This window comes from Apodemus sylvaticus, chromosome X (assembly GCF_947179515.1).
Source record: "Apodemus sylvaticus chromosome X, mApoSyl1.1, whole genome shotgun sequence".
Lineage (NCBI taxonomy): Eukaryota > Metazoa > Chordata > Mammalia > Rodentia > Muridae > Apodemus > Apodemus sylvaticus.
Genome location: NC_067495.1, coordinates 88034187 through 88106275, shown reverse-complemented (window position 1 = coordinate 88106275; position 72089 = coordinate 88034187). Strand labels below are relative to the sequence as shown.

The 72089-nt window shown below is 38.3% G+C and overlaps 3 pseudogenes; 2 read left to right on the top strand and 1 right to left on the bottom strand.

Annotated features, from left to right (window-relative positions):
* The first annotated feature begins 12839 nt into the window (after nucleotides 1-12839).
* LOC127674580 (ataxin-2-like protein) lies at nucleotides 12840-14643 on the top strand (annotated as a pseudogene).
* Nucleotides 14644-47594: 32951 nt separating this feature from the next.
* Nucleotides 47595-47652, top strand: LOC127675879 (uncharacterized; annotated as a pseudogene).
* Nucleotides 47653-65714: 18062 nt separating this feature from the next.
* Nucleotides 65715-66081, bottom strand: LOC127675752 (DNA polymerase epsilon subunit 4-like; annotated as a pseudogene).
* Nucleotides 66082-72089: the final 6008 nt, after the last annotated feature.

The following is a 72089-nucleotide window of genomic DNA, read 5'->3' as shown; positions in this document are numbered from 1 at the left end:
TGAAGTTAACAAGCCATATCATAGTCTCAAAATCATCCATACACACATGTACATCATGTACATGCACACAAGTAGGTATATTTGAGTATATATCCAAAAGATAAAAAGAAAAGGCCAGGAGAAGGAGAAGGAGAAGGAGAAGAAAGTATCGGTAGGAGGGGTGGCAGAAGCAGCAGCAACAGCAGCAGCTGATGGTCCAGAGGAAGGGCCATCAGCAGTGGAACAAAGGTGACAGGGTCCAGGCAGGCCCTGCACAAAATACCACTGACCATTGCTGGCCAGCCAGGCTGCAAGTGGCAGCAGATTTACAGTGCCTTTCACCACACAGAAGCCACATCAGAAATCTGCCTCCCACCAGTAAGTTACGAGAGACTCTCCATCTTAGTTCTTGAATGCCAGAGAGATCAGACAGCCTGAGGTACACAAACATAACCCGAGGCCAACATTGCAGTTGTCTAAGCCTGAAGGGCATTGGCCTGCACCCAGGCCCTGGGCTGTTTGGGGGGGAGGGGCAATCAGTGTGCCAACCTGGCCAGGAGGTTGTTTGCCCAGCATACAATCCGCCATTTTGGCTACTGGACACCAGAGAAGTCTAGCAGGCAAAGCCAAATCTGGCTAACAGTCATAGGCTGAGGCTAACATAGTGGGGGTTCTAGGCCTGACAGGCCCTGGACTGCACCCAGGCCCTGGGCTGCTCTGTGGGCCATCTGTGTGCCAACCCGGCCATGAGGTTGTTAGCCCAGCAGACTCTCCCGGCACTTTCAGGGAGCATGCACACACACTGCCATCCTGACCACCTGACAGAACCAGTTAACACTCAGCCTGAGGGGAACTTTCCTAGGACTTTGCCCTGCCATGCTTTTGCATAGACTCGGGGCCTGAGCAGCTAGGCTAGCCTTGTGTGCACCAACCCGTTTGGGAGATGGGCTTCCAAGCAGAGTGATCATCACTCAGTAAAGGTCCCACAGCATACACCATCAGCACTCCCTGAAGGAGAAAACAGGCACCATCTGCTTCACAGACACAATCTGGGGCAAGGCACACTAGGGCTGCAAGGGCACCCAAGAGGAGGATAGCACATCAGCAATCTGCGACAGGGGAAACCCAGCCATCAGTGTTGCAGAAATAGCCCTAGAGCCTCACAGGAGTCTCAAACACCAGCCAGAGACAAGACCAACTAACTCCAGAGAACAAGATGGCAAAGGGCAAATGAAGGAATGCTACTAACAGAAATCTAGGCAACATGGCAGTGTCTGAACCAAACTTTCCAACATCAGCAAGTCCTGGTTATGCCAACACACCAGAAAAAGAAGATTTGGATTTAAAATCACCGGTCATGATGCTGCTAGAAGAACACAAAAAGGACATAAATGAATCTCTTAAAGAAATACAGGGGGACATGAATAAGTTAGAAACCTGTATAATGGAAACACAAAAATCACTTAAAGAAAGGCAGGAGAATAAGGCTCAAGAGATAGAAGCCAATAAAGAAGAAAGGCAAAAAAAAAAAAAAAAAAAAAAAAAAAAAAAAAAAAACTTAAAGAAATGCAGGAGAACTTGCGTCAACAGGAAGAAGTCATGAAAGAGGAAACAGAAAAATCTCTTAAAGAATTACAGGAAAACACAAACAAACAAATGATGGAACTGAGCAAAACCATCCTGGATCTAAAAACAGAAGTAGAAACAACTAAGAAATCACAAAGGGAGACAACTTTGGAGTTAGAAAACCTTGAGAAGAAATCAGGGGCCATAGATGCAAATATCAACAACAGAATACAAGAGATAGAAGAAAGAATCTCAGATGCCGAAGATACCATAGAAACCATTGACTCAACAGTCAAAGAAAATGCAAAATGCAAAAAGCTTGTATCCCAGAACATCCAGGAAATCCAGGACACAATGAGAAGACCAAATCTAAGGATTATAGGCCTTGATGAGAGTGAAGATTTACAACTTAAAGGGCCAGCAAATATCTTCAACAAAATTAAGGAAGAAAACTTCCCTGACCTAAAGAGAGAGATGCCTATGAACATACAAGAAGCCTACAGAACTCCAAACAGACTGGACCTGAGCAGAAATACCTCCCGTCACATAATAATCAAAACCCCAAATACACTAAACAAAGAAAGAATATTAAAGGCAGTAAGAGAAAAAGGCAAAGTAACATATAAAGGAAGATCTATCAGAATCACACCAGACTTCTCACCAGAGACCATGAAAGCTAGAAGATTTTGGGCAGATCTCATGCAGACTCTAAGAGAACACAAATGCAAGCCAAGACTACTATACCCAGCAAAACTCTCTATCACCATAGATAGAGAAAGCAAGATATTCCATGACAAAACCAAATTTACACAATATCTTTCCACAAACCCAGCTCTGCAAAGAATAATAGGAGGAAAACTCCAATACAAGGAGGGAAACTATACCCTGGAAAAAGCAAGATAGTTACCTTCCTTCATCAAACCCAAAAGAAGATAACCAATCAAATGTAAAAATAACATCAAAAATGACAGGAAGTAATAATCACTATTCCTTTATATCTCTTAACATCAATGGACTCAAATCCCCAATAAAAAGACATAGACTAACAGACTGGATAAGGAAACAGGACCCTACATTTTGCTGCATACAGGAGACACACCTCAGTGTCAAAGACAAAAACTACCTTAGAGTAAAAGGCTGGAAGAGAATTTTACAAGGCAATGGTCTCGGGAAATGAGCTGGAGTAACCATTCTTTTTTTTTTCCACCATTTTTTATATTTGATGTATTATTTATTTACATTTCAAATCATTTCATGGGGTCCCCTTTTTTGGGTCCCTACTCCCCGAAAGTCCCATAAGCCCTCTTCCCTCCCCCTGTTCCTCCATCTACTCCTTCCCACTTCCCTGTTCTGGTATTCCCCTATACTGTTGCATAGAGTCTTTCCAGAACCAGGGGCCACTCCTCTGTTCTTTTAGGACATCAATTAATATGTGTATTATTTCTTGGGTATTCCAAGTTTCTAGGTTAATATCCACTTATTAGTTAGTGCATACCATGATTGATCTTTTGAGACTGGGTTACCTACCTCACTTAGTATGATGTTCTCCAGCTCCATCCATTTGTCTACGAATTTCATGAATTCATTGTTTCTAATGGCTGAATATTACTCCATTGTGTAAATATACCACATTTTTTGTATCCATTCCTCCGCTGAGGGACACCTGGGTTGCTTCCAGCTTCTGGCTACTACAAATAGGGCTGCTATGAATATAGTGGAGCATGTGTCCTTATTACATGCTGGGGAATCCTCTGGGTATATGCCCAGGAGTGGTATAGCAGGGTCCTTAAGAAGTGCCATGCCCAGTTTTCTGAGGAACCTCCAGACTGATTTCCAAAGTGGTTGCACCATCTTACAATCCCACCAGCCGGAGTAGCCATTCTAATATCAGATAAAATTGACTTTCAACCTAAAGTCATCAAAACAGACACAGAAGGACACTTCTTGCTGGCCAAAGGAAAAATCCACCAAGAAGAACTTTCAATTCTGAACATCTATGCGCCAAATGCAAGGGCACCCTCATTCGTAAAAGAAGCCTTACTAAAGCTCAAAGCACACATTGAACCTAACACAATAATTGTGGGTGACTTCAACAATCCACTCTCCTCAATGGACCGATCAGGAAAACAGAAACTAAACAGCCACACAATAAAACTAATTGAAGCTTTGGACCAATTGGATTTGACTGATATTTAGAGAACATTTCACCCTAAAGCAAAAGAATATATCTTTTTCTCAGCAACTCATGATACCTTCCCCAAAATCGACCGTATAATTGGTCACAGACAGACCTCAACAAATAAGATTGAACTAATCCTATGCCTCCTATCAGATCACTATGGAGTAAGAGTGGTTTTCAATAGCAACAAAAACAACAGAAAGCCCACATGCACATGGAGGCTGAACAATACTCTACTCAATGACACCTTGGACAAAGAAGAAATAAAGAAAGAAATCAGAGACTTTTTAGAATTTAGTGGAAATGAAGGCACAACATACCCAAATCTTTGGGACACAATGAAAGCACTGCTAAGAGGAAAACTCATAGCCCTGAGTGCCGCCAAAAAGAAAATGGAGAGAGCATACACTAGCAGCTTAATGACACACCTGAAAGCCCTGGAACAAAAAGAAGCCAATTCACCCAGGAGTAGTAGAAGACAGGAAATCATCAAACTCAGGGTTGAAATCAATCAAGTGGAAACAAAGAGAACCATACAAAGAATCAATGATTCCAGGAGCTGGTTCTTTGAGAAAATCAACAAGATAGATAAACCCTTTAGCCAGACTAACCAAAGGGCACAGAGACAGTATCCAAATTAACAAAATTAGAAATGAAAAGTGGGGTATAACAACAGAAACTGAAGAAATTGAAAAAATCATCAGATCCTACTACAAGAGCCTATACTCAACACAACTGGAGAATCTGGAGGAAATGGACAATTTCCTAGATGGATACCAAATACCAAAATTAAATCAGGATCAAATATATCATCTAAACAGTCCCATAACCCCTAAAGAAATAGAAGGGGTCATAGAAAGTCTTCCAACCACAATACCACAGAACCAGATGGTTTCAGTGCAGAATTCTATCAGACCTTCAAAGAAGGCCTAACACCAATACCCTTCAAACTATTCCACAAAATAGAAACAGAAGGAACACTACCCAATTCCTTCTAAGAAGCCACAATTATGCTGTTACCAAAACCACACAAAGCTCCAACAAAGAAAGAGAACTTCAGACCAATTTCCCTTATGAACATCGATGCAAAAATATTCAATAAAATTCTTGCCAACCGAATCCAAGAACACATAAAAATGATCATCCACCATGATCAAGTAGGCTTTATCCCAGAGATACAGGGTTGGTTCAATATATGGAAATCCATCAATGCAATCCACTACATAAACAAACTCAAAGAACAAAACCACATGGTCATTTCATTAGATGATGAAAAAGCATTTGACAAAATTCAGCATCCTTTCATGCTTAAAGTCTTAGAAAGAACAGGAATTCAAGGCCCATACCTAAACATAGTAAAAGCAATATACAGCAAACTGGTAGCCAGCATCAAACTAAATGGAGAAAAACTTGAAGTAATCCCACTAAAATCAGGGACTAGATAGGGCTGCCCCTTCTCCTTATCTTTTCAATATTGTACTTGAGGTACTAGCTCAGACAATTCGACAACATAAGGAGGTCAAAGAGATACAAATTGGAAAGGAAGAAGTCAAACTATCATTATTTGCAGATGACATGATAGTCTACCTAAGTGACCCAAAAAACTCCACTAGAGAACTCCTACAGCTGATAACCAACTTCAGCAAAGTGGCAGGTTATAAAATCAACTCAAGTAAATCAGTAGCCTTCCTATACACAAAGGATAAGTAGGCAGAGAAAGAAATTAGGGAAAGACACTCTTCACAATAGCCACAAACAGTATAAAGTACCTAGTGGTTCTTACCAAACATGTGAAAGATCTGTATGACAAGAACTTCAAGACTCTGAAGAAGGAAATGGAAGAAGACCTCAAAAAAATGGAAAAACCTCCCATGCTCATGGATTGGCAGGATTAATATAGTTAAAATAGCCATTTTGCCAAAAGCAGTATACAGATTCGACGCAATAACCATCAAAATCCTAACTCAATTCTTCATAGAGTTAGAAAGAGCAATTCTCAAATTCATCTGGAATAACAAAAAATCCAGGATAGCTAAAATTATTCTCAACAACAAAAGAAATTCTGGGGGAATCAGTATCCCTGACATCAAGCAATACAAAGAGCAATAGTGTTAAAAAAAAAAAAAACTGCATGGTATTGGTACAGTCACAGGCAGGCAGATCACTGGAACAGGATTGAAGATCCAGAAATGAACCCACATACCTATGGCCACTTGATCCTCGAGAAAGGGGCTGAAAACATCCAATGAGAAAAAAGATAGCCTTTTCAACAAATGGTGCTGGTTCAACTGGAGGTCAGCATGCAGAAGAATTCGAATTGATCCATCCTTGTCTCCTTGTACTACGCTCAAATCCAAGTGGATCAAGGACCTCCACATAAAACCAGACACTCTGAAGCTAATAGAAATGACACTGGGTAGACCCTTGAGGACATCGGTACAGGGGGAAAGTTTCTGAACAGATCACGAATAGTCTATGTTCTAAGATCAAGACAATGGGGACCTCATAAAATTACAAAGTTTCTGTAAGGCAAAGGACACCATCAAAAGGACTAATTGGCAACCAACAAATTGGCAAAAGAACTTTACCAACCTTACATCAGATAGAGGGCTAATATCCAATATATACAAAGAACTCAAGAAGTTAGATCCCAGAAAACCAAATAACCCTATTAAAAATGGGGTACAGAGTTAAACAAAGAATTTTCACCAGAAGAACTTCAGATGGCAGAGAAGCATATTAAAAAATTCTCAACTTCATTAGTCATTAGGGAAATACAAATCAAAACAACCCTAAGATTTCACCTTACACCAGTCAGAATGGCTAAGATTAAAAACTCAGGAGATAGCAGGTGTTGGGGAGGATGTGGAGAAAGAGGAACGCTCCTCCACTGCTGGTGGGTTGCAAATTGGTACAACCACTCTGGAAATCATTCTGGTGGCTCCTCAGAAAACTGGGCACATCTCTTCCAGAAGATCCTGCTATACCACTCCTGGGCATATACCCAGAGGATTCCCCAGTATGCAATAAGGATACATGCTCCACTATGTTCATAGCAGCCCTATTTATAATAGCCAGAAGCTGGAAAGAACCCAGGAATCCCTCAACAGAAGAATGGATGCAAAAAAAATGTAGTATATATACACGCAATGGAGTACTATTCAGCCATTAGAAACAATGAATTCATGAAATCCTTAGGCAAATGGATGGAGCTGGAGAATATCATACTAAGTGAGGTAACCCAGTCTCAAAAGATCAATCATGGTATGCACTCACTAATAAGTGGATATTAGCCCTGAAAATTGGAAAACCCAAAACATAATCCACACATCAAATGAGGTACAAGAAGAACAGAAGAGTGGTCCCTGGTTCTGGAAAGACTCAGTGAAGCAGTATAGGACAAAACCAGAACAGTGAAGTGGGAAGGGTTGGGTGGGAGAACAGCGGGAAGTAAGGGGGTTTATGTGACTTTTGGGAGATGGGGGCCATCGAAAGGGAAATCATTTGAAATGTAAATAAAAAAATATATTGAATAAAAAAAGAAAAAAAATTATGTCAGACAAGAAATGAGCAAATGAGACGTTCTCCCTTCTTTTTCTGGCACAATCTTATTATTTAATGGATAAAAATAAATTAACATTTTAATGAGGAATAAAAAGAAGAAGAAAGTATCAACAAGGATCCAAGAACATCACTTTTAAATGGAATTATGGGTCTACATTTTTTTAAACTAAATTTCCTCCAGTGAGCTGATATTTCAGAGAATGCAGAAAGATGGTTAGGATTTAGGGTAAAGTTCAGTGTGAGAACGTGCCTAATTGAGATTAGACCCTAAGCACTAGAATAAAAAGAAAAGAAAACAAAAACCAAAAGACAACTAGGGCTTTTGAGATGGGTCACACTGAGTTAAGGTACTTGCCACCAAGCCTGACATCCTGGTTTTCATCCCACATGGCAGAGAGAGCTGATTCCTACAAGTTGTCATTTGATTGTCACAAGTGCCCCATGCATGAACCCTCTAAATAAATACATGCACTAAAATTTGGGGTAAAAAGCCAAGACCAGATAGTTCTCCTACTTATTAAATGGTATTAGTAAGGCTTGGCTCCAGGTGGGTGAGGATGCTGAGACACAAGGAACTATGGCTCCTGTGCAGTTATGAACACAGGAGATATGAACACTAATAAGATATGAACAAACCAGTCTGTACAATCTCAAGGACAAGAGAACCACATGATGGATCCAAGTTTGGTTGATCCTAGGAATCCAAGGAGACCTTGAGACCACAAGATCTCGTAACATATTTAAGAGTGTTATCAGCCCAGGGACAAAAGCCATAAGCTCATTAACGTAGATGCAGACTGGGTATCAATGTTGCCTGGCTTCAAGACAGAGGGGGAAAAGGAGTTCTATATTCTCCTTGTCCCTTCAAAAACACTGTAAGACAAAATGGGTCAGCAGTAAGGCTTTGTGTAAGCCTATCCGTGACCTCTCACCAAACAAAGTTGATGAAATGCTTAATGTACCCCATCAGGAAGAGACACATGGGAAGGCAGTAAGGTTACTACATACTATTTATGGATATAGTGTATTTTTGTGTAATGAGCATGAAGAGACAGTGAAAGGGTGGCAACTGAAGAGAAGACAATGCTCTGGTTTTACAGGCACAGAGTAAGGAATGGGATTTTGTGATGAAACTTGGAGGTTGTCATTTCTTCTTTGTAAAAAAAATGTGAAATCTTTTATTTCTTCCCCCCCCCCCATCTTTACTGGTATGTTATTGACTAGCAAACCTATATGTACTGATGTCAGGAGATGACTCAATTGACTGCATTCACAAGCTTGAGGACCAGCACTAGACACTGTCTCCAAATATAATGTAGAGAGTGAATGAGGAAGACACCCAACACTGACCTCTGGGCTCTATATGCATGAGCTCTACACAGGCTCTGAGCACACACATGCATGCACACACACGAATACTATAAACACATACCACACACACATGCACACATGCATGCATGCATACACACCTGTATGCATTTTGTAATGGTTGATATCCTTAATTAGCATAGCCATGATTTCACTTAATTATGATAAAATTATTATTATTTAAAAATATCTTACTTGCAGATCTGTGAGTTCACAGGCAAAACACGTTTTTTGTGTGTGATAGGTTTGCTATAATATCCAGGATGACCTCTGCTTCTGTTTCCTGAGTGCTTGATTTGCAGGCATGTGCCACTATTCCTGACTTCATTATATATATATATATATATATATATATATATATATATATATATACATATACACACACACACATATATATATATATACATTAATTTAGAGACAGAACATTTAAAGTTTATTGTCTTAGTAAGTGTCCAGTATGTCATAGAATATTACTGATTACAGTTGTCATATGTACATTTAGTGTCTAGGACTCATTTATTTAGCAGGTGAATGTTTGTGTCTTTGGGTAGCATCTTCTCACATGGCCATCCTACCTGTCCTTAGTAACCACCCTTCTTACCAGCTTAAATTTTTCAGATTCTACATGCAATTAAAATGATGTCATTTTGGTGTTACTTAAAAAAAGAAAAGAAAAGAAAAGAAAAGAAAAGAAAAGAAAAGAAAAGGCCATCCTGTATTCCTCATGTTGAACTTTATACTGCAATTAAACCTCATTTAGGAGCCCTTTATCACTACATTATGTTAATAGTTAAAAATGTTACCATAGTAGTAAACTATATTTGAAAGGCCCATATATTGACAACAAACCTGTTAGTTATAAACTTTTTTTTCCCAAAAGGATAGAGGGTTAACAAGTTAGCTTGAAGCAAGGCAAATACTGATAGAAGAAAATCTCTTTTGATGGACAGGCCTCAAAAGCTTGTGGAAGCCTGCTGATTCAACTAAGCATTGATTAAGTATGTGGATGCTTATCTGATGCTTATCCAACTTTATCTGAAATTGGACATCTTTGTTCTAAAAAAAAAAAAATAGGCTGAAAGTCTGACACTGATTTTGGGGCTTTGGTTCAGAATTGGCCATAAGTATCAAATGAACCGTCCTAGTAGAAAGTCAAGATGTGGCTGGAAATAAAAGCAAAAACATTGGTCATTAAAGCCATCAAGATTTTAAAACTGTATAATACAATGAGTCTCAATAAACTGAGTAACGTGAATATCAGTGACTGTTAAATGTTATTTCATTAGTTTAAGAGCAAAAAAAAAATGTATGTTAAAGTCATGGCTTAATTCATTTTGAGGATATATGTGTATGTCTTCAATGTATATATATATATATATATATATATATATATATATATATATATATATATATATACATATACATATACATTATATATATATTAAGATTCGAGATTTTCATGTTTATCATCAAAATAGAATACAGGAAAAATTCTAATTCCTGGAAGATAGGCTACATCTAAAATTCTCTATCATTCCTGCTATTTTTACCTAGTACATCTTCCATACTATATGTGAAATAAACAAGAAAATCCTTAACACTAAAAATTTTGGAACTCAAAGACACCAGTTGATAGTGGACAAAAATGTACATCAACTCTTAAAACTAGCTGGACAGTGTGACACAGGAGCTGTAACCCAGGTGGTAGACCTTTGCCTAGCATACACAAAGTCCTAAGTGCTAGGCTCAGCACAGTAAAAGCCAGCTGTGGCAATACATTCCTTTAATCTTTGCATTATGCAAGTTAAGGTAGAAGAATCATCTGAATTTCAAGAACATCTTCAGGTTGCATAGCAAGTTAGATGCCAAAGCTGGCTGCAGGACACTCTTGTATCAAATAAATAAATTAATTAAAAACTAAGGGAAATAGATGTACAACTATAACAGATCCTATAAATTACACTCCTAAGCAGTTCTGTGAGAGAAATGAAAACTTATGTCTGCACAAAAACATGTACAGTGATATCTCTATAATCTTAATTCATAATGTTCTTAGAGACAGAGTCAATATGCTGAATTCAACATGTGAGTTGTCAAAAAGTATGCCCATCATATAAAATAAAAATCAGCCATAAAACAACCATGGAGTGGGTAACATACAATAGCTTGTATACATCTATAAGGGATTTTGCTAAGGATAAAAACCTAATCTCAGCAAGTTATTAATTCACGATTCTATTTATAAAACATTCTAAAAATGACAAAAATATAGAGATTAAAATTATATTACAGCATCTTAGACCCTAAAATAGTTTAAGAGAAGGGAAAGTGTACTACTGATAAAAAGCAGAGGATTTAAAATTTATTTGTAATGATCCTTTTCTGTTTTTCTTTACTTTTAAAAATGAAAATTTTATTTACCATTTGAAGACTAATGGATTTCATTTTGATATTTTTCTTACATATACATAATCATCAAACTTCTTTTTTTATTTTCCTCGGGATCTGGTTTCATTTTGTTCCTGTGATACTACAGTCTTACTAAAAGTAACTTAGGGTGTGAAATGATTTATTTGCCTTACACATCCAGGTCACAGTCAACTATTGGGAGAAATCACAGAAGGAAGCTGAAGAAAAGCCATGGAGCAACATTGCTTGTTGATTTGTTGGGAGGTTTTGGCTAGAGTTCTCAAGGAACACAGGAGATTACACTCCTCACAGTGGGCTTGACCCTCCTACATCAAGAAAATCAAGACTCCCCCACAAAAATGTCCAAAAATCAACCTGAAATGACAAATACTCGAGGGAGCCTCATTTATTCAGGTGATTCTAGGCTATATTAAATTGACAATGATAATTAGATTATTCCTCACCTTTCATTCACTTTCCTCCTCACAACCCAGATAATCCCTCCTTTTATTTTAGGAATACATATTCTATTGCCCTCTCTTACTCACACTCACCCATCCCATCCCTTTAGAACTCTTCCTCCAGTCTCACAGTTTTCTACATTTATGTCACACACTTGTAAGCATGTGTATACATAGACATATGTTTACATAATTAAAATATACATTTAGGAGATATGAGTAAAATATTATATTTATCCTTCTCGTTCTGGATTATTTTACTTTTTGTTGTTGTTCATTGGATATTTTATTTATTTACATTTCAAATGTTATCTCCTTTCCTTAGTCCCATCCAGAAACCCCCTATCCCATTCTCCCTCTTCCTGTTTCTATGAGAGTGCTCTCCAACCCACCCACCAAATCCTCCCTCCCCACTCTAGCATTCCCCTACAGTGTGGCATCTAGCCTTGGAACAAGGGCTTCTCCTCCCATTTATGTCTAACAAGGCCATCTACAGCTACATATGAGGCTGGAAACATGGGTCCCTCCATATGTGTTCTTCAACTGGTAGTTTAGTTCCTGGGTGTTCTGAGGGATCTGGTTGGTGGATATTGCTGGTCTTCCTATGGGTTGCAAACCCCTTCAGCTCCTGCAGTCCTATCTTAATTCTTTCATTGGTTCACTGTGAGTATCCACCTCTGTATTTATCAGGCTCTGGCAGAGCCTCTCAGGAGATATCCATATCAGGCTCCTTTCAGCAAGCATTTTTTGGACTCCACAATAGTGTCTGGGTTTGGCAACTGTATATGGGATGGACCCCCAGGAAGGGGCAGTCACTGGATGGCCTCTCCTTCAATCTCTGATGCACACTTAGTCTCTGTATATCCTTCTATGAGTATTTTGTTTCCCCTTCTAAGAAGGACCGAAATATCCACACTTTAATCTTCTTCTTGAGCTTCATGTGGTCTTTAAATTTTATCTTGGGTGTTCCGAACTTTTGGGCTAATATCCAGTTTTCAGTGAGTGCATATCATGTGTGTTCTTTGGGTCTGAGTTACCTCACTCAGGATGGTACTTTCTAATTCCATCCATTTGCTTAAAAATTTCATGAATTCATCACTTTTGATAGCTGAGTATATTCCATTATGTATACATACCACAATTTTTGTATCCATTCCTCTGTTGAAGGACATCTGGGTTCTTTCCAGCTTCTGGCTATTATAAATAAGGCCACTATGAACATGAAAAAAACAAAACAAGCAAACAACAACAACAACAAAAAACCCAACCAAACAAAAAAAAAACAAACAACAACAACAACAACAACAAAAAAAAAACGATTTCAGTTGGAAGTACTAAGGAAGTTTGGGGCCCAGTTTAAGCTTCAACCTAGTAGCTCCCCTGAGACAGGCCTGGATCCATTCCCTTCCAGGATCTTGAAAGAAGAGGCCAAAGAAAAGGAGAAAGAGATGGATGTTCTATTGGCTTCAGATCCCATGGGCTCCCCAGTCTCCTCCAAGACAGTATCCACATGGGATAAGGAAGACAAAGTGCTCCTGGCAGCAGTAGTAGGGCCAGAGGGGCCAGAGCAGCTTCCAACACCTTGTCCCAGTCAAACTGACAGTCCTCCAGTGGGCCTCATCAAGGGAGATGACAAAGCAGAGGGCCCTGTTACTGAACAGGTAGTCTACTTTGAACCCCAGTTCAATCAAACAAAGGAGTTCAATCAAACAAAGTTTCTGCTGTCTGTGAGCAAATCTGCCAGTACTCCAACTTCACCAGGGCCCCATACTCATTCAACACCTTCTGTACCAGTGCTGTACATCTCATATATACCTCAGATCCACATGGAACCAGCTGTATAGCCGGTGGTCGCCCCTGCGCTTCAAATTAATACACAAATGTTTACATTGGGAAGCCATCCCCAGGCCATCATATCCTCATCCACTTCTCAGTACCCTTCTGCAGAGCAACCTACCCCCCAAGCCCTCTATGTCACTGTTTACCAATTCTATCCACACCATGACACACAGCTCCATGGCCACCAACTGCATCTGGCCACTACAACTAGTGGGAGCCAACCACAATCCCAGCAATTGCCTGCCCCCGCTGCAGTCCCTGAATACCAGACAGGGCAGGACCCTCATCTTGGCAGTGGACAGCCACAGCAGAATCTGTACCTTCCAGGGTCCCTAACAGGCATACCACCTCTCTAACCACTGGGACCTTCTGCCCAGTCCCCTCAAAGCAGCTTCCCCCAGCCAGCTGCAGTATACGCCATCCACCCCCACCAGCAGCTGCCCCATGGCTTCACTAACATAGCGCATGTTACCCAGGTCCATGTCCAAACTGAAGTCACAGCAGCCCTGCCCCACACCCTGGGGTTCCCCACCTGCCCCAGGTGATGCTGCTGCATCCCGCTCTCTAAAGGTATGGTGCCCCCTGAATCTACTCTCAGCTTCCACACCTTCATCATACCCCTACATCATATATCCCCAAGGTGAGCCTGGCGCCTGGAGAGGCGCCTGGATTTCCAGGGGGAGCCTATGAGAGGATTCTTGAATTCTCTTTAGCTAGGATAATTTGGCATGGAAGAGCTGAGGGGCTGCAGGTTGGGGCAGTATGCATGGGTTCTGGCTGGGGATTGAGGGGTCTTGGAGGCAGGGCTGTCCCAGAGGGTGCTCGCTGACCCTCACTTGTCTGTGAAATATGTAGGGTGGGCAGAAGCCACTGTAGCCACCGCCAGGGGCTTGCTCCTGGCTCTGTCCTTTGCTTCCCTCCTTGCTCAGTTGTCATCCAGCAGCCTCCCTTCCCACTGCCTCCCCAGTTCTCAGTGCCCCTGTCTACTGGCTAAGTCAAGACAGACAGGGACAGGCTGAGGCATAGGGTGAGGAGCTGGGCAACTGAGAAAGAGCTCTCGCCTACTGAGAAACAAGATTGACCTGTACTTCTGACAGCCCCCTGAGACTCCTCAAGGAGGTTGCTCCTCCCAATACCCCTCATCCCCTGGATGTACTGACAGATTGACAGCTGCTCTTAGGTTCTAATATTCCTGTTCTCTCCATCTCTCTCTTTCCCCTCCAACTAGTTCAGTCTCATCTCTCCCAGCAGCTCTCCTTCTACCCTTGCTGGGGATGAGGGACTGAAGTTTGCCCTATGACCTCAGACCTCCATGAATGGGAAAAGAATGATCTATGTTTTTCCCCCCAGGAGCTGGGACCAGTACTAACTCTACCCTCAACCCCTTTCCCGTGGGGAGTTGGGAAATTCTTGCCAAGAACCATGAATGGAAGGGATCCTTCAAGTGGGCCCAGCTGTGATCCAGCAGGGTTCTGGGAGATTCCTGCTCTGCCCCTGCTGGGTCCCACCCAATCTTGTCCTCCCATCCTCAAATCTATTGTACTCCCTCCCCCCCAGTGCTGGAGACAGAAGATCTTTTATTTTCTATTATTTATAACCTCAAATATGACCCCCCCCCCCCCGTTTTTCTCCATTAACGTGAGTGTCCTTTGTGAGAGACCAACAGACAGATGCCTCAAGGACTTTTACTTTTTACTACATAATATAATTAAAAAAATTAAATTTTAAACTGAAAAAAATAAAATGGATCAATTTTCATTCTTCTATATGTAGACCTCCAGTTGAACCAAAACCATTTGTTGAAAATACTGTCTTTTTTCCACTGCATGGTTTTAGCTCCTTTGTCAAAGATCAAGTGCTCATAAGAATGTGGATTCAAATCCAGTCTTCAATTCTATTCCATTGATCTACCTGTCACTGTACTAATACCATGCAGTTTTTTGTTTGTTTGTTTGTTTTTTATCGCTATTGCTCTGTAGTATAACTTGAAATCAGGGATGATGATTCATCTATATGTTCTTTTATGGTTGAGAATAATAATAATAATTTTCACTATCCAGAGTTTTTTGTTATTCCAAATGAATTTAAGAATTGCTCTCTTTCTAGCTTCATGAAGAATTGAGTTGCAATTTTGATGAGGATTGCATTAAATCTGTAGATTGCTTTACTGTCTGGTTTTGTGTTTCAACTTGACACAGGCTGGAGTTATCACAGACAAAGGAGCTTCAGTTGGGGAAGTGCCTCCATGAGATTCAGCTATGGGGCATTTTCTCAATTAGTGATCAAGGGGGGAGGGCTCCTTGTGGGTGGTGCCATCCCTGGGCTGATATTCTTGGGTTCTATTAGAAAGCAAGCTGAGCAAGGCAGGGGAAGCAAGCCAGTAAGAAACATCCCTCCATGGCCTTTGTTTCAGCTCCTGCTTCCTGACCTGCATGAATTCCAGTCCTGACTTCCTTTGGTGATCAACAGCAACTTGCTTCTTGGTCATGATGTTTGTGCAGGAATAGAAATCCTAACTAAGACAATTTCTTTTGACAAAATGGTCACTTTTACAATATTAATCCTGCCAATCCACCAGCATGGGAGATCTTTCAATCATCTGAGGTCTTAGATTTCTTTCTTCAGAGACTTGAAGTTCTTTTCCTACAGATATTTCACTTGTTTGGTTAGAGTCACACCAAGATATTTTATATTATTTGTGACTATTGTGAAGGGTGTCATTTCCCTAATTTCTTTCTCAGCCCATTTATCCTTTGGGAACAGGAGGGCTACTGATTTGCTTGATTTAATTTTATATCCATCCAATTTGCTGAAGTTGATTATCAGTTGTAGGAATTTTCTGATGGACTTTTTGGGGTCACTAAAGCATACTATCATATCATCTGCAAATGGTGATATTGTGACTTCATCCTTTCCAATTTGTATCACTTTGACCACCTTTTTGTTGTCTAATTGCCCTGGCTACAATTTTAAGTACTATATTGAATAGACAGGGAGAGAGAGGACAGCCTTGTCTAGTCCCTGATTTTAGTGAGATTGCTTCAAGTTTTTCTTCATTTAGTTTGATGTTGGCTACTAATTTGCTGTATATTGCTTTTACTATGTTTAGGCATGGGTATTGAATTCCTGATCTTTCCAAGACCTTTAACATGAAGAGATATTGAAGTTTGTCAAATTCTTTTTCAGCATCTAATGAGATGAACATGTGGTGTTTTTTCTTTGAGTTTGTTTCTGTTATGGATTACATTGATTGATTTCTGTATATTGAACCATCCCCACATCCCTGGGATGAAGCCTACTTGATCTTGGTGAATGATCATTTTGATGGTTCTTGGATTTAGATTGTGAGACTTTAATGGAGTATTTTTGCATCAATATTCATAAGGGAAATTAGTCTGAAGTTTTCTTTCTTTGTTGGGTCTTTGTGTGGTTATATAAGCATAATTGTGGTTTCATAAAACTAATTGGGTAGTGTTCCTTCTGTTTCTATTTTGTGAAATAGTTTGAAGAGTATTGGTGTTAGGTCTTCTTTGAAGGTCTGATAGAATTCTGCACTAAAACCATCTGGTTCTTGGATTTGTTTTTGGTTGGGATACTTTCAATGACCACTTCTACTCCTTTAGGGGTTATAGGACTGTTTAGATGGTTTATCTCATCTGGATTTAACTTTGGTATTTGTCATCTGTCTAGAAAATTCATTTCATCCAGATTTTTAGGTTTTGTCGAGTATAGGCTTTTGTAGTAGGACGTGGTAATATTTTTAATTTCCTCAGCTTCTGTTGTTATATCTCCCTTTTCACTTCTGATATTTTTAATTTGGATATGGTCTCTGTGCCCTCTGGTTAGTCTGGCTAAGGGTTTATCTATCTTGTTGATTTTTTCTAAGAACTAGCTCCTGGCTTTGTGATTCTTTATATAGTTTTTGTTTGTTTGTTTGTTTGTTTCTACTTAGTTGATTTGAGCCCTAATTTTGATTATTGCTTGCCAACTATTCCTCTTGGGTGTATTTACTTCTTTTTGTTCTAGAACTTTCAGGTGTCCTGTCAAGCTGCTAGTGTATGCTCTCTCCAGCTTCTTTATGGAACCACTCAGAGCTGTGAGTTCTCCTCTTAGCACTGCTTTCATTGTGTTCCCTAAATTTGGGTATGCTGTGCCTTCATTTTTATTAAATTCTAAAAAGTCTTTAATTTCTTTCCTTATTTCTTCCTTGACCAAGGTATCACTGAGTAGGGCAATGTTCAGCCACCATTTTAGGGGGCTTTTTGTTTTGTTGTTGTTGTTTTTGTTATTGAAGACCAGCCTTAGTGCCTGGTAATCTGATAGGATACAGGAGCTTATTCCAATCTTCTTGTATCTGCTGAGGCCTGTTTTGTGACTGATTATATGGTAAATTTGGAGAAGGTACCATGACATGCTGAGAAAAAGGTATATCCTTTTGTTCTATACATATCTGTTAAATTCATTTGGTCCATATCGTCTGTTAGTTTCACTCTGTCTCTGTTTAGTTTGTGTTTTCATGATCTGTCCATTGATGAGAGTGGAGTGTTGAAGTCTTTCACTATTACTGTGTGAGGTGCAATGTGTGCTTTGAGCTTTATTAAAGTTCTTTTACTAATGTGGGTGCCCTATCATTTGGAGCACAGATGTTCAGAACTGAAAGTTCTTCTTGGTAGATTTTTCCTTTGATTAGTATGAAGTGTAATTTTCTTTTTTTGATAACTTTTTGGTTGAAAGTCGATTTAATTCAATATTAGAATGGGTGCTCCAGCTTGTTTTTTGCGATAATTTGCTTGGAAAATTGTTTTCCAGCCTTTTACTCTGAGATAGTGTCAGTCGTTCACACTGAGGTGTGTTTCCTGTATGCAGCAAAATGCTGGGTACTGTTTACATATCCAGTCTGTTAGTCTATGTCTTTTTATTGGGGAATTGAGTCCAATGATGTTAAGAGATATTAAGCAATTGTGAGTGATGCTTCCTGTAATTTTTTTCCTAGAGGTGTGTTTGTGTGGCTGTCTTTTTCTTTGGTTTGCTGAAAGATTACTTTCTTGCTTTTTCTAGGGTGTAGTTTCCCTCCTTGTTTTGGAGTTTTCCATTTATCATCTTTTAGGGCTGGATTTGTGGAAAGATATTGTGGAAATTTGGCTTTGTCACAGAATATCTTGCTTTCTCCATCTATGATAATTGAGAGTTTTGCAGGGTACAGTAGGCTAGGCTGGCATTTGTGTTCTCTTAGGGTCTGTATGACATCTCCCCAGGATCTTCTAACTTTCATAGTCTCTGGTGAAAAGTCTGGTGTAATTCTGATAGGTATGCCTTTATATGTTCTTTGACCTTTTTTCCCTTATTGCTTTTAATATTCTTTCTTAATTTTGTGAATTTGATGTTTTGACTGTTATGTGATGGGTGGAATTTCTTTTCTGTTCCAATCTATTTGGAGTTCTGTAGGCTTCTTGTATGTTCATTGGCATCTCTTTCTTTACGTTATGGAAGTTTTCTTCTACAATTTTGTTGAAGATATTTACTGGTTCTTTTTAGTTGGGAATCACTGCTCTCTTCTATACCTATTATACGTAGGATTGGCCTTCTCATTGTGTCCTGGATTTCCTGGATGTTTTAGGTTAGGAGTTTTTTGCCTTTTACATTTTCTTTGACTGTTGTATCAGTTTTCTATGGTATCTTCTGCACCTGAGACTGTCTTTTCTGTCTCTTGTATTCTGTTGGTGATGCCTGCATCTATGACTCCTGATCTCTTTCCTATGATTTCTATCTCCAGATGTTACCAACCGCGTGGGGTTCTGCTGCGGGGGTAACCAGGGTTCCTTGGTCCAAGAAGACACAGGTCCAGCAGAAACAAAACAAACTGACATGACCACAGAGGTGGTTTAAAATCTGAGTGTATTTTTCGGATATCTCTCAAAGTCCAGTCTAGTCTACATCTCGAATTAAGCATCATTCTCTCTCTGTGTGTGTGCGTTTGTGTGTGTGTGTGTGTGTGTGTGTGTGTGACTCAATTTAATCTCTTAGAGTTAGTAAGTATAAACTGTATCCTGAATCCCTGAATCACACCTGGTTAAGCTTCCCTTTCTATTCAGGTGGGCCTGAGATAGCCTGACTGCAAGCAAAATCAAGAGTCAACAGGGGGAACTAGATTAACTTGTGGGGGGAAGTAGCTAGGGACCAACTCAAATGTAAATTCTACCTTGCCCAAATACTCATCTTTCTGGCAGGGACCTCTTAAGATTTCTCAGATGTAAATATCCTTAGTCTGTGCTATTGTTTGGAAACTATCTGCCCTGAAAGGTAGTAGACTAGAACCTGTAACTGGAATTTCTAGAATACCTTTTTTTACCATAATAACATAAATGGTTGAGGCAAAGCAGAATTTTTTGTTATAAGATGGATTCTAACATATCTTTATTTGCTTGGTTAGGCCATGTCTCCGTTATAAGAAAATAGGAGAGTTTAAGAAATTGCCAAGTGAGATTTATCTGCTTCTAAATATACGGGGAGGTCCATTATTCCCAGGAGACATTTTTTTTCCGTCTCTGTCTGTAAAATATCATGTCTACAGACTTTCACTGGGCAACCATGGCATCCAGAGTTGTCTCCCTTTGTGATTTCTTTAGTGTTTCTATTTCCATTTCTAGATCCTGGATGGTTTTGTTCAATTCCTTCACCTGTTTGATTGTGTTTTCCTGTAATTCTTTAAGGGATTTTTGTGTTTCTTCATTACGGGATTCTAGCTGTTTACCTGTGTTCTCTTGTATTTCTTTCAGGGTGTTATTCATGTCCTTCTTAAAGTCCTCTACCATTATCATGAGATGTGATTTTAAATCATAGTCTTGCTTTTCTGGTGTGTTTGGGTATCCAGGGCTTGTTGTGGTGGGATAATTGGGTTCTGACAATTCCAAGTAGCCGCAGTTTCTGTTGCTTATGTTCTTGCCCTTGCCTTTAGCCATCTGGTTATCTCTGGTGTAAATTGTCCTTGCTGTCTCTATGACTTGTCCCTTCTGCAATCCTGTGTATCCATAATCCTGCAAGACCAGTTCTTTCTGGGGAAATTTGGGTATGGAGAACTGTGGCACAGGTTCAGCTCTGGTGTGCAGACAGAAACTGGAAAAGTTTGTCCCTGGATCTTCCTTGGTTCTTATATCCTGATGATGGATCACTCTTGGGCCAAAAATTTGAGCAGAAGTGTTGGCCTTACCTGTGCTCACAGGTGTTTTGGCACTCCTAGGAGACCAGCTTTCTCCTGGTGGTATTTTGGCATGGAGAGCTGTGCCATAGGATCAGGTGAGGGTGCTGTGGCACCTGTTTCAAATATCTTAATAGGACTTTCCCTGAGGGCACCCCTTTATTCCAATGCAGATTAGACTTCTCCTTAACTTCTTTTTTTCTTTTTTTTTATTGAATATTGTCTTCATTTGTATTGCCTATAGTAAAACCTTTCCCAATTTCCCCCTTCCCCAAAAACCCCCAACCCCTCCTCCTACTTCCTGCCTCCACATATATGCTCCTCCACCTGACACACTCCTAACTGCACCCCCCTTGGTTTCCCTTTGTTGGGGCCTCTATTTAGCCTTTACCTGACCAAGGACCACACCTCCCACTGATGCCCAACAAGGCCTTCCTTTGCCACATTTTTGGCTGCAACCATGTGTATCCCTTGGTTGATGGTTCAGTTACTGGGAGTCGTGGGGCACCTGGGTGCATAAGCAACTTCAGCAAAGTGGCTAGATATAAAATTAACTCAAGCAAATCAGGAGCCTTCCTCTACTCAAAGGATAAACAAGGTGAGCAAGAAATTAGGGAAATGACACCCTTCACAATAGTCCCAAATAATATTTCATACCTAGGTGTTACTCTAACAAAGCAAGTGTACTGGCTAGTTTTGTGTGTCAACTTGACACAGGCTGGAGTTATCACAGAGAAAGGAGCTTCAGTTAGGGAAGTGCCTCCATGAAATCCAGCTGTGGGGCATTTTCTCAATTAGTGATCAAGTGCAGAGAGCCCCTTATGGGTGGTACCAACTTTGGGCTGGTGCTCTTGGGTTCTATAAGAGGGCAGGCTGATCAAGCCAGGGGAATCAAACCAGTAAGAAACATCCCTCCATGGCCTCTGCATCAGCTCCTGCTTCCTGACCTGCTTGAGTTCCAGTCCTGACTTCCTTTAGTGATGAACAGCAATGTGGAAGTATAAGCTCAATAAACTCTTTCCTCCCCAACTTGCTTCTTGGTCATGATGTTTGTGCAGGAATAGAAACCCTGACTAAGACAGCAAGTGAAAGATCTATATGACAAGAAATTCAAGCCTCTGAAGAAAGAAATCAAAAAAGGTTTCAGAAGATGGAAGGATCTCCTATGTTCATGGATTGGCAGGATCAATATTGTAAAAGTAGCCATCTTGCTGAAAATGATCTACAGATTCAATGCAATCCCCATCAAAATCCCAAATCAATTCTTCATAGATCTAGAAAGAGCAATTTTCAAATTCATCTGGAATAACAAAAAACCCAGGATAGCAAAAACTATTCTCCACAAAAAAATAATCTTCTTAAACCCTTTATTTATTTCTTTACAAGCCTTGATATCAATGTGAAATTTATTGGTTTTCTTTCCCTCTTCAGACTTCACATTTTTTATTTCATTTTTTCCTTACTTGCTCCTTTTTATTATAGACCTGCATTAAGTTGAAAACTACCACAGGACAGGGTCATTATTAGGCTCTTTTGAAATATCCTCCAGAAAAGAAATTATTGTATTACCTTTTTATTTGGTCTCAGGAAACTTCTTAGGAATAGAGAAGAAAGCAGAGATGTTATTTAACAAAATATCAAATGAATTGTCTCTAGCCCAGTTGATAATTTTACTTTTCTATTACTGTAATAAAAAGACATGACTAAGGCAACTTATAAAACAAAAAGATTTGATTGGACTTGGAGTCTATGATAGTATAGTAAAGGCATGGCCAGCAGGAACAACTGAGAACTCACATTTTAAACTGTATCCAGGAAGTAGAGAGTACACTGGGGATGGTGTCTATATTTTGAAGCTTTAAAGACCACCAGTAGTGACAAACCTCCTCCAACTATGCCATATAACCTAGCCCTTCCCAAACAGTTTTACCAGCTTACAACAAAATATTCAAAAATATGAGCCTCTCAAGTCACTATTGTTGCAGCAATTACCTTGTATATGATTATCTCCAATTACATTTGCTTTCTATTTTTAATATATATGATGATTATCAATTTAATAAATAAAATGTACTATTGTAATATTTTACTCTCACTTCTCTATTACTCTCTTTATACCCATCCAAATCTTCTGAACATCTTCTTTTGAACTAGTCCTCCTTTTTTCTCTTCCCTTTTCCTACTTATTTCAATTGGTATTGCTTATATGAGCATGGCCAGTGGCTACTTACTATAACATGGACCATGTGCATATCACCAATGGCTATACTACTCTCCTTGTCAAACATTAACTACTGATGGCTTCTCTGGTAGGGATAAGACTTCAAAACAATGACCCACACCCCAGCAATCCTCCCCATCCCACAGGTCATATCATTTTGCTACTCCTTCCTCTCAGAGGTTCACTAGGCCCTTGTGGTAGTGATCTATATATCCCACATAGGAAAGGACATACATCAGTCACTTATTTTTAACACTTTTACCCACTATGAGTGACTGCACAAATGACTACTCACTGATCAAAGAAACTTCTCTAATCAAGGCTGAGAGTAGTTAAGAAAATATGGACAAAAATATCTGAATGCTCTTATAATTTGTGGTCTAAAAGAAAGACAGAAACATAAAAGAATATGGCATGGAATCAAATTCACATGGAGGTGTTGCTTACCCAATCTTTATTTTTCTTAAACATCTACTCGTGAAAATATTAAATATCCTTAACTTGAAAGGATTATATGAGGAAAACTACCCAAATGACTTTAATTTAGTCAGATTTGCCTACTGGTATTCAGTCTCATCATTCTTATCTGATTTTCTGTCCTACCATACTTATCATATTTCTCTCTCTTCCTGAAACTATCAATTCCACCATAAGTGCCTCTCTAGGTTTAGAGAGTCATAGTTCTGGATCCTGTCACCATCATTAAACGTTGTGTTCTAGAAGAAAGTTAGTATCATTGTATGGTACAACATTTTCTTCTTCTTTGCAGGCTTCATGGAGGCTTGTCTTTACTTCCCAGCAACTGGCTTATAAGCATGTATCATCATTTCAGTTTAAAACAACAACCACAATAGCAACAACAACTTGCTTCCAAAAATGGAACTCAGATCTTTATGTTTTCAAAGGAAGCCCTTTGCTGACTTAGCTACCCCTTTAGCCCAATATTAAAATAAGTTTAGTACACGAGTAAGAAGTTATTTTCACCTCAGTAAGAAGCTAACAGCATTTTATTCTGGGTTAAACAATAATATTTCATAATCGTAAGTGATACTGCCTTTCTGCTCCCATTGTTAATTAGCAAAATATTCTGCTGCATTGTATGTTAGGCTGAAATTGCTCATTAAGGTCATATTTTATTAGAAGTTTTGGCTTAGATAGCAAATATAATGTCAGTCAGAATCTAGAAGTCTAAGTCAAACTGTATGAGTAAATGTAAGACTTGATAAATACTAACAGGTTCAGGAACAGAACATTCACAAAAGATTAAGCAGAAACAATAAAAAATGAGCCATTGGTTGTAGAATTTGTCACATTAAGCTAGATTTAATGTGACAAGTATAACTTGAGTTACAGAGAAACAAGTAAAACTCTACTTCATTTTAGTCTAAGATGTCAAATAGTTCAGCAAGGAAATAATTGCAAATTAAAACTTTAAGTCATTGGGTCTAGAGAGAATAATAGCCAGAGGTTAAGAGTTCAGTGTACAGAGCCATATTGGGTGTCATGCCACTTGGTAGGAACTCCACATTGATCAAGGTGAACTTCCTCTCCCAGCCTTTGTTGAGCAGGGATTCTTGTGCTATTCAGGATCCTGCTCTACCTAGGGTGGAGAAGCTCAGAGTGAAGGTGAAGTTCATTGTTCCTCCAGGCCTACGAATTCCTGAATTAAGCAGGTGACCCACCCAGCTGCCTGAGCAGTGGAGCCAAGAACTGCCAGATGAATTCCCTTGGAACTCAGCCTGGAATCTGGGGGCGGGGGGGGGGGGGGTTGCCCAAACTGTTAAATGGTCTGACTGCCATTAAATTTGGGGTCTCGATCAGTAAACTATCATCATGGCCCTCCTTCTTTTCCCCTATCCATCCCTCAGTTTCTGTTCCAGGAACCCAATTCACAGTAGCTACAGAATGTAACAGTTCACTTCCTGGGAGCCCCATTGAGCCCCATTGTCTAGATCTGGGCTTCCTCCAAGGTTTGGAGGAGACATGTGGGACTTGGAGAATGTCCTGCCTTCCTGTGGAAACTTTCAGGAGCCCCAAACTAGCCAGCATGTAACCCTGCTTGACCACCCATCCTAGTCTTATTCACCCACCAACCCAGCAGGTCCACCTGAGACAGCCTGGGTGAATGGCACCACATGAGGTCCTCTGAGCTCCACTATCTAGATCTGTCCTTGCTCCTTAGTTTGTAGGAGATTTGCAGGACCTCAAGAGCATCCTACCTCCATATGGAAAACTTCAGAGTCCCCAAAACTAATAAGCTTGGAACTTTGGCCAAGAAACCATCCTAGTTAGATCTGTCTACCATTCCACCTGAATCTGACTGGGACACAGCCTGTAGAATAGGGTCCACCCATGACACAGCATGTACAGTGGGGGCTATCTGAGGCCCAGCCAATAGAGTAGGATACTCTTCATTGTCTGGCTTGGAATTTCCACACACACCCCCTGCCACCTTCCTGAGAAACCCTGCTGGCATAAGGATCATCCAGCCAACACCAGGGAAAATCAGATGCTTAAAGAATAGATTAAGAATACAGTCAACAAACAGTTTCCACTGAAAAAGGATTCAGGTGAAACGAAGAGCACCACGATGAGCTGCACAAAGGTGCTGGGGCACCACAGCATTCCCTGCAGGGAGCACTCCCTTGGAATGCACTGCAGCTGTAAATGCAACTGTTATCAAGGTGCTGGGGGCGGGTGGGGGCGCACCACAATCCCTGCAGGGAGCGTTCCCTCGGAATGTATTGCAACAGGCTATAAATGAGACTGTTTGATGGTTACCATTGCTCTGTTCACCTCAGAAAACTGCATTCCTTCTAGTTGATTAAACATTCAATTACAGAACTATACATTGAACATATAGGGAAAAAATGATAAATTTGCAGCTTGGGACTTAGAATTTCTTAAACATGTGAATATTTTGCTGGGTAACACTGGAGATAGGACTACTGAAAATTGTTGCACTGGATTGTACTACTGAAAATTGTTGCACTGGATTGTACTACTGAAAATTGTTGCACTGGATTGTTTTAAGATTTCAATTTTTCTTTAATGAGTAGTAGAATCAGATTGTCCATTCCAAAATGTTTTTTCTCTGATCACAAAGAACAAGTGTATCTCTTATGATGGTGGAAAAAAAGGAGTTAATTAATGCAAATAAACTTTTCACAATATTAAAAAAAAAAAAAAAAGAATACAGTCAACTAGACTCAGGGAAATATGGCACCACCAGAGCCCAGGTCTTCTGCTAAAACAAAACCTGGATATCTAATGAAACTGAAGCCCAGAGAGAGGATCTTAAATCCAATCTTATAAAGATAATGGAGGGTTTTTTAAAGAGGACATGAATAAATCCCTTAAGTAATTTAGGGAAAAATACATTTAAGCAAGTATAGGCATTAAAAGAGGAAGCAAATAAATAGAAAGGAATACAGGAAAATACAATCAAACAGGTGAAGTGTATGGATAAAATTACCCAAGAAGTGAAATGGGAACTGGAAGCAATAAAGAAAGCACAGACTGAGGCAATCCTGGGTACAGAAAACCTAGGAAAAAGAACAAGAACTACAGTCATAAGCATCACCAACAGAACGCAAGAGATGGATGAGAGAATCTCAGGGGTAGATACAATAGAAAAAAATCAATATATCAGTCAAAGAAAATGAAAAATCAAAACGTTTATGACAGAAAACTTTGGGACATGATAAAATTGGGACACGATAAAAATTGGGACAATCTAAAACACTAAAACTGAGATTATTAGGAATAAGAGGAGAATAAGGAGGAGGAAGAAGAGGAGGAGGAGAAAGGGGAGGAGGAGAAGGAGGAAGAAAAGAAGGAGAAGGAGGGAGGAGGAGGAAAAGGAGGAGGAGGAGGAGGAGGAAGATTCCCAGCTGAAAGGTCAAGAAAACATCTTCGACAGAATCATAAAAGAAAATTTCCCTAACCTAAAGAAAGAGCTGCCAATAAAGGAATAAGAAAATTATAGAACACCAAGCAGAGTGAAACAAAAAAGAAACATCCTAATAAATAATAATCAAAACACTAAATATATAAAGCAACTTCAACAAAGAATTTTAAAAGCAGCAAGGGGAAAAGACCAAGTAACATATAAAATCAGACCTATCAGAATTACGCCATATTTTTCATTTGAGACTGTAAAAGTTAGAAAGGCCTGGGTAGAGGTCTTCCAGATTGTAAGATATCACAGATGTCATCCCAGATTACTACACTCAGCAAAATTTTCAATTACCATCGATGGAGAAACAAAGATATTCCATGACAAGTCCAAACTCAAACAAAACCTTTCCACTAACCCAGCCTTATATAGGATACTAGAAGTAAAACGCCAACTCAATGAGGCTAATTACACTCAAGAAAACACAAGAAATAATACTTTCACACCATTAAATCCAATAAAGGAGAAAACACACACACACACAAATAAACCACCACCAACATTAAAATAACAAGAGATAACAATCATTATTCATATCTCTCAATATCAGTAGACTCAATTCCCCAGTAAAAAGAGACAGGCTAACAGAATGGATGGGTAAACAGAATCCATCCTTCTGGTGTATACCAGAAATATCTCGCAAAACAAAGACAGTCATTATCTTGGTATAAAGGGGTAGACAAGGTTTTCCAAGCAAATGTGCTGAAGAAACAAGTTGTAGCAGCCATTCTAATGTCTAATAAAATAGACTTTCAACTGAAAGTAATCAAAAGAGACAGGGAAGATCACTTCATATTTATCAAAGGTAAAATACACTAAGAGGGCATCTCAATTTTGAACATCTAGACTCCAAATGCAATGGCAAACAAATTTGTAAAAGAAACATTTTTAGAGCACATCAAACCCCATACATTAGTAGTGGGAGACCTCAACACCTCACTTTCACCAATGGATAAGTCATTTCAGACAGAATCTAGCAGAAAAATAATGATACTAACAATGGTTTATGATTCAAATCTGCCTAACAGATATCTATACTACATTTCACCCAAACACAAAAGAATACACCGTTTTCCCAGTACCTCATAAAATCTTCTCCAAATTGAGCATATAATTGGTCACAGAGCAACCCTTAACAGATACAAGAAGGTTGAAATAATCCCATGCATTTTTATCAATTTTCCCTTGATTTAAGCTGGACTTAAATAACAACAATAAAATGCCTACATACTCAAAAAAACTGAACAAATGTCTACTCAATGATTACTGGTTCAGGGAAGAAAGAAGAGTTTCTAGAATTTAATGAAAATGAAGGTAAACATACCCAAACTTATAGGACACCAGGAAAGCAATGCTAAGATAAAAGTTCATAGAGCTAAATGCCTTCATAAAAAATCTACAAAGATCTCATATCTTACTAATGGATTAAAAGTTTATCTGAAGGCTCTAGAAAAAAAGAAGCAAATACACCAAGGAGGAGTATATACCAGGAAATAATCGAACTCAGGGCTGAAATCAATAGATTTGGAACAAAAATAATACAAAGAATCAGTGCCCCAAGAGATGGTTCTTCGATAAAATCAACAAGATAGAGAAATCCTTAGCCAAACTAACTAAAAGTCAGAGAGATGGTATCCAAATTTGAAATTCAGAAAAGAAAGCAAAGACATAACAACAGACACTGAGGAAAATTTAAGAATGATTAAGTCTTACATCTGAAACTTGTATTCCACAAAATTGGAAAATCTAAATTAAATGGATCATTTTCTAGACAGATACCATTTATCACAGCTAAATCATGACTAGGTAAACTATCTGAATAATCCTATAATCCCTAAGGAAATAGAAGCAGTAAGTTCTTGGCCAGATGGTTTTAGTATAGAATCCTACCAGACTTCAAAGAAGTGCTAATGCCAAGACTCCTCAAACTATTCCACAAAATGGAAACACGAGGAACACTGCTGAACTCATTCTATGAATTCGCAGTCACCCTGTTACCTAAACCATACAAAGTCTCAACAAAAAAATAGAATGTTAGGCCCATTTTAATTACATATATTGATATAAAAATAGTTACAAACCAAATCCAAGAACACATTAAAGAAATCATCCACCATGGTCAAGTAGTAAGATTCAGCCCAGGGATATAGGAGTGGTTCAATATATAAAAATCCATCATATAATCAAGCTGAAAGAAAAAAATGGATGATCCTTACACTAACTAGATGATGAAAACGCAATTGACAAAATCCAACACACCCCTTCATTATAAAAATCTTGGCCATTTTTATACACAGTGGATACACAGGCATATCTAAACACAATAAAGGTAATATACAGCAAGCCAATAGCCAACATCAAATTAAATGGAGAGAAACTTAAAGCATTTCCACTAAAATTGGAGACAAGACAAGGCTGTCCATTTGCCCCGTATCTCTTCAATATAGTATTTGAATTTCAACTAGAGCTATAAGAACACCAAAGGGCATCAAGGGAAAAAGTGAAAATATTGCTATTTGCACATGGAATGATAGTATACATAAGTAAACTCAAAAGGTATACCAGAGAACTCCTAAAACTGCTAGACACCTTCAGCAAAGGTACACCTTCAGCTGGATACAAAATTAACCCAAAGAAATTAGAAGCCCTTCTCTACACAAGCAATAAATGGGCTGAGAAAGAAGTTATGGAAACAATACCCTTCAGAATAGCCACAAATATCCTAAAATATCTTGGTGTAACTTTAACAATGGAAGTGAAAGACCTATATGACACAAACTTCATGTCTATGAAGAACTAAATTGAGGAAGATATCAAGTAGCAGAATAATCTTCCTTGCTCATACATCAGTAGGATTAACATAGTGAAAATGGCCATCTTATTAAAAGCAATCTATAGACTTAATGCAATCCCCATCAAACGTCCAACATAATTCTTTATAGATCCTGAAAGAACAATTCTCATTTTCATATGGAAAAAAAAAACCTTAAGATAACTAAAATGATCCTGAACAATAAAAGTACTTCTGGTGGTATCACTATCCCTGGCTTCAAACTGTACTACAAAGCAATAGCAATAAAAATGCATAGTATTGGTATAGAAATATACAAGGGACTCAGTGGAATACAATTGAAGACCTAGAATTGAACCCACACACATAGGAATACTTGATTTCTCACAAAGAAGCCAAAACCTACAGTGGAAAAGGGAGATCAGCAAATGGTGCTGTTCTAACAGGATGTCTGCATGTAGAAGAATGCAAACAGATCCATATTTATCACCCTGAAAAATCACAAGTCCAAATGAATCAAAGAACTCAACATAAAACCAGACACACTTATTTGATGGAACAGAAATTGGGGAGTAGCCTTTAACAAATCAGTAAAGGAGACAAGTTTGAAGTGGAAACTGCTAGTTTCTTTGGAAAGTTGGTTATGCTAAACAATATTTCACTGGAGCACACAGGTGAAAGGATGTCTTGCTAAAGCAAGTACGTGAAAAGCATTTTTTTCCTGAAGCTGGTGAAGCTGGTGAAAAGATGTTTTGATATAGCAAACACGTGAAAGGACCCTTGATGAAGGAATATTTGACTATGACTCCACAGACAGTGAGAAACAAGCACTGAGCTTTGGTTTGGTTTGTTACACCTCTCCATTCTTCACTAGCAACAGGCATATATTCATTCACCTTACGGAGCATTGTTGAACCATTGAGAGAAGCTTGCCAATGAAGTGCTCACTAGGTTCCTGTGGCAGTTTGCCACTTCTGTGGCATTGACTCAGATTGTGGAGACTGGCAGTTTCTCCAGGATTAAACTGCAATTGCCTGGTGTCTGCTTGCTGAAAAGACAGGACTGTAGCTGCTGGTTTATGCCTGGTGTCTGCCTGACTAGAGGACATGTCTGCTTCTGCTGAATCACATTTGGTATTTGCTACAGGACTGAACTACTGCCAAAGAAGATCAAGCTTACCCCCAAAGTACTCTTGCTGAACATGCCCAATTCTCCTATATCCTAATACATTTTTCTCTTTCACTACATTTGCTAGGTGGTGGGATTGAGGAGAGGTTGAACCCTTATTAAAGATAGGTTGCAAAAAATGTATTTCTATACAGCTTCCTGAACAGAACACCAGTGGCTCAGGCACTAAGGACAAGTAATAAATGAGACATAATGAAATGGAAAAAGCTTCTGTAAGTCCAAGGACATCATCATCAGGACAAAACAACAACCTACAGATTGTGAAAAGTTCTTCATTAACCCAATATGCAAACAGAGGGCTTGTTGTTGGGGACCAGAGAGCTTGGCTCAACGCCCCCAGCTGAGCTGTTTGCACAGGTTTCTTGAGAGCAAAACATCCCGTGGCTTAGCTTTATTCCTGCCTTCCTGCCCAGCATGGAATGGACTTCCCAGCTGCCTGACCTATTACTATAATTGTTTTTTCCTGTTCCCTTCCCTGGCCTCTAGTATATATATTGCTGGTCTCTCAGTAAAGTTTTGGCATTCTCCTTGCAAAATGACCGTGTCTGTGTTTTTTGTTAATCCCCCAGGACTATGCCTGTTACTCAGTACCGTGGCAGCGCAGGTGCTGTCAGCTAGTATACAACATATATAAAGAACACAAGAAATTAGACACCAAAAAATCCATTTGGATTTAAAAATTTTAAACTGAGGCACAGAGCTAAACTGAGAATTCTCAACACAGAAATCTCAAATGTCCAAGAAGCACCTAGAGAATGTCCAGTGTGTGAATGGCGAAGATCAAAAAGTCAAAGGAGAGCACATGATAGCAAGGTTGCAGAGCAAAGGGAGCACTCTTCCACTGCTGGTGGGAGTGTGAACTTGTACAAGCACTCTGGAAATTAATTTGGCAGTTTCTTAAAAGATTGGAAATAATTCTACCTGAAGACACAGCTATATTGCTCCTGAGCATACACCCAAAATAGGTTTCACTATTCCACAAGGGCACTTGCTCAACTGTGTTCTAATAACAGCTTTATTCATAATAGCCAAAATCTGGAAACAACCTATGTGGGGTAAGTAGAACCATGCCACTGTAGAGAGCCATATTTGGGTGTCATGCCACCTGGTAGGAACTTGATATTGATCAAGGTGAAGTTCCTCTCCCAGCCTTTGGTGAGCAGAATTCTTGTGCTAGCCATAATCCTCCTCCACCTAAAGTGGAACACTCAGAGTGAAGGTGAAGTTTATTGTTCCTTCATGTCTACAAATTCCTAAATTAAGCAGGTGACCCACTCAGCTGCCTGAGCAGTGGAGCCAATGCCCTGTGAACAGCCAGACCAGTTCCCCAGAACACACCCTGGAATTTGGGGGAAGGGTCTTGCCTGAAACCTTAAAATACTGAATCCCCCATTAAACTATGAGAGTTTGAGCAGCTGGTGTGGTCTTAGTCACAGTTCTTTTTTTTTTCCTGCCTCCTCATCTATCCCCAGCTTCCTTTCCAGGCAGACAGTTAGATGTAGCTGCAGGCAGTTACATGCCACAAGAGAAAAGAACTGGTCAGGATGAAGCAGATTTAAATTCTGGTAAATCTCATAATTGATAACAGTATGTGTTAGAATCACCTCCACACCAGACTACCTGTTCTATAACATGTGATCCAACACCCTACTAAGAGGACAATGACAACTAATCACATGGCATGAAAACATAGAGTTCTCCATGCTAATGAGGTATCTAGATAGCCCTCCAGTGTTTAGCCAATGAGCTTCCCTTCCTGGGCATCCCTTTCTGTCAAAGGTATTTAATCCCTGGTTCACCCTGAGTAAGATGTATGCATTTTCATCTGCCATGAATAAAACAGTTTAGACAAGCAAGGACCAGTTCCTTCATCAAGGATTAGGAGGTGGGGGTAGCTTTGTCTTAAAGAGCCACATCTAGATCTTTCCATAGAAGGTCCCTCTTCCAGCCCCTCTGTACTATTGGAACACACTCAGAGACAAGATGATCTTCACCCCTTTCCTGGGCTCACAGTGAGCTCTGGGAACCCCATTAGTAACTCCACACAATTACCAGAGTCATCTAAATACACAGGAGTTTGAAAACAACAGAAACAGTCCCAGATCTCACTGTTTATCTCCTGGAAAAACATGGACTGAGACCCCATATTAGACTGTGATTCTCCTTCCCTGAGTGGTATGTCAGAGGCCTGGTACCCCAGTAGTGAGGCAGAAACACAACCTTAGGCCCCTGAATTTCACCTTCCCTGAGTGGTGTGTTGGTGGCCCTGCATCCAAGTGTTAAGGCAGAAATACAGACCAACAACCCTAGTTGTCTCTCAACTGAAGAATGCATGCAGAAAATATGGTATATTTATACAATGGAATACTACTCAGGCATTAAGATCAAGGACACCATGAATTTCACAGGCAAATGGACGGAACCAGAAAATACCCTGAGTGAGGTAAGATAGACCCAAAAGGAGATGTATGGTATGTACTCAGTTATTAGTGAATATTAGCCATAAAGTACAGGATAACCATGCTATAATCCCAAAGAAGCCAAATTACAAGGAAAGCACAAGGGAGGATGGTTAAATCTTTCTCAGAAGGGGAAAATGGATATCACACATCAATGGAAGGAGAGAACTTCACACATCAATGGAAGGAGAGAACTGGGTAGAAGAGGGGATGGGGATGTGAGGGGGAAGTTATACATAGGGTGAGCAGGAGAGAGAGGAGATTGGCTGGGAGTGGTGGTGGACGCAATCTCTAGGACATGCTAGAGACCTGGGATGGGGAGAGACCCCAGAGTATCTAAGGGGTATATACTCCAGCTGTGATTCCTAGCAGTGGGGGATATGAATCCTGAAGTGTCCACTTCCTGTAGCCAGGCAGGACTCCCAGTAGAAGAGAAACTTTTGACCCAAAATGTATCCTGCCTACAAGATATACAGGGACAAAGATAGAGTTGAGGGAATGGCCATCCAATGGCTGCCCAACTTGAGACGCATCCCAGGGGCAAGCACCTATTATTGATACTGTTAATGTTACTCTGTAATGCTTTCAGACAGGAGCCTAGCCTAAGTGTCCTATGAAAGGATCCATCTATCAGCTGACGGAAACAGATGCATATATCCACATCCAAACATTCAATGGAGCTCATAGAGTGTTGCAGAAAAGTTGGGAGAAGGAATGAGGGACCTGAAGAGGTCAAGGAATCCACAGTAAGACCAAAAGAGTCAACTAACCTGGACCCTTGGGGGCTCCCAGAGATTTAATCACCACCCAAAGAGAGAGCACAGACTGGACCTAGGCCCTCTGTCCGTATGTCGCAGATGAGTAGCTTGGTCTTCATGCAATCTACCAAAACAATTGGAGCAGGGCTTATCCCTGAGCCTGTTGCCTGCCTCATTGTGGATCCTGTAACTCGAAATGAGGGTGGGGTAGGGGGATCAGGGGTCAGAGGTCAGGGGTGCAGTGGGGGGATTGGGGTCTGTGGGTGATGGGTAAAATCGGAGGTTGACACCCAGAATGGGATTACCCTTCTTCAGGGAATTGTGGGGAGGCTTTGCAGGAGCAGTTACTAGGAGGAGAGGAAGGGCTGATATTGAGTTGTAAAGTGGATAAATAAGTTTAATAATAATAAAAAAGTGTTCAGTTTGCAGCACCCAGATCAGGTGACTTATGACAATGTGCAACTCTAGCTCTATGAATAAGATGTCCTCTTATGTCTTCCCCAGCTACCTGCACTCACAGGTGACATACAAATGCATGTTATCTCTCTCTCTCTCTCTCTCTCTCTCTCTCTCTCTCTCTCTCTCTCATACACACACACACACACACACACACACAAAGTAAAAATATATGCTTTCATTTTTTCCATAATTATCAATTTAGATATTATTTGCTATTTTTAATCTGGTTAGCATAAAACTGGTATTAAATTAATCTTCATCCCCTGACCTCTGTATGCAATTGGGATCAAGTCATATAATATGGCAATGCATCTATTTTAGTGGGATAGTTCAAATGGGAAATTTTGAAATGACTTCCTAGGATGGTACACAAGGTATACACAAGGGATATGAGAAGTGGGAAGGTAACCATTCTTTTGGCTAAGAGTGTGGGATCTTTCCAACTCACCATTCTCCCACTGCAGAAAAGCAGTACTGACCTAGTCCTACACTACTATTCCCCTGATCTACAGGTCAAATCTTACATGGCTGAATAATAACCATGTACAATTTTGGCTTTCAAGGAGCACCTACACTGTTTCCCAAGTCAGTAGACTCCTAAGGCCACTTTACTTCTCATCCCATTAGGGACAGTAAAAGAAGGTTATTGGTAAGCAAAGGGTTCTACAGGTGTTTCCAGATCTACCTAGACTTCTCTACTGACCCCTTTCCCATTTTGATGGGATACCAGATTCTGTGTGGAGGCTACCAAGTAATGCAGGGTATTCACTCCCTGTGGAACATTATGCGAACAAGGAGCATTGTGTGAAGAAAACTGTAGGCAGTAACCTTCAAGATGTCCCTGGTAGGGTAAGGCTTCTAGCTGTCAGGTCCACACCAGCTCCATCACATTGCTACCCCAAACTTAAAAATTATGCCTGTCGACCAGAGTCAGAGAATGCCCACAACAGCCTGCAAATAGCTCAGACTGAATCCTGTGTGGGACACAGGTCTCCAGTTAGCCTAACTTCTTTGTTTCCTTGGCAGGATCCCCTGCCCTTCTATAGCAACTTCTTCCAAATAGAAATGCTTTCTACTTGGGGAAGGAAGGAAATTTACAGGCAGGATGCTCAGGCAACTTACAAGAGTTCCAAATTCATTACTGAGTTTATATAAACAGTAAGCAATTGCAAGTTGGATGAGAGTCTTTAGTGGAGCTTCCTGCAAATTGCTCAAGTAACTCTGGTGATAACAGTTTTCATAAATTGAAAGCCATAATGGAGTATGGCATTATTTTTCTACAATCTGTTCCCCAAAACACTGACTTCCAAAGTTGTATTTAGATGAAATAATTTCTTTGATCTGTCACCAGTAACTTGGGTGATAAGACAAAAATGGTTTATGATTATATGCCCCCATAGGCACATATATTTGAAAGTTTAGTCACTAGAGAGGGGAACTGAATGAAAGGATCACAAAAATTACGTGTGGTCTTCTTAGGGTAGGTGAGGACTTGTTGGAGAAAACACATCACTTGGGGTGGGAGCTGAGATTTCAAGATCCATCCTTTTCTCTCAAGGCACCACTCACTTGTTGCTATTTCTCTGTTGCAAAGTTTAACAAGATTGTCTTCTATGTGGCTAATGTAAAACTGTGTAATGAGCTTTTATTATTGCTGATATTAAATATAATATTGCTTATATATATATTACTTTAGCAATAGTAAATTTAAAATAACTATGTATTAGTTCTAAAGCTCTATTTTGTTCTTTCTTACTAAGGTTTTACTTCCATTATCTTCATATTTCCTTTAATTCCTTAACCATAATCAAAATAGCTTTTCTAGACAATCCTAAGCTGTCCCAAGAGTGACAACTCAGCAGCACCAGCACTAAGGCACAAAAGCATCTATCTGCACCGGCTTCCCTCTAGATAGAGTATCATCCTGGTGGATTAAATGTGCCTCTGTCAGTTTGTATAAGTGAGCATAGGGCAATCCTTCTGTGCCATGTGTATACACATAAAGGAACACACAATTGAGAACACAAACACACCAGCAAAAACTAAGCATCAAAGAAAAGCCATCCAATCAAAAGACAAGTAGAATAGACAGTTCTCAAAAGAAGAAATACAAATGTCCAATAAAAACTTTAAAAGATTGCAACACTTTAGTTTTTTATGTGGGTACCTTACATTCCCAAAGCTTGTTAGCATTCGCACATAATTTGCTTTTTTATTTGTTGCTTTTCCTCCAAAACTCAACAATAGTTCCTAGAGATAGAAAGCATTAAATGGAATTGTTACAAAATAAATTTTTGTATGCCAATACAAAAGAAAAAAATGATAAAAACCTCTTAAAATAAATTAATCAAAATGGAAATGAAACATACTATACTAAATATAAGATATAACAAAAACAATACTAAGAGGCAAGTTTACAGCAACAAAAACCCAAACCAAACACTAGAGAAAGTTTAAGGAAGTGGTTTACCCATACAATTAAAGTTGCATGATACAACAGGAATATAGCAAATGTTGGAAAAGGGTGAGTAGAATAGGGATGGTCAGTAGCTGGTTTGCAGATATAGGACTGCATTTAGATACAAGGAGTAACACCTAATATTTCATAGCACTGGAGGTGAACAATTATTGAAAACAATGGCATGTTTTAAAATTATTAGGATTCAATATGTTCCCAACACAAAGAATGGTGCATATCTGAGATGCTATGTTTGAATTAAATGCACTTAATTGACAACTTTCCAAAATTAATGACAAATACTAAATACATTGATGTACATACCAAGGTATCCAACATTCAATATTGCTATTATATTAAATGTCTCTTACTTGATTTACAGACTCAATATAAGCCATGCAAAAATTCCATTGTAAAAAAAATAACCTAAGAGATGTTTTGGTAGTGATTTGTCAGTGTCATTGTAGGATAGGGAAGATCTAAGCTACATTTTGAGCTCAAAGAATGGGTTTTAAGCTTATTTTAAGAATAGAAAAGAGTGAGCTTTTAGAGCCAAAATAATGTTTAAAATAAAAACAAAATTAGTGAAGCAATGCTTATTGACTGCAAGCCTTGTTAGAATGACAGAGTAATCAAAACTGTAGAGTTGCTTGAGGACTGATAAACAAATCAGTAAATCAGAACTGAGACATCAAAGCACAATCATACAAAGAGGATCAACTCAAATTTTGAAAGTAATTTCAAGACAATACTAGGAAAAAGGCTCTTACCACAAATTGTGCTGGGACAATTGGTCAACATAAACAATCAAACGAATCTTGAGTCCCAGCTCACAACATATATAAAAACAGAGAAAGTAATGTATGGATCACAGATGTATGCTTGACAATTAAAGCCACAAAGCTTTTAAATGAAAATATGAAATCATACATTTGATATTTTGAGAAAAGTACATCATTATGACAAGAATACTATTCATAAAATTTTAAAACAATAATTTGTATACCAAGAAATCTGACACACACACAAAGAAATGAAATCATTAGCTACAAATTGGGAAAACTACTCTAATTCCATATATCTGAAAAAACATTATATTTGAAATATATAATGAATGCTTATAAACCCACAGTTAACAAAAAGTTAACAATAATTTGTCATATATGTTTCCATTTGTTACTGCATAATTGACACATATATTGTTACATATATTGAGTGGAAGTTATCAAGTAATTTGGTTTCCAACATGGATAATTTGCTACAGGTAAGTTATGAGCTGAGGTCGAAACTACATTCATGCCAGGGTTTGATTTCAGCGTTTATTCTGTCAAGTAAACATTTTCAAATATTTTATAAACTTTAAAAATAACTGAAGATAAATGTCCAACTGCCTCTGAGGCAAAATTTATCTTTATTAATGGTGCTACCTTTAATCTACTTTACTTTTTAAAGGTTACTCCACCTTCCAGCATATGGGGGGATTGGGGGTATTACATCAAAGGCTTGTTGGCATCCACATTAGTGTCTGGGTTTCGAGACACTATATGGGGTGGATCCCCACGTGGGGCAGTCTCTGGATGGCCTTTTCTTCAGTTTCTGCTCCGTACTTTGTCTATGTATCTCCTTCCCTGGCTGTTTTGTTTCCCCTTCTAAGAAGGACCAAAGTATCCATAGTTTGGTCTTACTTCTTCTTGAGCTTCAATTTGTCTCTGAATTGAATATGGGCTGTTCCAAGCTTCTGGGCTAATATCCACAAATCAGTGAGTGCAAATAGTGAGTATTCTTTTGTGATTGGGTTCCCTCACTCAGGATAATATTTTCTAGTTCCATCCATTTGCCTGACAATTTCGTGAATTTATTGTTTATAATAGCTGAATAGTATTCCATTGTGTAAATGCAGCACAGTTTCTGTACCCATTCCTCTGGTGAGGGATATCTGGGTTCTTTCCAGCTTCTGGCTATTATAAATAAGGCTGCTATTAACATAGTGGAGCATGTGTCCTTATTACATATTGGAGAATTTCTGGGTATTTTCCCAGGAGTGGTATAGCTGGGTCCTTTCATAATACTATGTCCAATTTTCTGAGGATTTGCCAAATTGATTTCCAGAGTGGTTGTACCAACCAAAGAGTACACATGGGGGGACCCATGGCTCGAGCTGCATATGTAGCAGAGGATGGCCTGGCTGTACATCAAAGGGAGGAGAGGCCCTTGGCCCTGACAAAGCTTGATGCCTCAGTATAGGGTAATACTAGGACAGGGAAGCAGGAGTGGGTGGGTTGGAAAGCAGGGGGAAGGAGGGGATGGGATAGTGGGTTTTCAGAGGGGGAAATCAGAAAAGGGATAACATTTGAAATGTATATAAAGAAAATATCTAATAGAAAAACTATCATCACAGAAAGAAGACTTTTATAGCTCCATCAGCATAATTTAGTAACAGGTTTTTCAGGTCACTTTTTGAGCTGACACTACCCAGGGAAAGATCTTCCTCTGTCTTTAGTGAATGTTGGTCTGGCTCATTGGCAGAAAGAATAGCAAAGTATGTATTGATTTCTGTTATCAAGTTGAAGACATTACGCTCATTAGCTCCTGGGCCTCAGATCATTTCAGGTTTGGCCTCCACAAACAAGTCCCCTGTAATTCCCTTCAGTTTGTCACCTTGTTAACAGAGTTCTTCTTCCTTTTTTGTTTTTATCTGAACTATAAGAGCAACAGTGTAATCTAATATAAATGTTTTATGAAGTAGTATTGTCAGCTACTGATGTTTTACAGAAATGCACACTGGGTGGTATAATTATTTAAAGTTTAAAATAAGCTGTACAGAACTCTGTTTTAATAAGCATTTCAGAAGTTCAATAGATGAAGTTCAAAGGACAAATACTTTTTAAACAAAATTATTCATTTCATTTCCCATGTTTGAAATGATTAGTTGAAAGCTGCTATTCTAGCTTAAAAGGATCTCCTTTGTCTTAATTGTTAATACAATTAACTGCAATGAAATAGTTGCTGGTTTGAACAATAACCATACACATTAATGAGGTATATGCTAATTTTTATCCTCAGACATCAATTTCCCAGATAAAAGCATATACAAAAAGGTTTTGCATTCTCCTTTAATTCTAATTCATACTGATATTTCTTTACTTTGCTTAATGTATGTATTAACTAATATACAAGTACACTAAAATCATGTTTTAAATTTCTCATTATTTGACTTTTGTTTGCAGTAAGAGAATCAAAGGAAAACCAAACAGGAGGATGATCATTTTAACATGTCAACAGAATCCGTTTTGCTCTAAAGAAGATAATCTAAAATGGACTATTTCTTTTTTCACAATGTGTTCATCATAGGTGGAATGTGAAGGAGTCTCAGAAATATGTGATGGTGGAAAACCCAGAAATCTTCCCCTGATGACTGAGTGCCTCGGAGGAGAAAGAAGGAGACCCTGTAATTGTGGGGTTTCCTTATGCTTATATTTTTTTTTAAAAAAAGGAAAAATATCTCCCTCCTAAATTTTTAATTGACAGATACAAATAGTATAGTTACAATGACAGGATATAATGTTATGTCTTATATATATATATACATAACAAACACACACACACACACACACATATATATATATATACATATATATGATTTATAAACATAACAGCACTGACAGATTAAATAGATGCAATAAATACACCCATTTGTTAGAAGTTTTCAAATATGCAATGGATCATTCCTAACTATTTATGCTGTATACTAGACTTCAAATACTCAACTGAAACTTTGTATCTTTTACAACTAGAAAATCTCCCCCTTTAAATGTACTAGCAAAACCCTATGGAAAGTAGCTCAAAATTTAAATAAAAATAAACATACTTGGGTGGGAAACAGTAAGGTTTTTTACTGTAAACTGTATAGAATAGAATTTGATTTAAAGAATTGGAATTGATAAATTGTTTAAAGTAAATTTGACTCAAGGAAGAATATTAGATATCTCAAAAGAAAAAAAGAAAAGAAAAGAACAGAAAACAGATTATGAGATCTTGGGACATATCTATGAAGGTAGGTATAGAAGAATGGTAAGGAGAAATACCAAAATACTATCAGTACTAGAACCCCATCTCATCTATTTAGCCACATGGAAGACATGAAAATAACTAGTTTTAGTACTATCCCTGCAGCTGGGGTATTGGCCAAGTAAATCCTTCAAGGATCTGGTGTTCGAAAAATAAAGATCAGTGTCTCAGTGTAGTAAGGAAAAAGTGAGGTACTTAAAGAAGCAATCAGAGATAAGGGTTTCTCTCAAATTAGGATTTCTCAGTGTGTATTGCAAATCAGCAAAATATTGTAAACTGTGATTTGTGATTGTTTTGTGGATTAAATGCTAAATTTGGAATTGAATTCCACTGTAAAGGTAAGTTCATATTCATAACTGGTTGAATATCTGAACTAAAACTCCTGATTGGTGGGTAATTATTAACCAGAACATATATCTCTAGTGCCTTGCTACTGAACTCTGATTCTATTCCTTATTATATATTGAATAATTTTCAGAATGAATTTACTGTTATAATAGTTTTGCATGTAAATTTTTCTGATTATTTTAGTTATAATATTGAAGAGAGATAAGAATAATAAAAGACTCAAGTCAAATTTGTATCTGGAAATATGACTGTGTGCATAAAGTGCTTGCTTGCAAACACAAAGGACCAGTTTGAATCTCCAGAATGCATATAAAAGCGACGTAGGTGAGTTGTTCTTACTGTACTGCCAGATAAAGAATTCCTGGGGCAAGATGGATATCCAGACTAGCTCAAAGAGCAAGTTTTAGGTTCAGTGAGAGAGTATAAGATGAAGTATTACAGATGACAACAGGCATCAACTTTAAGCCTATACATGCATTTGAACCTATTTACACATACATCCATAGACATGAAAAACATGTATACACATGCATATATACCACATGCATTCATATGTAGAAAAATGAGCACTAAATTTGCATAAAGTTTGGAAAGATGAGCTTCAAATAATGAGATGAAACTTAATAGCAATAATTATTTAGTTGTATGTAAATATAGAAATACTTATTGAATGGCAGCACCATAGCCCTATTATGAAAATGACCCTATGTGTTTCATTTTGATTCTTACTCAACAGAGTCCAATGACTTGACCAAGTCACTAAGAAAGAAAATGACATTTTTGAGTGACATTAAAGCATGTACATAGTGCACAAAACTGTGGCAGGCCATTACAAAATCCCTATGTTAAGTTTTGTGTACCCTTTGTTTTGATTGATGAACAACCAATGTATAGAGTCTGGAGGAGAATATCTAGGAAATATGTCACATGAGATATTATAAAATGGGGATATGAATTACAGAAAAGAATAAAGCTAAAAATGCTACAAATACTAACTCTAAGAACTATTTCCCTGCAAAGAGGATAGAAAATACCCTGTAAATTTAATATCTAACATAGATTGAAAAATAGGAGATGGATACTGGAGAATATTTGTTAAAATAATATATAAATTAGGAGGTCACCAGCCACCATCTTGGCTCCAGCAGCTCAGCCAGGGAAGCTCCTGACATGCAGGGAGTCCTGTGGTTAGACAGAGCCCTGCAGTCCGAGGTCTCCAGCCACCATCTTGGCGCAGGCAGCTCAACCAGGCCCACAGGAGGTTCAAGAAACAGCCAGTGACAACAGGACTAACGCCCGAGGGAAAGGATCTTCACCAACCCTACATCTGACAGAGGGCTAATATCCAATATAAACAAAGAACTCATGAAGTTATATGTGTGTGTGTGTGTGTGTGTGTATAGTGATTTTTAAGAAATAAATGAGATCACATATGCAAGGAAGATCTGCCAGTTAGTTACATGTATTTGGAGATGCCATTCAACCTGCCAGAGCCAGGCTGTGGTAGCACATGCCTTTAATCTCAGCACTTGGGAGGCAGAGGCAGGTGGATTTCTGAGTTCGAGGCCAGCCTGGTCTACAGAGTTCTAGGACAGCCAAGGCTACACAGAGAAACCCTGTTTTGAACAAAAACAAAAATAAATAAACAAACAACCTGCCAGAGCTTCACTTCCTCATTTGCTAATGAAGGAATTAAACTTTTAATACAGTTATTTTGAAAATGAAAAATAATGTTAAAATAATGTGTATAAAGTACCAGGAATATAGTAGGCTTCCTATATGTACTTGCCAAATTGATTTTGATTAACAGTCAGACTTTACAGAAAGTGCAATGTGCTACCTTTTGAAGTCATAAACTGCTGTGTTCATATCAGACAGCACAAGATTGGAGGCATTATTAAGAGATTCTTGAAGTAACATAGTGACTACTTAATATCAGAGCTTCGTAAACTTTGATTCATGGACATGTTACCCCACACACTTTCAGTCAAATTTTGCTAGTCTGGGAGGAGATCCACGAACTTTGGTGACTATTAAATTACCTCAACTGAAAGATTAATGATTCTGTAAATGAGAGTTCAGTTCAGAAGTCATCATCTTTGGGAATTTTGTCCAATGCACTCTTCTTCTTATAATATTTTCCACATTAATATTTTATTCTTTTCCCAAGGTTCTACTTTACTCACCTACACATTCATTAAATGGTTTCTTCACTACAGCAAATTCTAGAAAATGATTGTAATTTGTCTTCATTCATTTATTTACCCATTAAGTTTAAGTGGAGTCACACGACACATTCAATAGTCATAATTAATTGGTGTGTTGGAAAATTCATTGATCTTGATGGAAGTCTACTGATATGAGATAGTCTTGCATTTTGCATTCTGTTCTTTTACCATCATCAATGTTTTTCTTGACACATCTTCTCAAAGGTAGAGTTGCAGAATGACATTACTCAACTCATACAAGCTGCAAGTTTAGATTGCTTACTCCAAGCATCTTTTTCTTGCCACATTTTAAGTTTCTGCTTGTAAAAAAGGAAGAGGCAACTGCAAATAATGTGTTACTTATTAAGCATGTGAAATATGAGAAAACATTAAATTTGATAATGTAGATTTCTTGTTACATTTGTTATGTGGATTCACTTGTTTTTAAATGTTTTATCTTAAAAAATTAGAAGACAGACATTTCAAAGTACAGGGAATATGACTCACAGAAGAAATTCTCTTGTTCTTTGTAATAGTGAATATAATAAAGAAAATGTGATCAAGAAAAAAAAGAGAAATCAAACAAGATAGAACTCTTTTGAGACAAAAAATAATGTCAGCATGCATACCCTATTAAAATATTAGGGAGATAATATGAGGCTCTAAGATCTTCTGTTAAAATCGTATTTTACAGATATTTACTTCAATTTTCATGTTTTTGGTATTATGGCCCCTCGTAGCTTTTTATGTTCTTGTAACATGGTCATACATAAGCCAATTATGATAATGTGCTTCTCACTGAGGCCTTAAAGAGTCCTGAAGAATTTCAAAGGACAATTATGAAATCTATCTCTTTGAACTTCCTTGAATGATCACTGAAAAATATTTGAGAATCAAAAAATATTTGGTTTTAAATTTAATTGAAGAGGTTTAATTGTAACTATACTTTCAGGTTTGTAGAAGCCTTTGGCTCTTTGTTCTTCCCACTTGACTTTGTTAGCACATCTTCTTTATAAAGGAAAAATATTCTTGGTTAGTCTTTGACAAGTAAACTTTCTTTTTCATTTTTCTACATTATTTAATTTCAGAGAGTAGCTACATTTCAACAAGTTTAAGAGTGATAATCTCTTGTTCAAAGTAGCTAATTCTGCATCATTTCCTATTGTACTAAGGCCTGAACAGAACACTAAATCAGACTTTTTTTCCGCACTCTGGAAGAAGCACTTAATTTTAACTGAATGTCAAATCATTATAGGTAACAAAGATGGAGTGTACACAGAAGCACTTTTGAAAGAGTTACGATTCTATTAGAATTATACTAATTTATTTTTTAATGAAAGTATTCTCCTGTAATTATTTTGATAAATTCCTTTAAAATGCTCCTCCTACTTTGCTTTGCAGTTAGTATCCCACTGGTAGTTAGTTGTAAATGTGTCACTTTTATTGCTTCATAGGAAGAAATGAGGTGAGAGCCATGCTCAACCTTTAGGAATACAAGGTTTGGGCTGAGCCCAGAGCATTTTCTTCTCTGTTCTAACTATCCCTAGGCCTAGGCATGGAAGCTTCTAGCCTCAGCACAATCTAATCTTCTCCAAGCCTAGAACTTGAATCCTTCAGCTTCCAGGCTCTTTTAACCTAGGCCTAGAATGTTTCAGCCTCTGCCACTTACTGCTGAATAAATTCACCTTTTCTAGCATTTTCTGAACTCTGGCTTGCTGGTTCAACTTAGTTGTTCAGCCTAAACTCTTCTCCACACTGTCTGATTCAAATAGGCTTCTCTCATCTTCTGACAGGATTGCTCTGCTTCAAAAGACAGTCTCAGAACTCCCCAAACTGAACTGCTCAGAACTCAATTGCTCAGAATTGAACTGAGTGCAATTGAATTGAATTCTTTCTCCCTGATTGCTCTTTAAATAGCTTCCCTTACCTATCACTTCTCCCAGAAGTTTAGTACATCCTATCTCTGATTCATTCTGTCAAATTGTTCTTTGATTCCTCATTTTTTGACCCTCAATTAGATGTCATTGAGATGAAAAGTGCTCACTAGGGGTGTGTCTGCATTCTAGCCAGAGGGATTAAAAGTGTATGGTATGACTGCTATTCCAGGCGGATCATGTCTTTGGATGTGATCTCTTGCCACAGAGGCCATGTTGCTGGATTAAAATTCTTCTACAACTCGTGTGGGCAGGTGCCAGGATAATAAAAATATTCATGAATAAGCAACTGCAAGAAAGGTGAAAATATCCCCAAGTCCCCAGAGAGTTCTGATGCTTGGTTTTTGAGAGAGAGAGAGAGAGAGAGAGAGAGAGAGAGAGAGAGAGAGAGAGAGAGAGAGAGAGAGAGAGAGAGAGAGAGAGAATCCGTTCATGACATTCCAAGCATGTAAAATATGGTTGATTCTGGATTTTAGTTGACTAAACTTAATAGGCTTGGTCTGAGCTAAAAGGTTGAATTCTATTATTCAGAAATGCATACTTAGCTGAAGTAATTACTGTGCAACTTAATGTTTTGGTCTCTAGATATGTAAGATATTTATTTATGTATTTAAGTGTTTCTAAAACTTATATGACTCATGGCTCTTTAAGATACTCCAAGATATCTTCTTGTTCTAGCCCAAGAAATAAATCTTGTTTACCCTTTTTTCTAGTGCTCTCAGGAGCCATGGTGGTAGTATGCTGTACATTCATATTTTAGCATTGTATCCATAAAATAATCTCATACAGTTTACTGAAATCAAAATACCTTTTGTGCATGAAGTGCACACATTTGGCAATCTTCATTGTATCTAAATGCTTCCCTTCATGGCTTCTTAAACATCTATGAGCTAGAATCTTGAGGCAAGGCAAGAGAACTGTCATATATACTGTTATCATGGATTTTGTTCTCACACTGTGGAGGATTAAAGGAAAGTTGCTGAAATGCAGGTGTTAATGAAGGTGTATTTCGTCATTGCTCTAGTGTAATGATTATTGAAACCACTCTCTGTATCTTCACCTTTATCAAGGAAAGTATATGGGCATTTAAGAATTATATTATTTTGATATTTCTCCAGGTTCTTCCTCCAGATTTATGGACTTGAAAAACCTCTAGTTTTGTGACATCTAATGATCTTCATCCTGTTAAATCCACATTTGGACAGAATCTTACTACTGCTTACTGTTCCTGCTGAATGTCTTCCCATGAATGTTCAGCAACACTCAACTCTTCATTTCTTTCTGTGAGGATTTCATACTATTTTCATTTGATAGCTACACTCTTGCTAGGGTAGAAGGTCCCTAGTTCTCAACTGGCTTTCTCATGAAATATATAGAGATTTCTTTTCACATGCTTTTCCTACTTTTTGTTATATATTTTTACATATTAAATTTAGATGGAAACTAATTTACAGGTATTTTAAAAAAAACCCTTTGCTTAGTTTCGGCTTAAAGATTACTTTTTTAACTGTTTGTTTTGAGAATTTTATATATTAATCCTATGTTTACATTATTTCCATTCCTCCCTCTTCCACTTTCCCCCACAACACTTTCATGATTTACTTAACTGTTATATACACAAATGTATATATAAATAGATTGTGCTGTGCCTACTTAGTGTAGCTTGTATATATTGTGTTTTAAGTGTTATCATATGCATCCTAAAGTAGTTGTTGAAGGTGGAATCAAGAAACATCATGAAAGAGTTCCTCTAAGATCATATTTTTAATATCTTGGGTGCCAGGCTAAGGAGATATATGGAATTTGGAATGTTATCACAACAAACTGGACCCAGACATTCATGAGTCATTAACTGAGGCTTCATGTCTCATTATAAGTTGGGAATAAAAGAGTGAGTATATCTTTAAGGCATGCCATTCATTTTAAAACTGAAATAACATAGAATGTCAGTGGCTATTTCTAGCTACCTCATTTCTTCTTCTGGTCTTATGTTCCTTACACAAAATAAACATATTACAATTTTTTCTCACATACTTGATTCATTTCACCTTCTTTGTACCATGAAAGCACACATTATATTTGTGATGGTTTGCATGTGCTCGGCCCAGGGAGTGGTACTATAGAAGTTGTGGCCTTCTTAGACTAGCTGCATCACTGTGGGTGTGAGCTTTAAGAATTTTATCCTGTGCTCGCTTCGGCAGCACATATACTAAAATTGGAACGATACAGAGAAGATTAGCAAGAATCTTATCCTATTTGCCTGGAAGTCAGTATTCTGCTAGCAGCCTTCAGATGAAAACGTAAAACTTTCAGCTCCTTCGGCACCATGCCTGCCTGGATGCTGCCATGTTCCCACCTTAATAATGGACTGAACCTCTGAACTCGTAAGGCCCAGCCCCAATTACATGTTGTCCTTATAAGGATTGCCTTGACCGTTGTGTCTGTTTATAGCAGTAAAACATTAACTAAAACAATGGTGGTGGATTAAAAGAATAGTGAATGACAAAAGAAGGGTACAAAGCTTTTTTTCCATTGATTAATTGATTGATTCTCATTATGTTCCAATCACAGCCGCCCTCTTCTCCTAGCCCCTCATCACACCACAGCCCCTTTTAGCATCCCACCCTTCCCCTTCTTCTCTAAGATCAGGGAAGTTCCCATGAGTAGTACCTGCTCTGGTACCTCAAGTCACTGCAGGAATAGACACATCTCTCACACTAAGGCCAGACACAGCAGGACAGTTAAGGGAACAGGATCCACAGGCAGGCAACAGAAGCAGGGAAAGCCCTACTCCAGTTGTTAGGGAACCCATATGAAGACCAAGCTACACATTGGCTACATGTGTTTGGAGGGTCTAGGACTAGCCGTTTTATGCTCTTTGGTTGGTGGTTTAGTCTCTGGGAGCCCCCAGGGTCCAGGTTAGTTGATTCTGTTGGTCTTCTTGTAGCATCACTATGCCTTCTGGGTCCCCTAACATTTCCATAAGATTTCCATATCTCTTGGCTAATGTTTGGCTGTGGGTGTTTGCATCTGTATCAGTCAGTGCTGGGTGAAATTTCTCAGAGGACAGTTATCCTAGGCTCTAGTCTGAAAGCATAGCAGAGTATTATTAATAGTATCAGAGATTTGTTCCCGCCCATGGGATAGATCTCATCAGATAGAGGGCTAATATCCAAAATATATAAAGAACTCACGAAGTTAGACACCAACAAAGCACATAACCCAATTCAAAAATAGGGCACAGAGCTAAACAAAATTCTCAACAGTGGAAACTCAAATGGCAGAGAGACACTTAAATAAATGTTCAACATACTTAGTCATCAGGGAAGCACAAATCAAAATGACTCTGAGATTCCGTCTTACACCTGACAGAATAGGTAAGATCAAGATGTAAATGGCAATACATGATTGTGAGGATATGGAGGAACAGGAACACTCTTCCATTGCTGGTGGGAGTACACACATGTACAACCATTCTGGAAATCAATTTGATGTTTTCTCAGAAAATTTGTAGTAGTTCTACCTCAAAACTCAGCTATACCACTCCTGAGTACAATATCAAAAATATGCTCTACCATACTACAGGAACACTTATTCAACTATGTTCATAGCAGCTTTATTCATAATAGCTGGAAACAACCCAGATGTCCTCCATCTGAAGAATGGATAAAGAAAATCACTTACACAATGGTATGCAACTCAGCTACTAAAAACAACAACATCATAAAATTCACAGGCAAGTGGATGTAACTAGAAACGACTGTTCTGAGTGGTAACCCAGACTCCAAAGGACATGCATGGTATATACTCACTTATAAGTGGATTTTAGCCATAATGTACAGAGTACCCATACTACATTCCACATACCCAAAGAAGATAAATAACAAGAAAGGGAGTAAGCTTGAATCTCACTCAGAAGTGGAAATAGTCATAGGAGGTAAATGGAGGAAGGGAACTGGATAGGACAGGGAATATGGAGAGAAAAGAAGAACAGGATGGACAATCAGACCTAGGGAGAGCCTGGAAAGAGAGAGCCCAGAAACCTGAGCTGGAGGAGGCTCCAAGGAGTCTACGACAGTGTCTCTAGCTGAGACTCCTAGAAGTGGAGGATATGGAGCCTGAAGTGGCCACCTCCTATAGCCAAGCAGGACTCCCAGCGGAGGGATAAGGACATCAACCCACCCAAAAACCTTCCACCCAAAATTTGTTTTGCATACAAGAAGAACAGGAACAAAGATGGAGCAGAGACTGAGGGAATGGCTAAGCAATGACTATTCTAACTTGAGATTCATTCCATGGCTACAAAGCTCTTAAACTCACTCTGATAACCAAAAAGGTGACCTAAGACTCGTTGACTAATACTCTGAAGTTTTAACCAATAACAAAGAGGGTTTTCCTCCACCTTAGGCTAGACACACTAGATAAATAAGCACATACTTGCTAAGGGGAAAAGTGCCAGGGCACCAATAGTATCAGCAGTGATATGCCTGTGTTTGTGTGTCATGATTAAGAATGTCTTATTTTTAGAAATGCTGTCCATACTAAATGTTGCAAATTTTGGCAATAGGTTTCACAAAATTACTGAATCTGCTTCCTTTGTGCAACCTCTACACAGTTTTGTTCTGAAATTTAATCTTATATAGAAGACAGGCTTGTAATTTACCTCCTTTTAACATGACATAGACCCAACACACTTACCAAAGTGCAAATGATTTTATAAAGGGCAAATGATTTTGTTTCTACTGCTAGCTGAGGTGTACAGTGAGAACAAGGACAGTAATTTCCATGGTGCTCCTCCTTTTGCTACTCATGTCTATGTTTATGTTTGAAGAACAATGAGAAATTGGTGATGTACATGGCTACTATGTGGCAATAAAACTTGGTGTTGCATTATAGGAAATAAAGAGTATCTCATGTGAGCTATTAGTCTTCTAATGTTTCAGATTTTAACAACATGCAAAGCCATGCATCCACATGGACATGCACAGAAAACAGACTAGGCAGGGAGTATGTGTAGATTTTCTGCACCAGTAGATGAAGCCCCTGTTCATGGTGTCCCATTTATTACAACTGCCAAGAGATCCATTCACCAAAATAAACCTACTAATGACCCTTTCTAGGCAGGGTTCAAATTTATCTATCATTTGATATAAAGAATAACTATGTAGAACCCAAACATAGAACTTATATATCTGCTTTGCTATGACTTTTGGGAAATCTGAGAATCACAAATACAAGAGTTTTCCAGTTTCCATGCAGCTGCATTTGGTATGACTCTTCCTGAAGCACAGCATCCTGTAAGTGTGGTCCATGATACAGGCAGCATGTGGCTCCCCCCAGCTTATTCTCAGTTCAACAGGGGTCAAGGCAAAATCAAACGAAAAAGTATTTATTATGTCAAATGGCCTTTCCTTTATTCTCCTTACTAGCAACAAGATATTCTTGTTCAGCATACAGGAAGAAAGGGCTAGCCAAACTTCCACCTGCCAGAAAAGTGCAATTTCCTAACTTTCCAATGGATTTAACTCATGGTTGGGCAAATGTTGTTTGTGACCCTGCTGGAGTTTGAACTTTTACACAAAAGCAACAATAATAGAGAGCCCAAGGGACCCTGCTCAATTCATTACAAAAGCCAGGCATAGGAATGAGTTCTACCTGTGAGTAATGCATTTACAAGTCTATGCCTAGAAGCCTGTAATCATGCATCACACTCACAAGCCTCAATCTTTCTTGTCTGCTGCATGTGTCTGAAATCTCTACACTAATGTTGGACATGAAATCAAAAATCTGTTCTTCTGCAGGTTGTCTTGGTCTACAGAGGTTATTCTGCAACTGACAGGAAAGCAAGAATTGTAAAGATTCATGAGCTGTAAAAGGAGTGAACTTGCAGTGACCTGAAGCATCAGAAACAGCAGTGCTTGTAGTGAGAGAAGAGCCTTGCAAAATGGAGTTCATTTCTATGACAAGTCAACAGTGCACAAAGCTGGAATAGTGGAGTGTGGGAAACATTGCTGCAAAGGAGACTAGACGATCTGTAAAGTATCTCTCTGCCTTCAGTATCTCTAAGTCCAGAGATCTAAATTTGGAATTCAGAATTTTGCCTCAAGGAAGGTAAAGGTTTGAAATATGTGCACAGGTGGAATGTGTGGAGAAGGAATGGGATGAGTCTTTTGAGGAAACCCAGAAAGCGTTTCCTACTAAAAGCCATTGTATGAAAACACAAAGTTAACAGACCTTCAGCTACCCACTTCCGTAGAAATTAACCCAAAACCTTCAGGCAAAATTCAGCCTGTGGTCTAGCAATTCCCAAGACTACAAAAATTTAATTTTGTTTTTATTTTGGTGAAAATTGCAGATGAGACTCTGAGTTGAAACATCACTCACTGCATCATTAATAAGAGTCATTGTTTTTTTCTGCTTTTTTCTTTTAGAAAGATGATCAAGCACAAGTAAATGCAAAGTTAAATACATTTTTTCAGTGCACTTTGACGATATATTTGAAATTTTTTAAATTCTTAGTCTTATATCATTATATATTTGTTTCTCTTTCTTGGAGAGTCCTTTATTCTAGAGTGGAGTAGTATAATTATTCACCAAGAAATTTGAAAGCACAATTAGGAAATGGATCCTGTAGGGGAAGGAAGCTAAAGCTTGCATTGTGGGATAGAAAGTGCCAGGGACAACACAAAGTAGTGGGGAGGGGCAGTGGTGGAAACCAGAAAAAGATACAACGTCTGGGAAGTGAAGAGAAGCACAAACTTCAAGGAATTCATTCTACTGCACCTGCCCTTTGGCCTGCGTTTCCGATTCTCTATAGATACTTACTTCTGACATGTAGGAAGAAGAGGAAGTCTCCATGGGGAGTTCTCCAGCATCTCACCACGGATCTTCCATTTCTTACAAGGTTTTAAATTAAGGCAAGAATTTATTCTGCATGACGCCTGAACTCCTCTCTTTGCTCAAAGAGATGGTCTATTAAGAACAGTTTGGGCACAGTGGGAGGAAGTTGGACTGCAATTCCCTGGGCTCACCATTAATGGATAAATTGAATGCTTCTGTTTGGGGCAGTGAGACAGGGAGTACACGGCATCTTTTGTGAGAAAGACATTTAAATGAAAGATCGTTTAGATGACTGTATTTCAGTTCTTTGTGTAAGCAGCCAGGTGTTCCACAGGGTTCGAAGTCACTCTAGAGTAATGTGTAATTAAAGTGTGACAACAGAGTCATTCTGCAGCCTTTTTTGGATGTATTCACCAAAAACAGTTCTGATGGGAAATTGGAGAAGCTAATGACCAGCACAGAGAACATGTTTACACTGTAGCTGAAGGAGAGGGAGTTGTGGTAAATGTCAGTGAGGGTGAACTTGCAAAACCCTGAAAGTCACAGCCAGAAAATAGAGAAATCTTTGTGTACATGGTCCTTTTCAGAATGGCATAAAGCCTTGAGAGATTACAAAGTATTTTATGTACGCTTGCTGTAGTCATAATACTTTGTTGCATAAAAATCTAGTCCTAAGTAGTTGGAAATCTTCACACTCACAGAATAAGACTGGGTTGTATTATTATTTTAAAGAAGCAGTTTTATGTATCATCAGTGTTAATGAAAACATTATGTTCAATTCCTAAGCTGAACTGTGTATTTGAGAGATGTCATTCTAAAAACCATATGCTCATGTTCAAAACTGATGTCTTTGTATCTCTGCCTATTCAGGTCATGGAGATGTATAGAGGAAAATGCACATTTGGATGTGCACATTATACTTTATCATTAAGGCTGATTATTTATAGAAGCAGAGAAAGCAGAGTGCTGTCAAAATGGTTTTAAATAAAATAAACAAGCAACTGCAGAAAGGTATATTTTGTAGCAGAAATACTTACCATAATCAGGAGCCTTTATCTGTAGCAAAAAGAGCTGGTCCTGGCTGCCTATGCAAGCAAAGCACTTTGGAGCAGCTGGACAAAATGCTGCAGGAGAGATGCAGCTGGGCTCTTCCTCTCTGGAGACAAAGATGGATCCCTCAGAGGTGGACTCAGCTGCCTATGAAATCTCCAGCGTACTTACAAGCAGGTTCAGTTCTCCCAGTCAAACACACAGTATTTTCCAGAAAACAGATTTTTCCATTCGTCTTCATAATATGAACTTTCTAAGCTGGCTGAAAAACAAAACAATCTCTTCCTAAAAAGGAACAGCAAATGTGGTTTATGTCCAGATTAAAGGAGTCACAAATATATTTTAAAGTGATGTTAACTGGTGTACTAGATAGTAGTATAGCATTGCAGTGACAAAGAATGTAGACTGTCATTTTTTGGCTAGGTGAACGTGCTCAAGTGTCGTCATTTCATTCAAGCTCAGCGTATTCAGTTGTAAAGTGACAATAACAATGGAATTATAGCATACTTTATTACGAATGCTCTTTTACAAATGAACAGTATTTCCCAAAAATAAGGAAAAATTATAACATACTTCTTAGAATTCATACTGTCTTATTTACTTTCTACTTTTTAATTTTTTAGCATGATGCCAGCTAGTTCTGAGGGTGAAGTGGTTTTATTTTTTTCCCAATCTGCTTTTATACCATTTTAATTAAATGCAAGTAATAAGGTCAGTTCTAGGTTGAGGAACAAGCAAGAAAATAAACACAAATAGTCAAGGAATAAGCAAGGCAATAAACAAAGTCCCATGATCACTCCCATGATCACCATTTCTAAGGGTTTATCAGGATGACCAAGATACCTAAGTTCACTTCCCTGTGCTAGCCCAAAGTCATATTCATGCCTGATGTCTATTTCTTTGTTTTAACCTAAAATTAGATCCTTGCTTGAACTTACTTCCCTGTTCTAGCCTAAAATCATATCCCTGCCTGAACTTACTTCCCTGTTCTAGCCTAAAATCAGATACCTGCCTGAAGACCACTTCCTTGTCCTGAACCAGTGTCAGTTTCCTGCAAAGCAGCCCCAAAAAGCTCTCCCCATTCCCCCTTTTTTTATTTAATGAACTAGACTGCTCCTTTCTTTGGTTATTTTGACAAGAATGCCTTCCTTAACCATTATGGAATATGCATTATCAACAGCAATACTATTCTGTCTTAGGTTGGTAAGGCTCTATGCAGAATTTATCCATCGTTGACAATGAGACGGTTAATAACTCTGTCTGGGGGTTCATTTTTAGTTTCAATCCATGTATTTTGTCTGTCAACATGTTTATGTTGTCAAAGACAAGTTTTATCATAATGGGCATGAATAAATGTATTCCCAGGACAAGAAGGCCTAGCATGATCAAGCTATACTTGCCATTCTTAAAGCTTGACCAAGATGGAAATACTGACCTCAGGCCATGAATAATTTTATCAATATCTGCAGCATCAAAGCTCAGCAGGACAGTATTCTTTAAATTCATAATGTCAGTATGCAAAGTTAAAACATCCAGTGAGGTGTTAGAATTATGCTAAATAACCTGCAAGTGTCTTTGAATTTTCACAATTATAGTGACCATCATTGTAAATTTTAGAAGTAACACAAGTCCATTGGTATTTAGCATGACACTTGAGATAGCTTCTTACTCTTAAACTCTGAACCTCCTCTTGAATAATTTGAATACTATCATAAAGAGCATCAATCCATTGTTCCAAGCACCTATCTAAATTCTCTTGAATACTCAAAACTCTAATAACTTTTTTTTGCTAAATGATTAATAAAAGTACCTGTCTTAACTTCTTGTGTCAAGGTAATTGTAGACATAGTGGTGCTAGCTATTAATGTAATCAAAGCTTCTATACCAGCAATAATCAATAAACTATCCTCTTGCCTGACTCATTTCTTCCAATATTTACAAGTATTTTTTTCAGAATATCAAGGTCCTGTAATACTCATGGGAAATAAAACAAAAGCTTGTTGATAGACCTCCATAACAGACGTGCCCGTTCTTAATACACTGACATGATTAGAAAGTGTACAATCAATATATCTTACATTAAATTCTGTAGAAGAAACAAAATTTTAACATGATCAATTAATAAAAGTTTAGTAGTCTTAACACATGCACTAACACTTGTTTGAAATCCAGATCCTGTGCCAATTTTATCCACTGCAAATGTAACTTCATACAATGCAGTTGTGAATTTCCAAGTACGTCTCTTAAAATGTCCAGAACCAGCCTTCCACACGAAGACTGCCATTTCCAATATTGGATTGATTTCTACACCAGTCCCATGATTGAATCAAAATAACTGATCACATTAAAGGATAGAGAATAGTCATTATAACAACTTCTCTATTTGATGAATTTTTCTAAGTCAGTTTCCACAGTCTCCATGTTCTCTGTCCCATAAGGTCTAAAAGCTTAAAGCAGAGCAGCTTGTCCAATTCAGGATATAGTCAAACAAAGGTGGGTCAGGAACATATGTCCAATACTGCTTCCCAGTCACTATTGTCAAGGCACTCAGCAAGCTCACAGGTTAGCAATATTCTTTATGCCAGCATCAGCATGTTTCACCAATCACTCTGGCTGCTAGCATGCTCCTGCAGCATCCTGTGGAATAAACACAAACATACCCTCTTCCCCATATTAAGTACCTGATGGGGATCATGCCATATGGCAGTAAGTGGATTCCTTCCATTTCACCTAGGCATAAGTATGTCTAGTTGTAGGGTTCCATAGACACTCAGAAAAGAGTTCATTGACATTCAAATTTCAAAAAAATTAAAATAAAAAGAGCATGATTTAAATAATAGTGTGGTGTACAGGGATATAACTCCCCTTTTATATTTTAAGATATTCTTTTAAAGTTCCACAATACCTGTTTCTCAATACCTTGTCCTTGATAATCATACGGAATCCCAGTAATATGGGTAATATTAAATTTTTGACAAAACATCTCAAATGCTTGACTAAAATAGTCAGTTCCATTATCAGTTTTAATCTGATTTGGAACAACCAGCATAGAAAAAATTATAGGCAATGAATAATTACATTTTTAGTTGCTTCTCCTGTTAAAGCAGTTGCAACTAGCCTGAAAAGGTGCCAAGCCCCATGTACATATTTTAATTTTCCAAAATCAGAAATATGAGTACCATACATTTGCCATAATTGATTAGTATGTGTTATCAAGGATTATCATTATGTGGTACAGATAGAAACTGTGGACATTTAGCACAAGATTTTAAAATTTGACTTGGACATTCTATAGAAATGCCAAATTGTTGTCTCGAGCTATTACTATTTTGATGATGTAAAGAATGAGATTGTTTGGTTAATTGTTCCTGTGTACAGTATATAATCTGCCTGGTATACAAATCTACTATGGCCTTGCCCTCACTAAGGGGTCCAGACAATCCAGTATGAGCCCCCCTCCTCTTTTATAAGCATGAGCTCTTAAACGTCCAACAAAGCAAGGAACAGTATGTTCTCTTAAATTAAGTTGTATTTGCATAAATAATTTCTAAATTTGAGAATTAGCAGTATCTAAACAAGGAACAATTTCAAGCAATTGCAAACAATAAACTATATATAGGTTATACTAGAATACAAATTGAAAGCTTGAATTTTAACATTTCAAAAACAGTGACTTCAGCACACTATCCAATTATTTGTGCTGATGTCAAGGTAAATTCAAAGAGAATGAACATGTGATCCAGTTACATATGCTGCCTTCCCATTAAATGAATCTGTAAATACAGTAAACACATTCTATTCACTGCATGTGTAAATTTACAGGAAATACAAAAGCATACATAGAAGCAAATTGTAACAACTTGTCTTTTGGATAATGAATATCAATTTTGCCTGAAAAGTTCACACATGCAATAGGCCAAATATCAGTATTCTCCAATAATCAATTTAATTGTACTTTGGAATAAGTAATATTTAATCAGGTTCTTTCCCAAAATATTTTCTTGATTCTATTCTACAATTCTATATTAACACAGCAATGGCTTAATAATAGGGTATTAAAACTTTACTTGGAAATGAATAAAGATGAATCCACATTAATGGTCTTTTTGCCAAAGCACTGCTGTGGGCACATGAGTAGCAATAATGCATGCAAACAGCCAACAACTGATCGTTCTACATAATGTATCTGTTGTTGGCTAACAGCTTCCTCTACTTTCTGCAAAGCTGTTCATCCCTCATCAGTTAATTGTTGAGGGAAATTAGGATTTGAATACCCCTGGAGAATATCAAACAAAGACTTAAGTCCTCCTGGGATAAGCTTAAGATAAGGTCTTAGCTGATTAATATCTCCTAACAACTTTTGAAAATCATTTAAAGTAAGTAAATTATCATTTTATTTGAATTTCCTATGCCACAATTTGTTTAGGATAAAACTGATACTCCAAATGTTGAAAAAGATATTGCCATTGAATTTTTTCTGGAACAACCACTCCCCCAAATTTTAAAGTTTGTTGTATAAGAGCAAAGGCTTGTAGTAAAACTTCTTCAGAGGGAACAGCTAACATCCATATAATGAATAATATACACTGAAAGATTCAAAGTACTAACTTCTTGTATTGAAGCAGTGACAAAATTTTTACATGATGTAGGGATATTAGCCTTGAGGCAAAACTTTCCAATGATATCACTTCATAGGTTCGTTAAAATTACAAGCTCACTAAAAGCAAACCCTTTACAAACAACAGGATGCAAAGGAACACTATTAAAAAGATCCTCCAAATCAATAATAATACTAAAAGTATTTCCTGGAATGGCAGATGGAGTAAGCAAGCCAGGTTGCAATGCCTCCACAAGTTCCATAGCCTCATAAACCCTTCACAAACCCTGCAACAATCTCTACCTGCCGAATTTTTTTCTTAATTACAAATAGTCACAGAGATTATGCTAGGAGAAACAGCCATCAGGCCCCTTACAATAGAAGCCAAGAAGCTGCTGGCCCCTTTAAGAGAAGCTTTTACAGACAATCAAATACTGACAGGGCTTCTCCAACCATGCTAGACACCTAGCTACAAGGTGCAGAGCTGCGAAGTCCAATTGAGGCTGCTTTTTTTTTTATTATTATTATTGTTTATTTAAAATGAGTTAAGGCTGATCATGAGAAAACACTTCCCAGAAGACTTCCTGCTGGTATTTCTTCTAGGCTGTGTTCCACAGTTATCTGCAAAAGCCAGCCAGGACTGAGGAGGCATCCTACACAGGTGAGACCAGCCGTGCAGATCAGAGGATCCTTTCCAGAGGCCTCTGGCAAGAGAGTTCCGATTTCTGCCTCCAGATCAGGAACTTCCACAGGGACAGCACAACATCTCCAAGTGGCACAGGAAGCCAGCTATACACCCAGTGGCAGAGAGGAGACAGCCAGTACAACCTGCATCCAGAGCTGGTCAGGGTCACAAAGCTACATACCCAAATACAACTACAAGAGAGTGGGTCTCTACTGCCATCTTTGCTCCTGTGGCTGTAAAAGATTGGTAGGCAGAGATCACCAGCATAGAGGATCACTTGGGACACACCACACCAGGACTCTACCTGCACCCAGGAACTCAGCAGCACCACAGCAATTTGTGCCAGGAGAAAGCAGGTCAACCAGGGTTGCTGAGATACACCTGCAGGCACACAGGAAGTACAAGCTCCAGCCAGTGACATCAGGCCCAACTAACACCAGAGATAACCAGATGGCAAAAGGCAAATGTAGGTATGTTGCTAACAGAAATCAAGGCAATATGGCACCATCCCAACCCAATTCTCCCACAACAGCAAGTCCTGGATACGCCAACACACCAAGAAAGCAAGATTTGGATTTAAAATCACAGGTCATGATACTGATGGAGGACTTCATGTGGGGCTTCAAAATGGACATAACTCCCATAAAAAAAATACAGGAGAATATAAGTAAACAGGGAGAAGCTCTTGAAGAACTAAGGGAAAACACAACAAAACAGATGAAGAAATTAAGCAAAGCCATCCAGGATCTAAAGAATGAGGTAGAAACAATAATGAAGTCACAAAAGGGAGACAACTCGAGACATAGAAAACCTAGAAAAGAAGTCAGGAATCATGGATCCAAGCATCAAAAACAAAGTACAAGAGATAGAAGAGAGAATCTCAGATGCAGAAAATACCACAGAAAGTGCTGATACAACAGTCTAAGAAAATGAAAAAAAAAACAAAAAGCTCCTGACGAAAATCATCCAGGAAATCCAGGAGAAAAGGAGAAAACCAACCTAAGGATTATAGATATAGAAGAGAGTGAAATTAAAGGGCCAGAAAATGTCTTCAACAAAATTATATTAGAAAACTTCCCTAACCAAAAGGAAGAGATGCCCATGAACATACAAGAGGCTACAGAACTCCAAACGGACTGGACCAGAACAGAAATTCCTCCTGTCACATAATAATTAAAACACCAAATGTACTAAACAAAGAAAGAATATTAAAAGCAGGAAGGGAAAAGTGTCAAGTAACATATAAAGGTAGACCTATCAGAATTACACTAGATTTCTCACCAGAGACTATGAAAGCCAAAAGAGCCTGGGTAGATGTCATGCAGACCCTATGCTATATTCAGCAAATCTCTCAATTACCATAGATAGAGAAGCCAAACTATTTCATGATTAAAACAAATTTACACAGTATCTTTCCACAAATCCAGCCCTTCAAAGGATAATGAATGGAAAGCACCAACAAAAGGAGGGAAACTACACACAAGAAAAAGCAAAAAAGTAATCTCCTTTCAGCAAACCCAAAAGAAGATAACCACACAAACATAAACATTACATCAAAAATAGCAGGAAACCTTTCCCAACTCTTCTATGAAATCACAATTACACTGACACCAAAACCACACAAAGATCCAACAAGAAAAGAGAACTTTAGACCAATTTCCCTTATGAACATTAATGTAAAAATACTGAATAAAATTCTTGCCAATCAAATCTAAGAACACATCAAAACAATCATTCACCACGATCAAGTAGGCTTCATCCCAGGGATGCAGGGATGGTTCAATATATAGAAACCCATCAATGTAATCTACTACATAAACAAAGTCCATAAAAAAACACATTATCATTTCATTAGATGCTGAAAAATCATTTAACAAAATTCAGCATCCTTTCATGCTAAAACTCTTGAAAAGAACAGGAATTCAAGGCCCATACCTAAACATAGTAAAAGCAATATACAGCAAACTGGTAGCCAACATCAAACTAAATGGAGAGAAACTTGAAGCAATCCCACTAAACTCAGGTACTAGAAAAGGCTGCCCCCTCTCTTCATATTTACTCAATATAGTACTTGAAGTTCTAGCTAGAGCAATTAGAAAACAAAAGGAGGTCAAAGAGATACAAATTGGAAAGGAAGAAGTCAAATTATCACTATTTGCAGATGATATGATAGTATATTAAGCGACCCAAAAAACTCCACCAGAGATCTTCTACAGCAGATAAACAACTTCAGCAAAGTGGCTAGATACAAAATTAACACAAACAAATCAGTAGCCTTCCTATACTCAATGGATAAACAGGCTGAGAAAGAAATTAAGGAAATGACACCCTTCACAACAGCCACAAACAGTGTAAAGTATCTTGGTGTGACTCTAACCAAACAAGTGAAAGATCCGTATGACAGGAACTTCAAGGCTTTGAAGAAAGAAATTGAAGAAGACCTCAGAAGGTGGAAAAATTTTCCATGGTCTTGGATTGGCAGGACTAATATAATAAAAATGGCCATCTTACCAAAAGCAATATACAGATTCAATGCAATACCCATCAAAATCCCTACTCAATCATTCATAGAGTTAGAAAGAGCAATTATCAAATTCATCTGGAATAACAAAAAACCCAGAATAGCTAAAACTATCTTCAACAGTAAAAGAAATTCTGGGGGAATCAGTATCCCCAACCTCAAGTAGTAATAGAGAGCAATTGTGTTAAAAACTGCGAGGTATTGGTACAGTGACAGGCAGGTAGATCAATAGAATAGAACTGAAGACCCAGAAATGAACCCACACACCTATGGTCACTTGATCTTTGACAAAGGAGCTACAACCATCCAGTGGAAAAAAGATGAACTTTTCAACAAATGGTGCTGGTTCAACTGGAGGTCAGCATGCAAAATAATGCTAATTGGTCCATTCTTATCTCCTTGTACTAAGCTCAAGTACAAGTGGATCAAGGACATCCACCTAAAACTAGACACACTGAAATAATAGAAGAGAAACTGGGGAAGAGCCTTGAGCACATGGGCACAGGGGGAAATTTCCTGAACCAAACACCAATAGCTTATGCTCTAAGATTAAGAATTAACAAATGGGACCTCATAAAATTAGAAAGATTCTGTAAGGCAAAGGACTTTGTCAAAAGGACCAAACAGCAACCAACAAATTGGGAAAAGATCTTTACCAACCCTACAACCGACAAAGGGATTATATCCAAGATATACAAAGAACTCAAGAAGTTAGACTTCAGAGAGACAAAGAACCTCATTAAAAATGGTGTACAGAGCTAAACAAAGAATTTTCACCTGAGGAATTTTGAATAGTGGAGAAGCACCTAAAGAAATGTTCAATATCCATAGTCATCAGGGAAATGCAAATCAAAACAACCTTGAGATTTCACCTCACACCAGTCAGAATGGCTAAGATCAAAATCTCAGGAGAAACCAGGTGCTGGTGAGGATGTGGAGAAAGAGAAACATTTCTCCATTGCTGGTGGGGTTGCAAGCTGGTACAACCACTCTGGAAATCAGTCTGGCAGTTCCTCAGAAAACTGGGAGTGATAATTCGGGAGGACCCCGTTATATCACTCCTGGGCATATACTCAGAGGATTCCCCATCATGAAATAAGGATACATGCTCTACTATGTTCATAGAAGCCATATTTATAATAGCCAGAAGCTGGAAAGAACCCAGATGTCCCTCATCGGAGGAATGGATACAGAAAATGTGGTATATTGACACTATGGAATACTACTCAGCCAATCAAAAACATGAATTCATGAAATTCTTAGACAGATGGATCGAACTGGAGAACATCATCCTAAGTGAGGTAACCCAGTCACAAAACAACACTCTACTGATAAGTAGATATTAGCCTAGAAGCTTGGAATGCCCAAGACACAATTCACATGTCAAATGATGCCCAAGAAGAAGGAAGGAGAAGCCCCTAGTCCTGGAAAGGCTTGATGTAACAGTATAGGGGAATACCAGGACACAGAAGTAGGAAGGGGTGGATTGGGTAACAGGGGGAGGGAAGAGGGCTTATGGGACTTTCAGGGAGGGGGGAATCCAGGAAAGGGGAAATCATTTGAAATTTAAATAAAGAATATATTGAATAAAAATATTTTAAAAAAACAAAATGAATTAAAACTAAACTAAATCAAGGGGTTACCAACCATCAGATAAGGTTTTAACCATTTTTTTCTTTTGAACATGAAACACAGAACAACATTCAAGCAATGAAAACATAAACACAGACAAACTGACAGACATGGGCAGATAGGTGCACCAAGGACAAACATTAGACAGAGAAGGATGAGAACTAGATGTCCCACCAAAGAAATCTAGATATCCTATTTATGGGATCCAGAACCAGAACTAAACATTTCTCTTGTAGGATTCAGAGAGGAGCCAGGACATCTCTCGTCCTCCTCCTGTCCCTAGGAGAGCTCTGAAACAGCTTACATTCACTTTCATTTTCTGTCACCAAAACATCCCTGAATAGTTGGGGAGGACAGCTTTTCTCAAACTTATTCTCTCTCATGGCTATGGTGTAAACTATTTCTAGTCAGGTCCCAAAGTCTAAAAATTCTATAAGAATTATCTTTGCTTCTCTAGATTTTAGCATAACTCTAAACACATACACACACACAAAAAAAATCACTTTACCTTGTCCCATTCTTATGAGATTTATTCACCATTGACCCAAATCTTCTTTTACTTTCATTTGTGTGTGCTTCCAATTCCTGTGATGTCCTTCACTGTACCCTGCTTATTGGAGCTGTAATGTTGAGGTGCCATCTGACCGTGCCAGCTCAGTCAGTCAACGGCTTCTCCAGGGCAAGAATGAGGATTAAAAAGAAAAAAGACAATTAGACAACACTGTAGCATGAAAGAGCCAGTTCTGAGGCAGATTTATTTTTTCCCAATCTGCTTTTCTAGCATTTTAATAACAGGCAAGTAATAAGGTCAGCTCTAGGTTGAGGAACAAACAAAACAATAAACACAAATAGTCAAGGAATATGTAATGCAATAAACAAAGTCCCTGTCTTGTTTATTTTTGTTTTGTGTGTTTCAACATTTATTTCATCATTATTTTTTAGAATTTCACATAGGAGTACTCTATCATATCATATGTACCCCAACCTTCTCTCTCTTTTAACTCCTCTCATGACCCTCCAAATCCCTTTCAAACCCCTTCTTATTTAATAGTCTGTCTGTGTCTCTGTCTCTGTTTCTCTCTCTCTCTCTCTCTCTCTCTCTCTCTCTCTCTCTCTCTCTCTCTCTCTCTCTCCCTCCCTCCCCCCTCTCTCTCTCATACACACACACACACACACACACACACACACACACACAGAATTTTAGGGCTGACCACTTGGTACTCGGTAATTGTTTAGGAGGCTCATCCCTGGGGCAGACAAATTCTCTAAGCAGTTAACTATTGTCTAGTTCATCACTAGGGTTGTGGCTTTGCAAAATTTCCTCCATCCACATTTGTTTGTGAGTTGATATCATTATGAAGGTCTTGTTAATTCAACCATGTTTTTAAGATTTCATGATTGTAGTTCCCTGTCTTATATAGAAGACATCCTGCTCCTTCAGCACTTAGAATCTTTCTGCTACTTTTTCAACATTGTACCCTGAACCTTAGAGGTAGGGGGTGTGGTGTAAATGGGCACCAAATCAGTTTTTCTTAACAGTTGTGGCTTTCTTTAATGGCTTTTGTCTGACATAAAAGGAAGCTTATTTCATAAAATATGAAAGTTACACTTATCATGAATTTAAGGACAGATAGTTTGAATGGAGTTAAGATTATACTGTTTTAGGAAAATGGCTACAGTAGGTTCTCTTCTAAATTTCATGACCTTACCACCTATAGATAATTGACCAGGCTTACAGTATTCAGTATGATTTTTCTCCTATTGAGCATTCCTTACTTTTAATTGGGTAGCTATGGGTTACATCCAATATATAAATGCCACCATTGTACTCTTGGGAATATCTTGCCATGCTCATCATTTTTGTGCTCCTTAGGCTTTTAGAGCTGAGTAGGACTTTTAATTGCTTTTGTTCATTGGCATTTTGCATAGCATCTTCAGATACTAAGATAACCAGGCCTCAGGGAAGAGGCTTTCTGGTGAACTTCAGCTCTATCCCTCCATGTCCTGTATCTAAAATGTGTGGGATGTTTAGTAATAAGGTCTTACATTTTAGTTCAGGGAGGTAATCCAGGAAAAATGACAATAGCATATATTGTTTTAAAAGACTCTTAGTTTCCTCTGACTAACAACTTGAAAGGATGTTTTCCATGTCCTAGACAGAGAATTTAGTTAACGTTTTGCTATTGGTCAGATGCACTTCAAATCTGTATATCTATTTATCTTTGTATCTATCTATATACTTATATAGGTATTATATATGTATGTATATATATATATATATATATATATAACCAGAAACTTTATATTATACATATTTCACAACATAAAGGAAGGGTACAAATTAAATAACATTATCTAAATTTTGTCATGCACAAGACTCATGTGAATCAATTCACAGGAAAATGGTCAAAATCTCACTACATGTACCTATTAATTGTTTTTAAAAAGCCACTGAAATTTATAATTTATATTAAATATGACATATGAATTCTGCTTCAGTAAAACTGTTGGGATCACATCGATTTGACTCCTAAGAGGCAGAGGCATCCTATTGATCTACATTCTACTAACATACTGAGAAAGAACAAAGCTAATAAAAAGAGACCACCTTGGGATGGATGGTAGAAAGATGAGGAAGATCTGTGCCTGATAACATGGGTTCCAAGTCACAGGGCAAGAGCAAAGGCAAGATAAAACACCAAAATGAAGATGTCTGTGCACATTAAACCACCTATGTAGAACAGTCTTTTCATCTCTGCCTCAAATAGCATCAGCTATATCCAGGCCTGAATTGGAAGATAGACTCAAGTAATAGAAGACTTGTGGAAAATTCTATCCAAGAGATCTCTACTTCTTCCATCTTGGGTAAAAGTAGAACAAGAAGATTGTATACATGTACAGACTCTCTCCAAAGCTGAGGCTTACAGAGGGGAAAGACAATGAATGCAGCAAAGGCTTACAAAATCATCCAGCTTCACAATCAATCCAAAGTGGCTTCTAGAAAAGCCAGTTTGTCAACAGCTTCCATTGCATTATCCAAATCTCTCTTGTGGAGAGTTTTCCTCTTTCCTTGTTGAGCACAGAAGTAGACATCTTTTTTGCAAAAGTCTTCATGAACAGCTCCACAGCATGCTCCACGATGTAGAAGGCGTCCTGTCCTACCAACTAAGTCAGGGTCTGCCTTCACCAAAGCCTTTACTCTCTCACCAGAGGCAGCCTTGAGAGATGAGCCCCACCCAAACCCCAGGCACACTCTTCAGGGCTTGGACCTGCAAAGTTGCTGCCTCCCCTCCAGGAGCCTCCTCTTCTCTAGGCATCTAGCTCCCAGCAGCTGCCACTGCTGTCATCCCCTCCCTAAGCCTCCTAAGTGCAACTCTCTCTCTCTCTCTCTCTCTCTCTCTCTCTCTCTATATATATATATATATATATATATATATATATATATATATATATATATAAAATAAAGTACAAATATACTAGTATGCTTTTCATTGCTTTCTCTCGTTTGAAATGTTCTTTATCCCTGTTTCCTACCTCTTCTTCAGTAGTGCCTTTCCTTCCCATTCCCAGATAAAACCTTCCCACCATTCTTCTCAGTTTCTTCATTGTATCACCTGGATCCTACTATGTTATTCTCCATGATTAATTATTCTTCACCCTACATTGGTCTCTTTTAACTTCCCCTTTTTTGTGGTTACTCCAGGGTATATAGTCATATCTAAAGGTTCTGAGATAGGATCCAAAAGTAACAGAGAACAGGTAGCATTTTTTTTTCCTGTGACTGTGGTATATCACTCAGTATAATGTATTCTAGTTCCATCCATTTACCTGCATATTTCATTACTTCAATTTTCTTTACAGATGCATATTCCATTGTGTTTCAGTAACTATATTACTTGTTTTCTTTCTAGAGTCTCTTGGCTGTGTTTATCCCTCTCTTCATTCTGAAGTATTACTTCCAGTATTTTCTGTAGGGCTATTTTTGTTGACATGACTTCTTTAAGCTTGTTTATACAATGAAAAGCATTTATTTCTTCACCAACTTAGGGCACATAGTTTCTCAGGGCACATTAATCTAGGTTGGCAGTCATGGTCTTTTAGGCCTTAAAATGCATTGTTCTAGGGTGTTGTGGTTTTCAATGTTTCTCCTCTTGAGACATCAGCTGTTATTCTGACCGGTTTTCCTGTGTGACCTGTGTTTTTGTCTTGATGCTTTCAGTAGTGTTCTGTAGTTGTTGTTCTGTACACTTAGTGTATGCTATGCGTGTGGATTTTCTTTTCTGAACCTATTTATATGATATTGTGTGTACATAAATATGCATCCTAGGCTATGCCTGGGGATTGGATATGGTACATATGGAAGAAGGTGTGCAGGACTAACTTAACTGGAGCAGTGTATAAGACGTACAAACTGAACTAAGTCTGGAAGTAGATATGGTTTGGGTGGGTTTGTTCTGGTAGACTCACCAGACTGAGCTATTATATGTAGTATGTATTCCTGGGACAAAGCTAGAGATTGGGAACAGCGCAGTCAGGGTAGAATCTGAAGGACTCATTAACCTTCAAGATATATGACTGTGGCCAGGTTGGAGGTTGAATATGGTGCCAGTGGTCTAGGATCACCTAGACTCACCTGGCTGCTAGAATACAGGTTATGTGATTAGGGTTAGGTCTGAAAAATCTATAGTTGGACTAAGATTAGGTGGCTTCACCAGACTAGACCAGAGAAGAGAATGTACAACCTTGCTGATGCTTGGATATTGGATATAGTTGAAGTAATCTAGAGTCATGTGGGATCAGCAGACTGGGCTGGTTTTCAGGATGTAAAACCAGGGCCACATTTCTGAATTAAGAATGGTATGGGGCCATGCTGTCTTAGCATTTATTATAGCACTTGTAAGACATTTTTAAGGAAAGGCTAATCTGTTGTGTGGGCAATATATACAGAATCATGATTTAATTACTATGTATGTTTAGGGATCAAAGATAAACTATTTCAAACTTCATTTTCCCTTTAAGTTTTGCACCTGATAGTGGGAAAGCCTCACTAATTTCCTTTGATATAATTCTACACTTTGTTTTGATCAGAAAATTACTCTTCTCATTGAAGAGAAGAGTAATTCTCTATTTCTAAATCATTGAGTAAAATGATTTTCATATCTTTCCAAAGATTGCTATCAATTAATATTCATTCATTCTTCTTTGTTAATAATGGAACTCAATTTTTACTATGGTTGCCCTATGAAGTGTGACAGATGCAATGGAATGTTCCAGTTATCCTTGAGAAAAAGACAATATTCCATATGCATACTCTTTTATTTTTCTGTATCTGTTTCTTACTGATAGGAAAAGTATGGTGGCCAGTATATTCATATTCAATGAAGAGGCAATCTTGAGTGTTAATCCTAGTGAAAAAGATGATGGATTAAAAACATAAACACCATTTGGAAGGAGAGAAGCCCTGCGGCCATATGTGCTGCCTGCCAGGGACTGAAAAGGATCACTAGGTACTGTACCACCCTGAGCTCTGGTGGTGCAAACCGCCAGGGGTATGCCTGCACTCAGGAACTAAGCACATATGCAGTTCATCTGCAAGCCAGTCCATCGCAGGACCTGTGTCCTATGTGAGAATCAACAGAGGGAGTGACCCCCACCACAACATCTTCGCTCCATAATAGAGCAGACAGAGAACACCTGGTTAACCTTGACAACCTAAGTATAACATTGCTTGAGGCAAGACAGAGAAGGGCTCCAAAGGCACAAAAGAGGAAGGGAGCATATCAGGAATCTGTGTCAGAAGAAACCCAGTCTTCCAGTGGTGCGGAGATAATCTTAAAGATCCACAGTAGGTTGAAGCACCAGCCAGTGACAATAAGACCATCTAACACCTGGGAGAACCAGATGGCTAAAGGCAAACGTAGGAACATTACTAACAGAAACCAAGGCATTATGGCAGCATCTGAAGCCAATTCTCCAATATTAGCAAGTCCTAGATACCCCAACACACCAGAAAAACAAGATTTGGATTTAAAGTGTCATGATGCTGGTACAGGAACACATGAAGGACATACTTAAAGAAATTCAGGAGAAAATGGATCAAAAATTAGAAGCCCTTACAAGGGAAACACGAAAATCATTGAAAGAAATTCAGGAGAATACAAAAGCCAATAAGGAGGAAATGCAAAAATCACTTAAAGAAATACAGGGGAACCTTGATCAACAGGCAGAAGTCATGAAAGAGGAAACACAAAAATCTCTTAAAGAATTAGAGGAAAACACAAATAAGCAAATGACAGAACTGAGCAAAAACTTCCAGGATCTAAAAACAGAAGTAGAAACAACTAAGAAAGCACAAAGGGAAACAACTTTGGAGATAGAAAACCTTGGGAAGAAATCAGGGACCATACACATCTGGAAAGAACCCAGATGTTCCTCAACATAGGAATGGATACAGAAAATGTGGTACATTTACACAATGGAATATTAAAAACAATGACATCATGAAGTTTCCAGGGAAATGGATGGAACTTAAAAATATAATTCTAAGTGAGTTAACTCAGTCACAAAGAACACACACAGTATGCATTCACTGATAAGTGGATACTAGCCCAAGAGTTTGGAACACCCAAGATAAAATTCAGACTGTTTGAAGTCTGAGAAGAAGGAATACTAAAATGTGGATGTTTCAGTACTTCTTAGAAGGGGAAACAAAATACTCACAGGAGGAAATATAGCGACAAAGTATGGAGCAGAGACTGAAGGAGGAAAGGCCATCAAGAGACTGTCCCACCGGGGGATCCATCTCATATACAGACAACAAATGCAGTCGCTACTATATATATATTGGGCAGTGCTTGCTGATGAGAGCCTGGTATGGCTGTCTCCTGAGAGGTTCTGCCAGCACCTGACAAATACAGAGATGGATGCTAGCAGCCAACCATTGGACTGAGCACACGGTCCACAATGGAGGAGTTGGAGAAGGGACTGAAGGAGCTGAGGAGATTTGCAGCCCCATGGGAGGGACCAACAGTGCCCACTAGCTAGACTCCCCCAGAGCTCGAGGGGATTGGACTATCAACCAAAGGGACATGAACACAAGAAGGGACTATGGCTCCAGCTGCATATGTGACAGAAGATGGCCTTGTTGGACATCTGTAGGAGGAGCAGGACTTGGACCAGTGGGAGTTCGATGCCCCAGTGTTGGGGAATGCTAGGACAAGAAGGTGGAAGTGGGTAGGTGAGTAGGGGAGCACTTTTATAGAAGCAGGGGGAGGGGGATGGGATAGGGAGTTTTCAGAGGAGACACCTAGAATGGGGATAAAATTTGAAATGCAAATAAAGAAAATATGCAATTAAAAAAAGATATTTGAAACAATAACAAAAAAAAAACAATCAGAAGAGTAAAGAGGCAGTCTATAGAATTGAAAAATAGGATAACAAAGAATCAGACTTAATATTCATATAACAACTGCAAAAGTTGAACACACAAAAAAAATCATTCAATTGATATGTGGTCTAATGAACTGACTAGACAATTCTTGAAAGAAGAAAGAAAACTGGCCAATAAATATTTGAAAAACTATGAAACTTCCTTGGCCACAGACAAATTATACATAAGTTTCACCAATAGATACAGACACAAAACTTCCAAGGAACCTTGTGAAAGGACAAAAAGCAATATCAAATCCAAATTTCTACACATGTGAATTAAGGCAGGCAGAATTTACCTGAGTTTGCAGCCAAACTTGGCAGTATTTTTTACATGGTGTTGGCTTTGAAGTCATGAAAGATATAGTAGAAAAAGAGGTTGTGGAATCTTTTTCTCTGGCTACAATAAGCCATGGAGAGCAGGTGTATGATAGCAGAATCTGCATAGAAGTTCTGAGAAGCCATCAGATCAAATTTTGAAAGTAAAGTCTAGATTGGATTGGAGATCCCAAGATGTTGGAGATGCTAGAGTACATGAGATGTCTGCCCATGAGAGCTGCACACAGAGACAGTACCAGAAGAACAGCAAAAGAAGTATGTAGCAGGTAACAACTCCATAGGGGAAAAACATTTGGCTCTCTCAGGTCAGACACAGAACTATAGGATTTGGAGTTTGACCTGTTGTTATTTGGTTCAGTATGTCCCTTATATTGGAATAGTGCCCTATATTTTCTGCCATCATATGTTACAAGTACATAATGTGCTTTCTAATTTTATGGGGAGTTGCAATTAAGAGATTGTCTTCAGTCTCAGAAGAAACTTTGATCTTTAGAAGCGTTTAGACTGTGAAAGTCTGTGGAGACTTTGGAAGTTGAACCAAATGCCCTTTAAATTATGGTATGGCGTGAAGCTGAGTAGTCCAGAAAATGGAATATAGTAGATTAAATGAGAATGCCCCTCACAAACTCATACACATTAATACTTGGTCCCCAGTTGGTAGAAGAGTTTGGAACATATTAGGAGGTGGATGGGTCAGGATTTGAGGTTTCAAACAACTTGTACTATCTCTAGTGTATTTTCTGCTTCTTGCTTATGGTTTGAGATGTGAGCATCCGTGCCATCATGCTTTTCTCACCATTATGGACTCTAACACCATGAAATTATAAGCCCAATTAATTGCATTATTTTATAAATTTCTTTTGTCAAGGTGTTTTATCATAGTAATAGAAAAGGAAGACATACATTAAGTGAATTAAGCCAGTCCTAGAAAATATGAGAAAATATTAAAGAAAAATTTTCTTTCATTTGCTGCTCTTAGATTTATATAGATATATAAATTTCATAGATCAAAGTCATCTATGCATATGTTGCAAAGTAGAAGTGAAATCGAATAGTAGTTCAAACAAGGCTAATGAGAAATGGGGGGTAAGAAAACAAAGGGCAGGGCGTATGTCAGGGCATATGTTCAATATCCTATACAATGTGTGCATAAAGTTAATAATAAAATAATTTTTTAAATTAATAGACAAATTGTGCTTATGATTCTCCAATAGATATAAACACAAAATTCTTTAATAAGATATTTGAAATAGCAAAGGAAACAATCAGAAGAGTAAAGAGACAATCTATAGAATTGAAAAGTATTTGATAATTATGAATCAGATATAATATTCACTTAACAAATGCAAAAGTTAAACACACAAAAACTCATTCGATGCATATGTGGTCTAATGAACTGATTAGACAATTCTTAAAAGAATAAAGAAAACTGGCCAATAAATATTTGAAACACTATTCAACATGCTTAGTCATCAGGGAAATGTAAATTAAAAATGCTTTGAGATTCTATCTCTCAGCAGTCTGAATAGATATTATCAAGAAAACAAATAGCAAATACTCTTGAGCCTGCGGGGACATCATAACTCTT